At 44.6% G+C, this 64,243-nt stretch overlaps 1 protein-coding gene and 1 long non-coding RNA gene across 3 annotated transcripts; both read left to right on the top strand.

The window, feature by feature from the left end:
* Positions 1–3,753: 3,753 nt before the first annotated feature.
* Positions 3,754–12,768, top strand: LOC105472719 (t-complex 10 like). 2 transcript variants are annotated; one of them, XM_011726248.3, is made up of 6 exons: positions 3,785–3,880; positions 4,460–4,502; positions 5,166–5,307; positions 6,925–7,140; positions 10,188–10,325; positions 12,505–12,768. In XM_011726248.3, exons 3-6 carry the CDS (start codon positions 5,167–5,169, stop codon positions 12,733–12,735), a joined length of 726 nt encoding a protein of 241 aa, XP_011724550.2. In that variant the 5' UTR covers positions 3,785–3,880; positions 4,460–4,502; position 5,166; the 3' UTR covers positions 12,736–12,768. The 2 variants fall into 2 exon arrangements, with proteins under 2 accessions (XP_011724549.2, XP_011724550.2); XM_011726247.2 differs by lacking the exon at positions 4,460–4,502 and having other exon boundaries at positions 3,754–3,880.
* A 6,949-nt stretch (positions 12,769–19,717) lies between these two features.
* Positions 19,718–48,821, top strand: LOC139362993 (uncharacterized). Its single transcript, XR_011622796.1, has 2 exons — positions 19,718–20,334; positions 37,959–48,821. It is a non-coding gene; the product is annotated as an uncharacterized lncRNA (long non-coding RNA).
* The last annotated feature ends 15,422 nt before the right edge of the window (positions 48,822–64,243 follow it).

Raw genomic sequence — 64,243 nt, 5'->3', positions numbered from 1 at the left:
TTTGCAAAGCGGAAAGCATAGTTCCAGTATCATCTACGTAACCTGTTTCTGATTCTTGCCTGACTCCCACAGCCCGCATTAAGGTTGAGCGCCCACTGCCTCCTTAGTTCCCAGGTTTCCGAACACACCTTCTTCTTCATCCCCCGTTGAGCTGGTTGTAATCACGGTTTACAAGTCTGTCTCCCTGGATGGACCGTAAGATCTTGGGGGCCAGGGTACTGTTGTTAGATTTTTAATTATTTTATTTATTTACTTTTTGAGGCAGGGTCTCACTCTGTCACCCAGGCTGGAGTGCAGTGGCATGATCTTGGCTCACTGCAACCTCCACCTCCCAAGTTCAAGCGATTCTCCTGCCTCAGCTTCCTGAGTAGCTGGGACTGCAGGCGCGCACCACTGTGTCCAACTAATTTTAGTATTTTTAGTGGAGACAAGGTTTCACCGTGTTGGCCAGGCTGGTCTCAAACTCCTGATCTCAGGTGATCTGCCTGCCTCAGCCTCCCAAAGTGCTTGGATTACAGGCATGAGCCACTGCACCTGGCCTAGATTCTCAATTAAATCACATTTGCACAGATCTTTTTCCATAGTAAGGAGTATTTATGGGTTCCAGGGACTAGGACCAGGTATCTTTGGGTGGTCACCATTCAGCCCTATTATACCTATAGCAACATCATCATAGCAAGAGATTGGAAACATCCCACATGGCCATCAGAGGGGCCTGCGTGAATATGATACATCCATACAGTGGAGCACTCTGCGGCCCTTAAGAGGAACAAGGGTCATCGTATGTATACTAACTGGGGAGAAAAAATGCAAAGAACAAAATTGTGTTTATACATTCCACCATTTTATTTATTTATTTATTTATTTATTTTTGAGACAGTCTCGCTCTGGAGTGTAGTGTTTCGATCTCCGCTCACTGCTACCTCCGCCTCCCTGATTTTAAAAGATGAGTGAAAGATGTGCCGTGGTTTCCTCTACAGAATGTTCAGACCAGAGAGCCCTGGAAGACCATGCCTGAAATGCGGCTAAGGCACCACGAGGCTGAACAGAAAACGGGGGCCTTATCAGAGAGAAGAGAAGGGCCGCATAGTCCAAACGCCCAGGAGGCTCCGACCTGACCTGTGGCTGCACGTGTTTGCTGCAGGGCGAGAATCTGGGGAAGACTCAGTGAAGAAAATGTCTTGGGCAGGCCGGGAAGAGCAACGCACAGAGAACTGCAGCAGAGAGAGGGATGAGGGGACCCTGCCCTGGGAGCCGCTCCGGCTGAGGCTCAGGAGGGGAGCTGCAAAGCCTGAAATACATCGATGATGGCTGGTGATGAAAACAGGTGGACCTACTTTGATGGCAAGATGGACAGATCTGAGCTCACACATCCTCGGGATAAAAAATACAACTCTGTGGAAATGGACATGAGACACTGGACATGAGCCCTCATTCCCCAACTTGTAGAGATGACTGAGAAAGGCTTCCAGAAACTCGAGGACATCACAACTTCCAGCTGGGTCAAACTTCTCAGGGTGCTCTGAGGACTGGGCAGAGAGACCCCCGGGTGTCCCAGCGATGGCAGAGTCTCTAGGGGATGGAGACACCACGAAGATGGGGATGGAACCTGCCTGCCCCACGGAGAGGGGAGGGACGGCCGTCCAGGTCTCAACCTGCAAACAAAACCCATGTGGCACCTGAGAGGAGCGCACAGAAACGAACACAACCCTCACAGAACTCAGGACACACACACACAACACCTCACACACCTCAGGATACACACAACCCTCACACACCTCAGAACACACACACAACACTCACACACCTCAGGACACACACAACCCTCACACACCTCAGGATACATACAACCCTCACACACCTCAGAACACACACACAACACTCACACACCTCAGGACACACACACAACACCTCACACACCTCAGAACACACACACAACACTCACACACCTCAGAACACACACACAACACTCACACACCTCAGAACACACACACAACCCTCACACACCTCAGAACACACACACAACACTCACACACCTCAGAACACACACAACCCTCACACACCTCAGAATACACACACAACACTCACACACCTCAGGACACACACAACCCTCACACACCTCAGAACACACACACAACACTCACACACCTCAGAATACACACACAACACTCACACACCTCAGAATACACACACAACACTCACACACCTCAGGACACACACAACCCTCACACACCTCAGGATACACACAACCCTCACACACCTCAGGATACACACAACCCTCACACACCTCAGGATACATACAACCCTCACACACCTCAGAACACACACACAACACTCACACACCTCAGAACACACACACAACCCTCACACACCTCAGGACACACACACAACACTCACACACCTCAGGATACACACACAACACTCACACACCTCAGGATACACACTTCTCACACACCTCAGGATACACACAACTTCTCACACACCTCAGGATACACACACAACACCTCACACACCTCAGGATACACACAACTTCTCACACACCTCTGGACACTCACATCTCACACACATCAGGACACATACAACCCCTCTCACACCTCAGGGACTCACACAGCCTCTCACACGCCTCAGGGACTCATACAAGCCCTCACCTCAGAAACCTACACAACCCCTCACATGCCTCAGAAACCTACACAACCCCTCACACACCTCAGAAACCTACACAACCCCTCACAACATCTCAGGGACTCACACAACCCGTAATATACCTCATGGACTCACACAATCTTTCACACACCTCGGGAACCTACACAACCCCTCACACACATCAGGACACACACAACCCCTCACACACATCAGGACACACACAACCCCTCACACACATCAGGACACATACAACCCCTCTCACACCTCAGGGACTCACACAACCTCTCACACGCCTCAGGGACTCATACAAGCCCTCACCTCAGAAACCTACACAACCCCTCACACGCCTCAGGACACACACAACCTCTCACACACCTCAGGACACACACAACCCCTCACACACCTCAGGGACTCACACAACCTCTCACATATCTCAGGACACACACACACTCCCACAGTTAGAATGACGCACAGGGACAAAAACGCCTTCTGGTTCCTCTTTGTAGTATTTTCTTCATTCATTCACGATGTCGGCGTTTACCGCCTACTGCACGCGAGTCGCTTGCAGAACTATCTGAGTGACACACGTCCCAAGCAGGCTCAGGTGAGCCCCAGGTGTGTGTTTTCCACACGCAGCACCATGGATGAGAAGGATGGCCAGGGTTTAACAGGAACATTGACTCTCGCTTGCTCCTCATTCTCTTCTCTACCACAAAAATCACACGAACAATTCAGATGGAGATGCATTTAGTGAAATGATGAAACTTTGAATCCTGTCTCCTATTTAAACTCACATATATTATTTTCCCCTCATAAAAAATGTTTTTTTCTAGTAAATAATTTGATATCCAAAGAAAATTTGTATTTCTTCAAAAATGTATGCTCAGAGAAATGAGCTCTTACTACACGTTGGGTGTTGAAGACTTGATATTAAACACATGATTTTTGTCAATTGGGAGGAGCAGTTTGACTCTCTCCAATGTCCTTTGTGGATGGATGGACTCTACTGACGATGAGCTTCTGTATTAGAATTGCAGGTTCGGGGATGTTTAATTATTATCTGAGCTGGTACAATGGTGACGCTGAGTGAGACGTTCATGTCCCTTTAAGACAGAAAGTCCGTTGGAACTGTCTGCTGCTCACTGGTCTCTGGATATGAGGCGGGAGGGCTTGGGGACAGCTGTTGGGACACGGCCCAGATGACCTGGTCCCAGCAGAACTGACTGTCAGGGAACAGGTGAGGTGACGAGGTCTGGTAGTAGGGCTGAGGGAAGGGGTCTTCCCTGGACGGAGGGGGTCATGAGTTTGGGGCCGAGGACACTGCGGTATCCCCTCAGAGGAGTGGGAAAGAAGGAGCTTTCTCAGGGCTGTGAGGACCGTGACCCCAGCCCACTTCCGCAGACACATTCCCAGTCCTGGCCGGGAAGGAACGGCAGTGGTCCGGTTACTGGTAGGTCTTGTTCTAGACCTTCCATTCGCTTCCATCAGGAGACTCTCTTTTAAACAACATTTCTCCGATCACTGTGGTTAAACTGTTCCTTCTTATGTTTGTATACAGTTAGAAGTTTATGAAAACACAGTCAGGGTTTTGCTGGGGGCCACGGGCTTCCTAAAACCAAGAGGGCGAGGCAGAGGTGGAGGCAGCCTTCGGAGATGACCCTGCAGGCTTGCAGCAAAGCTTTGCGTTTTCTCTTTTGTTTTTGTTTTCCAATTGCTGTGAGCTTCCTAGAACTGGTATAAACGCTCTACTTATAAAAAGGTGTTTCCTTTCCACGTCTTCACCATGAATTCACAAATGTCGCCCTGACGGTTCAAGACTCATACTCAGCACAGTGGAGGGTCTGCCTGTGCCCCTCCAGGTGGGTGCTGATCCCGTGGTGCTGATTAAAGGGCTGAGAATTCCCTCAGTGTCGCATGTGACCATCCACTCACACCCACTCACACCCCGAGACCATCCCGCTCACACCTGCTCACACCCCGAGACCATCCCGCTCACACCCCAAGACCATCCCGCTCACACCCACTCACACCCTGAGACCATCCCGCTCACACCCGCTCACACCCTGAGACCATCCCGCTCATACCTGCTCATATCCCGAGACCATACCACTCACACCTGCTCACACCCCGAGACCATCCCGCTCACACCCTGAGACCATCCCCCTCACATCCGCTCACATCCATTCACATTCTGCTCATATCCCACTCACACCCCACTCACATCCCGCTCACACCCCTCTTTGGATGACCAGAGTGCGTTAGGTGTCAAGCTGATCTTCTAGGATTTCAAGCATTTTCCACGGAGGATGGTGGAGAGCCAGGTGTGGACAGCTCAGTCCCTCCATCTGTGGTGTCCTTTCACCTGGTCAGCTTCAGGCTTGGGAATGTGCACACGACCCAGGGGGAGAAGAGTGGCTCCAGGTCCTGCTTACACTTAGGTTGGGGCTGGGGCCTTCAGCCCACACTGACAGGGTAGGGGGGCTGCATTCAAGCATCCCCATAGCCCTTCCCTTCCCAACCAGGATGCTGGCAGGTCAGCTCAAGGCTGGCACCCACAAGGGCACCCACCCAGAGGACCCATGCCCGGGAGCCGGGGGTGTTATGGAGAAGACAGCTGCGGCAGCTGAGGTCCCCACAGAGGACTGCAACGCCGGGGAGACGCCAGTGAGTTGAGCTCTGTGGGGACAGAGTTAGCCCCACCAGGCGGGACCCTGATTCCTGTCCCTGAGGCCCACCATTGGACTTTCCCTCGCCGGGCCGCTGTAGAAATGCACCACCCGGGGACACTGATTCCATACTTCCTCTCCAAGGGGCACGTGGCTCTTTCCCCCTCTGTAACCATATCTCTTGGTGGATGGGAGGCAGGGCAGGGAGTTAAAGAAAATATTAACATTCCAGCTTTTCTCCTGTAATCCAGGAGAGGCACCAGACTTTAAAAACTTCATTAAAGAAAATCAGAAAGTTGACATGCCTCACATCATCCCAGCAAGTTTCCTGATTTTTACCATCTTCCTCACTGGACCCTGTTGGACAGTGCTTGCTGTCATTAAAGTCCTACAGGTCCCTGTGGCCAGGGCCACCCAGTGCAGGGCTATACCTTTATCATGATCCTGCTTATATTCTCAGAGCAAGACTGGAGGCTCTACGATCCAGTGAAAGATCCCAGGGGAAGGTTAACATGTCAGGTTGAAAATGCAGTGACTTCCATAATTTTTAAACTATTGACTATACATCCATGCCAGTACAGCGTTTGAGACCAGCCTGGCCAGCATAGCAAAACCCTGTCTCTACTGAAAAAAGAAAAATTAGCCAGGTGTGGTGGCATGTGCCTGTAATCCCAACCCCGGATGCTGAGGCACCAGAATTGCTTGAATCTGGGAAGTGGAGGTTGCAGTGAGCTGAGATTGTGCCACTGCACTCCAGCCTGGGTAACAGAGCAAGACACTGTCTCAAAAAAAAAAAAAAAAAAAAAAAAAAAAAAAAAAAAAAAAAGAATGCCAGCCTCTTTTTGCTGTAGTAGTGTTTTAACAAAAAAATCATAATTCACTAACCATCTTTATCTGGTTATATTATGTGGACTAACTCATAATAAACACTACTTAACAAGAATAAAGCTATGGCCAGGCATGGTAGCTTATTCCTGTAGTCCCAGCACTTTGGGAGGCCGAGGCAGGTGGATCGCTTGAGCCCAGGAGTTTGAGACCAGTCTGGGCAACATGGTGAAATCCCTATCTCTACTAAAAATACAAAAATTAGCGAAGTGTGGTGGCACATGCCTGCAGTCCAGGCTATCTGGGAGGCTGAGGCAGGAGGATCACTTGAGCTCATCAAGTTGAAGCTTCAGTGAGCTGAGATCATGCCACTGCACTCCAGCCTGAGAGACTGAGTGAGACCCTGAAGAAAAAAGAAAGAAAGAGAGAGAGAGAGAGAGAGAAAGAAAGAAAGAAAGAAAGAAAGAAAGAAAGAAAGAAAGAAAGAAAGAAAGAAAGAAAGAAAGAAAGAAAGAAAGAAAGAAAGAAAAGAAAGAAAGAAAGAAAGAAGGAAGGAAGGAAGGAAAGGAAGGAAGGAAGGAAGGAAGGAAGGAAGGAAGGAAGGAAGGAAGGAAGGAAGGAAGGAAGGAAGGAAGAAGGAAAGGCTGTGGTTGTCCTGTTTATCTCATCGGGTGTCTTTTATTCCAGGAATAGTGTTGGTCTTACATCAGAGAGGGCTTGAGTATTTGCAGATAAATGTGCCCATTGTGACGTCTGAGAGGTTTTTCTGGTGTTCTCTTCCCAATAACAGCCATTACAGCAGCAGGTCATCAGACTCCACCAAGAGCTCGGGAGACAGAAGTCTCTGTGGGCTGATGTTCATGCAAAACTCCGGAGTCGTATACATGCTTTGAGGAAGCAGAACGTGGAGCTCCAAGAAAAGCTGCGATCTCTGCAGCTGCGGCAGTGGGAAGCCAGGCAGAAATCTGCAGCGTCCCCACATGCGGGGCAAGAATCACGCGCTCCGGTACCAAAAGTGCATTTATGTTTTTGTACCATTTGCATTGTGTGAAAATAGCGTCCCCGTAAAGATGTGGGCTTTATTGCTGAGTGACGTGGTATCGCTCACGCTCCGGGTGGTGGGCGGGGTTGCTCACTTCCAATCAACTTCATTTCCCGTAAGTAATGATTAATAAGAACTGGATACATCAGGCGTCTCCCCTGGCACTCCAGCAGACAGAAGCATTGCCGCCCCCAGGCTGTGTGTCTCAAGTCTAGAATTCTAAGACATCTCCGGACAACAGCAGCAAACACTTCCTGTGGACTTTACATGGGCTAGATACAGAGCTGTACGGTCTTACTCTCTATGATGACCCTACGAAATGGATACTAAAACTAACTCCATCGTGGCCACGGGCTGGAGAACATGGAGCTGGGATTTGAACCCAGGGTGACTGCAGAGCCAGCTCAGTAGCCTGGTGTCCTTCTGTTCATCCTCTAGGGCAGCTGTGTAGAATGCAATAGAGACCTGTTGAAACGGGAAAAGTTCCCTTGTCCGCCTCACAGGGTGTGCGATGGGGGTGTGGCTCGCTTCTTTGGTTCTCCACTGCTCAAACCTCTAGGGGAACATACAGACCGGCAGCCTGTGGGGCTCTGACCCCACGGCAGTGTCTAGGGGTGAAAGTTTCCAGCTGAAGCGCCAGTGGGTGTGTGTTACAGGGCGGGTGCTCTTTGGTTTAGCCGTCTGTAGGCAGTTTATGTTTATCGGCTCAATTAGACCCTCTGGCTTATCACATGGACAGAGGGCTTTCTGTGTCCTGGGTTCTTGCCTTGGTGTACCTGAAAAATCAGATCACATGTACGCTTGGAGGATGGGTGCAAGGTTTTTTATTGAGTGATGATAGCTCTCAGCAGATGGGGGAGCCAGAAGGGAGATGGAGTGGGAAGGCGGTTTTCCCCTTGGGGTTGGGCTGCCCAGCGGCTGGGCTCTCCTCCCACCACCCCGAGCAAACGCTGTGTCATTCCACCAGTCAATGCCCTGTTGGTGTCTGCTGTGTCTGCTGGTGTGCTCTTCGGCCGGTGTGTTCTTCTGGACAACCAGCCACTTGTGTCTCTGCCTGCTAGGGTCTCGGGGTTTTTACAGGCATAGGATGGGAATGTAGCAGGCCAGGGTGGTCTTGGGAAATGCAACATTTGGGCCCGAAAGCAGAAATGCCTGGGTCCGTGGGCACAGGCCTAGGGGTGGAGCCCTAGCCAGGGACCCGTCCTTCTCTACCCAGGACTTTCCTGCCCCCATCCTGTATCACTACCCTGCTCTATCCCAAACGGAGAACCAGCATTCTCATGCTGAAGTGGTGGGTGCCTCCCAGCACCAGCCTGCCTTTACAGAACACTGAGCTTTCACGTTTGATCACATGGCTCAAAGAACCAGCCTAAGAGAGTGTGAATGTGGCCAGTGTTACCACTGCCTTGTCTAGGTCCTGTTTCCCGCACATGGGTCTAAGCAACTTGAATCATTAAAATTATACGTACAGGTAACGACACATGGAACCACGCGAACACCCTCCAAATGTACGTGGGGATATTTCTTAGTGGATTAAGAAAAGTACTAACATTTCCTAGCTGCACTTATTGTGTGAACTTTTAAATCGGTACTTCCAGAACTTAGAATATTTCTGATACAGCACAGTGATTACAACACACACACACACACACACACACACGCACACACACACCCACTGAATATATTCCAGAGGAGCCTGCTCTGTGTGTTCTGTTCTCCAAGCACAGCGAGAACAGCCACAAGTTCCTCTACAAGAAATGACGGGAAATCTTGGAAGTTATTCCCACTCTTTGGGAGCTCTGCGAGAGCTTTGTTTCCATGGAGATGGCTTCTGTTGCCTCAGAAAGAAAGTGGGTTTAGCCTCTCAGCACAGCAAAGCGCGCAGTCCTTCTGTGGAAGGACGAGCAGAAGCTGGGCAGGCTGTTCCTCCATCAGAGGAAGAGAGGGGGACATTGCCACAAATACTGGCCAGGATTATCCACCTTCTGTGGGGAAACCCAAGAAGACCCACAGGGATTTTTCCCTGCATATATTGTACGCCAGTTCCTAAAAATTAGTATCTACTGCCCCATTTGGGTCATTGTACGTTGGGAGAAATGTAACCATGACAGTTACCCCAAGAGTCAATGAAGTCTTACTCAGTCTGCACATGCCCTACAGTTTTTGATCATTCTCTTATTTCGAGATCAGAGCTTGGTGAATTTCCAAATATTTTTCCATTCTGTGCATTGTACTGGTCACCATGGAGCTCTTCATAAGAACAGGACCTACGCTCACAAGAGCACACCTGATCTGAAGAAAGAGGATGGGATATGTGAATCCCACACTTTAAATATGCGTAGGTGTAGCTGTGTGTAGTTGCAGTTTTAAGGACTGAATATCTAAAAGTCTGAGGCGTGAGCACCCACGGAACGCGGGCATGGCTGTGTGGGTGAGCCACTCTGGATCTGATACTAAGGGTTCTTTCATAGCAACCCTCTCCCCTTCTCACTCCCTCCTCCTCCTCAGAGGGGAGAGCGGTGAATAATTTAACATTCCAGACCTCACATACCTCACCCACCTGAAGGATCACGCTGTTCCAGGTCAGTCTGCTGATAACAGGGAAAGTTGGGAAGTTGCATTTTGAATCTTAGACAAGTTGTAGAGACAACACTAGAAGTAGTATCACATTTTCTTCCTCCATTAGCACATTCCTGGTTGAAGACACAGGAGCCTAAAGGAAGATATGTCGGGTATTGTTTATTCTGTAGCCGTTGGGATCCTGTGATCATCTGGAAACAAGGAACCGCAATAAGAAACACAAAGCAAACATCGGCTGCACAGTTTCCTTCACAAACTTTTGGTGAGGGTTTCTGTGCTTATCAACATGTTAGGGGGAGAACCCAGTCCAAGCCCCCCTACCTGGTACTGGAATGTTTTCAAGGACATTCCAATTATTCTTGATTGTTCTAAAATTTGAATTTATTTTACCTTTGAAAACGTGAAAATTTTCCCTGCATTTTGTCTTTTAGGCATTGGAACCCGCTTTTGGAAATATTTCACCTCCGTCGGCTGATGAAGAGACAATGCCCAAATACGTTGGCCGCAGGAATCAGAGTGCCACTTTCCTGGGACAAAGATCGTCATCTAACAATTCAGCTCCTCCAAAGGTGAACCTTTGTGCTTAGCATCTGTAAAGAGCAGCAGAAGTTCTGTAAACAAACACACACAGCCCGTCAGCTCCTCACCACACAATTTCTCCTCCCTGGGTGAGCATGGTGCTCCCTGGAGTCCTGACACACCCCGTCAGCTCCTCACCACACAATTTCTCCTCCCTGGGTGAGCATGGTGCTCCCTGGAGTCCTGACACACCCCGTCAGCTCCTCACCACACAATTTCTCCTCCCTGGGTGAGCATGGTGCTCCCTGGAGTCCTGACACACCCCGTCAGCTCCTCACCACACAATTTCTCCTCCCTGGGTGAGCATGGTGCTCCCTGGAGTCCTGACACACCCCGTCAGCTCCTCACCACACAGTTTCTCCTCCCTGGGTGAGCATGGTGCTCCCTGGAGTCCTGACACACCCCGTCAGCTCCTCACCACACAGTTTCTCCTCCCTGGGTGAGCATGGTGCTCCCTGGAGTCCTGACACACCCCGTCAGCTCCTCACCACACAGTTTCTCCTCCGTGGGTGAGCATGGTGCTCCCTGGAGTCCTGTGTTCTTCCAAGGACACAGTGCATGCCTTTCAAACAAGTTCCTAACCCTTAGCACTTCTTGCTGCACAGCAGATTCCAAGTCCTCCTGCTGCTTCCCTCTGAGCGCACTCACAGCAGCAAGCGTCTGGCTGGGCCGAATGGACTTGGGGGCTTTGTTTCCGTGGGTGCAGCCTGCAGAGGTGATGTGCATGGCACTCTCTCCACGTGCCGTGGCCATTGTGTCTCGGGGCTCACAGCCTCCCGCACTCCCTGCTTCTGCACTGCTGTCTTGCACCTGCTGCTTGTCGGCGTGGACTCCTCTGAACAGGGTGGCAGTGTTAGCTTCGGGGCCACAGTACAGGATGCTATTTTGTCTCTTGTTGGGAATAGGCCCCCAAATCTGACCATAAACTGGCCCCAAAACTGGCCATAAACAAAATCTGCAGCACTGTGACATGTTCGTGATGGCCATGATGCCCACGCTGAAGGTTGTGGGTTTACCAGAATGAGGGCAAGGAACACCTGGCCCACCCAGGGTGGAAAACCACTTAAACACGTTCTTAAACTACAAACAATAGCATGAGCGATCTGTGCCTTAAGGACTTTCTCCTGCTGCAGATAACTAGCCAGAGCCCATCCCTCTATTTCGGCCCATCCCTTTGTTTCCCATAAGGAAGAATACTTTTAGTTAATCTATGATCTATAGAAACAATCAAATTATCACTGGCTTACTGTCAATAAATATGTGGGTAAATCTCTGTTCGTGGCTCTCAGCTCTGAAGGCTGCGAGTCCCCTGATTTCCCACTTCACACGCTATACTTCTGTGCGTGTGTCTTTAATTCCTCCAGCGCCGCTGGGTTAGGGTCTCCCTGACTGAGCTGGTCTCAGCAGTCTCTATCAAATTTTTCTTTGTTAAAATTAGATCCTCTTTAGAACATTCTGCCAGCCAGTGTGTCTCTTCCTGTCCTAGCTTTGTGTCACCCTCATACTCAGGAGGCAAATATTGTGAGTCCTCAGCCAGCAACTGATACCCCCAGCTCCTGAAGATGATTTATCCCTTTGCATTCTTTCCCAAAGCAACTGCTGGTCAGATAACACTTTATTCCCTGAAGGAAGATCAGAAGTCGACTCCAGGCATTTGTCACAAGTAGGAAAATAGCTTTTTCAGATCTATGAGTACAAAGCATTGTAAGTCCCAGGATGGACGGCACAGGCCCAGCCTCCTGTGAGATGCGGACTTCTCTCATGCTCCCTCATGGACCTGAGTTAATCACAGGCATGCTGGGCAATGTACGAGCAAATAGATAACTGAATGGGTGGCTTATCCACGCCTTGAAACCATCACTTTTTAAATAGCACAAAAGGTAGACAATTATTTTTATTATGCATTTTTGAATTGAGCTTCAAGCACTTTATTTCACTGCTGACTTTATTCTACAATATCAGCCATATATTGGAATCCTGAATTCCACAGGAGCGTGGGCTGTAAAATGGGGAATCAGAGACACCAAGTAGTGGATGCCACGTGTGTCCTTCTGTAGGAAGCAGAGGTAGAATCATCTGGATTCTGTGATAGCTGGTGTGATATGTTGCTCAACATTTTTAAATAATATAATGGTTACTAATGCAAACATTTCCCACATTTATTTTCAGCCAATGAGTTTAAAGATAAGAAGAATTAACTTGTGGAAAACAACACCACAGGAAAACAGAGATAAAAGTCTTTCCAGGAGACGTCAAGGCAGAAGAGCAACACCCTCTGGAAGGCCGACTCCCTGTGCAGAGAGACGGAGGGTGTCTGAAGATGGAAAGGTGCCCTCAGACACCTGTGCCACTCTACACTGGCTGAATGGAAAATTCAGATTCAGAGAAAGTTCCACTTAGGTCTAATAAAAGTACTCAATTTGTTATTCAAAATAGACCAAGTAATTTATTAAACTAATATGTTTCTATAGGTAAAACCTTGAATTTCTTCAGAAATGTCTTTAATGCTATAAAAGCAAACAACTTGGCCGGGCGCGGTGGCTCAAGCCTGTAATCCCAGCACTTTGGGAGGCCGAGACGGGCGGATCACGAGGTCAGGAGATCGAGACCATCCTGGTTAACACGGTGAAACCCCGTCTCTACTAAAAAAAATACAAAAAACTAGCTGGCCGAGGTGGCGGACACCTGTAGTCCCAGCTACTCGGGAGGCGGAGGCAGGAGAATGGCATGAACCCGGGAGGCGGAGCTTGCAGTGAGCTGAGATCTGGCCACTGCACTCCAGCCTGGGTGACAGCGCGAGACTCCGTCTCAAAAAAAAAATAAATAAATAAAATAAAAGCAAACAACTTGAATTGGGTTTTAAAAATCAGTTGCTTTCCTGAGCTCTGTAGTTGGTATATTTCTGCAGAGTCTTTAAAAGAATTGACCTACCCTGTAGTGCGGGGTGCAGGGCTGTTGGGTGAGCCCTGGCGTCTTGCTGGAAATCGAGGATGGCTGAAGATGGCTTTGTGCTCCCAGCCTTTGGGCTCAAGGTATTGCCCACTCCAGGGACCTTGTGACAAGGCAGGCCTGTGACTGTCGTTGCTCCAGGCTATGCATCCATCTTCCTGAAGTCTGCAAGACTCGAGGGGCAGAAAATCACCAGTGCAGGCTTCCCAGGCCGCCATGCTGCAGGAGCAGATGGCAGCAGCCAGAGGAGCTGGTGAGCAGGGTCCGGGACTCCTGTTTCCATGCTCCCGGTAAAATGCGGGGCCTTCTTGTGGATGCGCGTGAGCAGAACATCTTACTATGGCAAGGACATATCCTTCATGGAGCTGCCTAATTTGTGGCCACTTTTTGTCTGATTCTCTCATTGGTTTCTTACCTGTGAGACTTGCCGACACCCCCAGCCCTTCACCCCACACACAGCCCACATGTCGGTCTCCAGGGGCCATGACTGGAGATTCCGAATCCTAGCGGTCACTTCCCTCTGAGCACACTCCCAGCAGAAGGCGTCTGGCTGGGGCTGGGTGGACCTGGGTGCTTTGTTCCCCTTCCTCCATTTGCCGGCCCATGGTGTTGCTGCCACCCTGATGGAGTGCCCTCTCGTGTGGCACCTGCCTGGCCCCTTTCCCAAGCCCCAGTTCTGTCCATGCAGCTGTGGGTGCTTCCTGCATTGGGGGTCCCGCCGGGAAGAGCCAAGAGTGCCCCTGGGGGAGTCAGGAAAGAATTCCCTCTTCACCTCACTGCCAGAAAATGACCATAGCAGCTTCGCCACCCCTGCAGGAACCTATCTTGGTAAAGAAATGGAGCCTATGTGGTGGCCGAGCCTCAGGTGTGGCTAAGCTTCGGGTGTGACCCTTATGCACAGCACAGCCACAACCCGACACTGTCTTCCTCCTGTAGGTCCACTCCCCCGGCCTCCTGCCCCCAGGCTGCTTCATGGCCTCTGCAGGGAGCTTCGTAGAGGTGAGGCTGATACCATCTGTCTGCTTCAGACCACCGCAGGCTCTGTGTGCCCTCACAGTCCCCTTGGCACTTCTCTGTGGGGTGGAGAAGCCCTTCCCATGAGGTCTCCACTAGCCTGGCTGCTTTGTTCCTGCCGCCCCCTCCCCTTCAGGCCCCCAGACAAGATCTCAGTTTACTTGCTGGTGCCGGGTAGAATGCGGAACTTTGTCTCCCACCCACTTGCTAGCATCTGTGCAACCTCCAGGCATCATCTCAGCTGACAGTGACGCCATCCCGGGGAAGCTCCCCTGACCCCCGGTTCTCCTGGAAGCCTGTGGTGCTCCTTCACCCTTCATAGGTCCCGTAAGCCAGTGTCACAAGGATCCGGCTTTTCTCTCCTGTGTCTGCCTGCCGCGGGACTGTGGGCAGCTTCAGGGCCGAGAGAGTGCCTTTCCATCCATGAATCTCCTGATCCGTCAGAATACTCGGAAGAGAGTGATGCCCAAGAAACACCATGGAGTGTATTCAGTAAAGAATTAATGTTCCTTACAGGATCATTTGTTGTTGAACTGATCTGACATGTGTATAGTAATCTCACGAACAAGAGAGAACGTGTTCATACGTTCGCTTAAACTGAATGTAGCAATCGCATTAGGATAATGATACTTCCACAATGTATATGCACTATCTTTTTAAATTTAACTTATTTGCTTTTTAGACGGAAGCTCGTCAGTCTTAGAGAGTTCTGAAGGTGGATTTCTCAGCCACGTTCAACCTGATGAGTTCACTGGTTCTTCCCCAAACATTGCAGAACTGCAGTTAGGTGGGCTGAGTGGCTTCTGCAAGGGTGGCCCACCTAGCTCCCCTGAGGGAGACCTGAGAAGGTGACCTTTTCATCTTGGGGAAGTGACATGCGGAGTGTCAAGAGATGGTTGCATCTTCTTGACAAGAGCAGAAAATTAAGATGATTCCAAATGTCTCTTTAGTTCCTGAGGTACAGTCTTTCAAACAGAGACTTTTCTTTTTTTACAGATTTAAGTTGGTTGCATTTAGCACATAGTCAAACAAGATTAATATTTTTCATGGCTTAAGAGTTTCCCAAGTCAAAGTTTCATTTTTTTATCATTTTGATTTACAGTTCTCAATTGACATTAATAGACTGGAAGGCAAGAATAGCACACATACTTCTAAGCCCTAGCTAGTGGTCCACTTGTAACATGCTATATTTTACAAGAAATGTCAATAAAATGAAATTATTTTCTCTACGGCAGGGAATTTGGGCTGTGAACTTCCGTGTGATGTAAAAGTAGGCACCTGGCGGGGGAGTCTGGGAACACAGGTCCCGCCTGTTTTCTGTTCTCCCGAGAAAAACCCACATTCTGTTCTGCCCTTTGCAACATCTTCAGTGGCGGGACGAGTGGGAACATTTTTCTTGGGATTTTATTTTGTCTGGGGATCCAGCTAATGGGTTTGCCTGGAAGCTTCAAGGTTAATGATCTGCATTTAGAAAGAGCACCGCAGCCATGGCAGGTGGTGTCTCTGTGCGTTATTTGTATCAGGTGTTGAATGTGGCAGTTGTCACTGTGGCCACCCTGACCCCAGAGCAAGCGTACGAGTGGGAGATAAACGCTTTAATACAACACAAAACGTGGTCCCAAGTCCTGGTGCTGACGGTCCGGGGCTCAGCTGCGCCCACCGACTTAGAAGCAGAGGCTGCAAAATGCCAGTGCAACGTGCGTTTCTCCCAGGTGAAGGACTGGGAACTCCACCTCGGTCCAGTCCTCTCTCCCACTAGCCTACAGCCACAGTGTCTTGACTTCTGGGCTTGGGTGACAAGCCCTCTCCCCATGCCTCCTTGCTGTGGAGTGTGTCCATGGACGAGGTCAGCCCACTCCCACCTGCTGGGACGGTGCTTTGACCCACCTGCAGGAAGGACTTTACTAGATTAAATCCAGGTTCAAAATGATAACACAAACTGCCTCCCAACATAGGTGTTTCTGGTGCTTACAGATTTACTATTATGCAAATGCTCAGACGACACACATGACCTACCCTGATGGTTTGGAAGCTGTGCAGTTTCTTAACAAGCAGACAGGTGAGTGATGTCACCAGGAACCCGCGTGGGTAGGTGCCTTTACCTGTGAGTGTGCAGAGGTGTGGAGACTTGCGGGTTAGCAAATACTTGAGCCCTGTAGGCAAGTTCCCCACAGCAGCAGCTGTCCAGATAATTTGGGGCTTACCCTGCTTAATGCATGTTTTCCGGGTTCTTATCCAAGAACTGTGAGCCTGTGGCTTCCGTGCCAGTGTGTAAGTGCACCCAGGTTTGGATGCCTCTGTAAACACCATCAGATCTCAGTCAGGGGCTTGTGTTTTAGCTTTTCTGGGTCGACCTGGCTACATGGCTCGAGCAGCAACCTGGATAAATGGGTGTTACTTATTCGCACAGTATGGTCAGCTCATTGTCCTAAAAACCACCATATTCTTTCCCGAAGTCTCGCCTGGACTCTAAAATGCCATCCTCTGGGTAACTCCTAGGTCTCTTGGGAACTGGGCTGCACAGCAGGAGGTGAGCAAGCCAGGGGAGCTTTATCTGTATATACAGCTGCTCCCCATCGCTCCGTTAGGCCTGAGCTCCGCCTCCCTCAGATCAGTGGCAGCATTCGATTCTCATGGGAGCGCGAACCCTCCTGTGAACTGTGCAAGCGAGGGATCTAGGTTGTGCACTCCCTGAGAGAATCTAATGCCTGATGATCTCTCGCTGTCTCCCTTCACCCCAAGATGACACCCTCTAGTTGCTGGGAAAAAAACTCAGGGCGCCGAGTGCGGTGGCTCACGCCTGTAATCCCAGCACTTTGAGAGGTCAAGGTGGGCAGATCACGAGGTGAGGAGTTCGAGACCAGCCTGGTCAACATAGAGAAACCCCATGTCTTCTAAAAAACAAATAACAAAAAATTAGCTGGGCATGGTGGAAGGCACCTGTAATCTTAGCTACTCAGAGGCTGAGGCAGGAGAATCGCTTGAACCTGGGAGGCAGAGGTTGCAGTGAGCTGAGATAGTGCCATCGCACTCCAGCCCGGGTTACAGTGTGAGATTTTGTCAAAAAAAAAAAAAAAAAAAGGCTCAGGGCTCCTATTTGTTCTACATTGTGGCGAATTATATAATTTATAATTAATTCATTACAATATAATGAATATAATAATAAAGTGCACAGTAAGCTTAGTGTACTCGAATCATCCAACCTCCCCCGCCACACCCCACATCCATGCCAGTTGTGGAAAAATTGTCTTCCATGAAACTGGTCCCTAGTGCCAAAAAGGTTGGGGACCACTGCATTAGATAATGACAGAACTGTGTTAAAAATATCCCAGTTTGGGCCGGGTGTAGTGGCTCATTCCTATAATCCCAGCACTTTGGGAGGCTGAGGTGGGCAGATCACCTGAAGTCAGGAGTTCAAGATCAGCCTGGCCAACATGGTGAAACTCCATCTCTACTAAAAATACAAAAATTAGCCAGATGTGGTGGAGTGCGCCTGTAACCCCAGCTACTCAGGAGTCTGAGGTTGGACAATCGCTTGAACCCAGGAGGCGGAGGTTGCAGTGATCTGAGATCGCGCCACTGCCCTCCAGCCTGGGTGACAGAGCAAGACTCCATCTCAAAAAAAAAAAAAAAAATCCTAGTTTGGTTATGAATTTACTAATATTTATTTGTAATTTTTCTCTTTCTTATGAATTGGTTTCTTTCTAAAAATCCTTAACCAGTGACACCTATTTTTATACCTTTAATGCTTTCTGCTTTAAGTCTATTAAGTCCAATAGGTACAGCAGCTTTCTTTTAGTTAATATATGCCTGGTATACCTGTTTCTATTCTTTCTCTTTTGCTATTTCTAAATCTTTATCTTTAAATAGGATCTTATAAGAAACAGACATTAAGAAAAGTATATAATCTGAAAATAACTTTCCTTTTAACCTGAGGTTTTGTTTCATAAACTGAAAATGTATCAGTATCCTTGCTGTCCTCCACAACCAACTCAAGAGTCTTTTAGTTCTAATTCTCCTCCCCGATCTCTCATGTTATTGTGTTGGCTTCTGCCAGGATTTTCACTCTAGGTTGTCTTTACCCTCAGTATTAGTTATGATTATTACTGTGGTATTTATGCAGCCAGTGTGTACTTTAAACTTCTTAAATTTATGCAGAATTTGGGGTGCTTCTTTCCCATTTCTTGGGCTTTTCTTCTTGGCACAATTCTACTTGACAAGCATGAAAAGATGGAGGCAATCAACCCTTTCAGTTTTGGCTCATCTGAAAATGTCCTTTGTTTTGCCTTGTTCACGAGTGATCGTTCATCCTGATGCAGCTTCTGACCCCTCATCCTGTAGCTATTCCATGGCCACCGTGTGGCAGGCATTGTTTTAGGGCTAGGGAATCAACAGTGAGCAAATTTGCAAAAAGTTCTTATCTCATGACATTTTATTGGCGGGAATCACTTGTATGCACGGTTTATTTCCTTAAATCTCATGAACCAACCTCTGCTACTTTCAAACTTTTCTTCTGTAGCTTTCTCACTCCTCTCAGCCTTTGTGGAACTGAGGAGAGTTGGGGCCTTGCTCTGGAGTAGGCTTTGGCCTGAGGGAATGTTGTGGCTAGTTTGATCTTCTATCCAGACCACTCAAACTTTCTCCAAATCAGCCATAAGGCTGTTTCGCTTTCTTGTCATTCATGTGTTCACTGGAGCAGCACTTTTAATTTCCTTTAAGAGGTTTTCCTTTGCATTCACAGCTGGGCTAACTCCTGGGTACACAAGGCCTTGCTTTCAACCTTTCTCAACTTTGAACAGGCTTTCCCCACTAAGCTTAATCATCTCTAGCTTTCAATTTAAAGTGACAGATGTGTGTCTCTTCCTTTCACTTGAACACTTAGAGGCCGCTGTAGGTTATTAATGGTGTAATTCCACAATTGTGTCTCAGGGAATAGGGAGGCCTGAGGGGGAGGGAGAGAGATAGGGAGCAGCTGGTCATTGGAGCACTCGGAACACACCTGACATTTATTACGTTTTCTGTCTTAAGTGGGTGCCGTTGTTGGTTCTCCAAAACAATTACAAAGTAAAATCAAAGATCACTGATTACAGATCACCATGACAGACATAATGATAATGAAAAAATTCGAAATACTACAAGAATTACCAAAATGTGACACAGAGATATGAAGCGAACACAAGCTGTTGGAAAAATGGCACCCATAGAGGTGCCCCAACAGAGTTGACACAAACTTTCAATTTGTTAAAAAAAAAAAAAAATGCGGTATCTGCCAGGCATCATAGAGCAAGGCGCGATAGAGCAAGGCACAATAAACGAGGTCCGCCTGTGCGCGCAACCCCCTCGCAGGGAGGCTGTAAACGCAAGGCAGGAACATCATGAAAAGGCCCGTTCTGAGCTCTGGGCTACAGAGGGCGCTGTTCGGTGAACAGGTCATTGCGCCGTTCAAAGCTGCTCACAGTGCATCTCTGAAGTAACGCGCCCAGAATTTAACTTTTCAACATGTGCCGTGCCACAAACTGGGTCACTGAAAACCGCGGAAGTTTATTCCCCCCGGGACCAGGTGGGCTGCGCCCTCAGGGAGCTGAGCGGTCCCCGTGAGGCCCCTTCGCTGCCTGCACAGTTCAGCTGTGCCGTCCCCAGCGCAGCGGTGCCTGGACCCGGTGTGCAGAGGAGTCGTGGTAAGAAATGTGCACACATCGTCCAGACAGACGGTCCCGTGAGTCTCTCCAACAGAAAAGAGGAAGGTCAGGCGGAGTCCTGAAGGCGAGGCTTGCAGAGGTGGGAGAACCAGGCAGAAGGCCACGGGCCTGCGGGGCTCCCAACAGCGACCAGGGCGGCGCCCTCCACACGCGGGCGCCCCAGGAAGGCTGATCTGTCCGCGCTGCCTGCGGTGTGTGGCAGCTGCGCGCTCGTTACCTGTGGGGCAGAGCTGGCTGGAGCCACTGCCTGAAGAAACTCGGCTCTGTCCTCCGCTCCGGGGAGCACAATGTGGCCGGTGGATGCTGAGTTCCTTCTGCGGCCTTCCGCAGCCCGCAGGTGAGTGACTCTGCAGAGCATCTGGCAGGCCCGCGCTTCTGCTTCTCGTTGCCTTCTAGGCGGTTCTGACTTTGACCCCCCTTTCCTCCTCTGCTTGTGCCCTCGAATCCTACGTTAGGGAAATGGGGATTCTGTTTTGAAACAAAATGAGAAAGAATCATAACCTTCAACTTCAGAACACTTCTAAGTCAGTAGAACCTGTAAGGAAATACAACCACATTCTGACTATCTTCTATAGGTTGACGGTATTAAAAGATGCTGTAAAATAATGTAATTGTATAAAAAGAAAAGAAAAAAAACAATGGCAATAAGAAAAACGTTCTCCATTTTACTATTAAAAATTTAGTAATAGAAAACTTTATTCACAAAAATTCATATCGAACACCAACTGTGGGCCGGGCGCGGTGGCTCACGCCTGTAATCCCAGCACTTTGGGAGGACGAGGCGGGCGGATCACGAGGTCAGGAGATCGAGACCATCCTGGCTAACACGGTGAAACCCCGTCTCTACTAAAAATCCAAAAAACTAGCCGGGCGTGATGGCGGGCGCCTGTAGTCCCAGCTACTCGGGAGGCTGAGGCGGGAGAATGGCGGGAACCCAGGAGGCGGAGCTTGCAGTGAGCCTATATTGCGTCCCTGCACTCCAGCCTCTGTGACAGAAAAGACAGCCTCTGTCTCCAAAAAAAAAAAAAAAAGAAAACCAGCTGTGAATAATAGGTCAAGTTCAGCTGTGTTTGTCAACTGTCAAAACCCACCACCTCCCGGGTGGACCCTGAGGACCCAGTAGGTGATAAAATCTAATCTTCATCAAGGATGTTGGACAATCAATAAACAACAGCTGTATGTTAATAAAGCTGTATTGCCTGTCCTTCTTTACAACTGCACTTTAATTAGATATTTACATTTTGCCTTTATGAAAATATAGGCAAATGTTTTTTCCTATATTTTCCTTGATGAAAAATGTTTAAATATTCATTTGACTTCTTTCTTTCCTATTATTCTCTTTATTTCATTTAAGATGTATGCTCATCTTATATTGAGCTCAGATCTCTGAACTCTTCCTCTTAATAAACAAACCTTCCACTTCTTTTTGTTCATTAAATCTATTTTAATCTTTCTTTGACAGTGATTTTTATAAACAATGGTTGTTTATTAGAGAAAATAATATCTGGACTAGAAGAAGTGTCAATGAGATTAGTTTTACAAACTATCAAGTCAGTTATCTAACTTGTTAAGTGCTGCCCAAATATTAGTAATTTAATAATACTACAGAAATATCATGTTGTCCACCTTTAGAAAAAATTATTCCAGGTATGTCATTTGTTTTAATTTGAAGAATATATAGTTCAGACAGTTAAGTTAATGATTCAACTCATGGAAGCTGACAATTCAGAATGAGCAGTGTGATAATGTAAGATTAATTTTTCAAATATTTTAAAGTTTCTATTAAATATTTAAAAATTATATACCAACTGGGTCTTAAGATGGCCAATTTGATGCTGCTGGGAAGTGCTGCTCCCTTAGAGAGAGGGCAAGATTTTGACTAAATCAACATAATTTGAATAGATCTTTGTAAAGAAGATGCTGAATGTGGATGTAGAAAAGATGCAGACCCTGAGGCTGAAGAGGGAGGAAGCTGGAAACTCCAAGCAGGGTAACTGAATGCTAAGGCTCCTGCCTGGCCTTATGCAGTGTCTGAGGAAGGGGTAAGTGAAGGGACTTGGAGACTGGAGACCTCACACCTGCCATGGACATTTCAGCTGGTAGGTGGATGTCATCAGAGATTAGACATGTGCTTAGACAGAGCTGCTGCAAGCATGGTGCCAGGAACCTTTGTACTAGGGAGAGCTTTGGCGGAGCCTAACCCACCAAGGCCTGCCTATCTCCCTTTGACAGGCTCTGACCCTAGCTAACCTATCTCCCTTTGACAGTCTCTGGCCCTAACTGAGGAGAAAGCAGGGCCACCTTCCCTGTGGGACTGGGGCACACCTGTCCCACAGGCTACCTGCCTGCCAACCCCTCCCAGGGCTCCTGCCTGGCCACCCTGCAGAAGCCTGTACATGGCATGGCTCCACTGCCCAGCCTGGGTGCTTTGTACCACCTAAGTGCATTCTGGAAGCCTGGGAGCCCTTCAGATCCTGTAGTGCACCTGGGACCCAGTCCCAAGGGTCTGGAGGAGGGAGCTGCAAGCGGGTCCTGATACCCCAGGGCCATGGCCCATGGCTCAGGATCTGTGCCTTGCACTCAAGTCGGGGAGGACCCCACACTCTCAGAAAACTGAGAAGGATGAATTGCACTGGTTCACAGGTTGGCCTAGAACCTACACATGCCTCCCTCCACAGAGCAGGTCCAGTAAGGATATGGCCTATTTCCCTGCTGGACCTCTGTCCAAGGGAGCCCTGAGGCTGAAATATAAAATTATAAATAAATAAATAAATAAATAAATAAATAAATAAATGGAATTGCTGGCAAAGTGCCAGTCATCAGAGGTGGCTCCCCCAATCCCCAGGAATGGATCTGGTGAAGGGGTCACCTCTCTCCCCCTTGCACTGCAGAGCATAGCTACAAATCCAAGGATACACAAAGGAGCCATGCTGCCAAGTAAGAGCCCATCTTCCATCCATTGTTCTCAAGCACTGTCTACTGGATCACAGCCCAAACTACAACAAGAACAAAAAATCACTCTGCAAATTCTCCCTGTTGATAAACCAAGGGCAAGAATTCAACAGCAAAGATCCTGTACAGAGCCTCAGCCCTCTGAAAACTTCCAGAAACAAAGCCAACTGACTGTATGAGATTTCCATCACAGTTAAAGGAACACCAGCCTTCTCAGATGGGAAAAAATCGGCATAAGAACTCTGGCAATTCAAAAAACCAGAGTGTCCCATTACCTCCAGATAGGCCCACTAGGTCCCCAGCAATGGTTAATCAGTCTGAAATGTTGAAATGACAGACATAGAATTCAGAATCTGAATGGCTAGGAAGCTTATCAAGACCAGGAGAAAGTTGAAGCTCAATTCAAGGATGCAAAGCAATTCAGTAAAATGATTCAAGAGTTCAAAGACTAAGAAGCCATTTTAAGAAAGACCCAAATTGAACTTCTTGAGCTGAAAAATTCACTACGAGAATTTCAAAATACAATCAGAAGTAGTAACAGCAGAATAGACCAAGCAGAGAGAAGAATCTCAGGGCTTGAAGACAGGTAATTGAGTCAACTCAGTCAGGCAAATATAAAGAGAAAAGAATAAAGAAAAATGAACCAAACTTCTGAGAAATATGCAATTATGCAAACAGACCAAATCTGTGACTCATTGGCATTCTTGAGAGAGAACAAGAAATAATAAGCAACTTGGAAAATATATTTGGGGATGTAGTCCATGAAAATTTCCCTGATCTCACTAGAGAGGTTGACCTGCAAATCCAAGAAATATAGAGGACCCTAGACAGATACTGTAAGAAACAACCATCCCCAAGGCACGTGGTCATTGGATTCACCAAAGTCAACACAAAAGAAAAAATCTTAAAGGCAGCAAGAAAGATGGGGCATGTAACTTACAAAGGGAACCCATCAGGCTAACAGCAGACCTTTCAGCAGAAACCTTTTAAGCCAGAAGAGATAGGGGGCCTATTTTTAGCATCTTAAAGAAAAAAAAAATTCCAACCAAGAATTTCATATGCTGCCAAACTAAACTTCTTAAGTAAAGAGGAAATAAAATCCTTCTCAGAAAAGCAAATTCTGAGGGAATATATTTAAACTACACCAGACTTAGAAGAGATCCCCAGAAGTGGACCTGGTGAGGGGGTCCTCAGATCCTCAGGTCCCTGATGAGGGAGACCTGGTGAGGGAGTGCTAAACATAGAATTGAAAGAGCCTGCTACCCCAAAACACACTTCAGCATGTAGCCCATAAGCACTATAAAGCAACTGCATAATTAAGTCTACATGACAGCCAGCTAACAACACAATGACAAAATTAAAATCACTCATATCAGTAGTAACCTTGAATATAAATAGGCTTAATGCCCACTTAAAAGTCACAGAGTGGAAAGCCTGATAAAAAGATAAACTCCAAATGTCAGTTTTCTTCAAGAAACCCATCTCACATATAATAACACCCACAGGCTCAAAGTAAAAGAATGGAGAAAATTCTACCATGCAAACTGAAAGGAAAAAAGAGCAGGAGTCACTATACTTATATCAGGTAAAACAGACATTAAATCAAAAATCAAGAAGGACAATAAAGGGCATTATATAATGATAAAGGGTACAATCCAACAAGAAGCCTTAACTATTCTAAGTATACATGCACCCAACATTGGAGCACCCAGATTCATAAAATAAGTTCTTCTTGGCCAATGAAAAACCTTAGAGAAACACAAAATACTAGTGGGAGGCTTGAACATCCTACTGACAGTGTTAGATCATCAGGGCAGAAAGTTAACAAAGAAACTCTGGATTTAAACTTGACACTTGACCAACTGGACCTCAGACAGCTACAGCACACTACATCCAACAACCAAAAAGTATACATTTTTCTCGTCTGCACACAGAATATATTCTAAGATCAACCACATGCTTGATAATAAAAAAGTCTCAATAAATTCAAAATGATTGAAGTCATACCAAGCACATTCTTGAATCACAGTACAATAATAGTAGAAATCACTATCAAGATCTCCTCAAATTATACAGATACATGAAATTAAATAACTTACTCCTGCATAGCTCCTGGGTCAATATCAAAATTAAGGCAGAAATCAAAAAAAAAATTGAAATTAATGAAAATAGGGACACAACTTACCAAAATCTCTGGATGCAGCCAAGGCAGTGTTAAGAGGAAAGTTTATAGCCCTAAATGTCTTCATCAAGAAGTTAAAAAAATCTCAAATTAACAATCTATCTCTGGAAAGGAAGAAACTAGGTCAACTAAGGGAAAGGAACTAGGGGGGAGAAAATCCCAAAGCTAGCAGAAGAAAAATAAACCACTGAAATTAGAGAAGAATTTAATGAAATTGACATGTAAAAATCCATACAAAAGATCAATAAAACCAAGACTTGGTTTTTCAAAAAAATAAATAAAATCGATAGGCCACTAGCTAGTTTAACAAAGAAAAAGGAAGAGAAGATCCAAGAAAGCACAATCAGAAATGAAAAAAGTGTTTTTAAAATCAATATCATAACTGACCCCACAGAAATACAAAAGACCTTCAGAAACTATTATGAATAACTCTAAGCACACAAATTAGAAAATCTAGAAGAAATGGATACTTTCCTGTAAGCACACAATTTTCCAAGATTGAATCAGGAAAAGACTGTTACCCTGAATAGACCAATATCAACTTATGAAATGTAATCAACAATGAAAAACCTACCAACCAAAAAAGCCCTGAACTAGTTGGTTTCCCAGCTAAATTCTACCAGACTGAAAGCCATCCAACACAAAACTATTCCAAAAAATCAAGGAGGAAGGTTGTTTCCCTAACTCATTCTATGAAGCCAGTATGAGCCAGATATGCAAATCTGGATTTGAAAAAACAAACCTTCAGGCCAATATTCCTGATGAACATAGACAGAAAAATCTTTAATAAAATATTAGCAAACAAAATCCAGCAGCATATAAAAAAGTTAATACATCACAATTAGGAAGGCTTTATTCCTGGAATGCAAGCTGTTTCAATGTATGCAAATCAATAAATGTGCTTTACCACCAAACAGAATTAAAAGCAAAAACCATATAATCATCTCAATAGATACAAAGAAAGGCTTTGATAAATCCAACATCCCTTCATGGTAAAAACCCTAAACAGACTTGGCATCAGAGGAACATACCACAAAATAATAAGATCCATCTGTGACAAACCCATGGCCAATATCTTACTCAACTGGCAAAAGCTCGAACAATTTTCCTTGAGAACTGGAGTAAGACAAGGATGCCCACTGTCAGCACTCCTGCTCAACCTAGTCCTGGAAGTCCCAGTTTGAGCATTCAGGAAAGAGAAAGAAATAAAGGGCATCCAAATAGGAAAAGAAGAAGTCAAACTATCTCCCTTTGCTGATGATATGATTCTATACCTAGAAAATCCTGAAGACTCTGCCAAACACTACCTAGAATGCATAAATGACTTTAGTAAAATTTCAGGATACAAAATCAATGTACAAAATTTAGTAGAATTTCTGTATGCCAATATTGTTTAGACTGAGCATCAAATCAGGAGCATAGTTCCATTTGCAATAGTCAAAAGGAAAATGAAATACCTAGGAATACAACTAACCAAGGAGGTGAAAGGTCTGTATGAGAAGAACTACAAAACACTGCTGAAATAAATGAGAGACAATACAAATCAATAGAAAAGCATTCCATTCTCAAGGATTGGAAAAATCACTATTGTTAAAACAGCCATATTGCCCAAAGCAATTTACAGATTCAACACTATTCCTATCAAACTACCAATGTTATTCTTCAGAGAATTAGAAATACTATTATAAAATTCATATGGAACAAAAAAGAGCCCAAAATAGCTAAAGGAATCCTAAGCAAAAAGTACAAAGCTGGAGGCATCACGCTACCTGACTTCAAATTACACTATAAGGGTACAGTAACCAAAATAGCATGGCACTGTACAAAAGCAGATGCATAAACCAATGGAGCTGAATGGAGAACCCAGAAATAAAGCCACACACCCACAACCCTTGACAAGGCTGATAGAAACAAGCAATGAGGAAAGGACTCTCTATTCAATAAATGGTGCTAGAATAACTGGCTAGCCAAATGTCAAAGAGTAAAATTGGACCCCTACTTTTCACCATATACAAAAATTAATTCAAAATGAATCAACTATTTAAATGTAAGACTTCCTACTATAAAAATGCTAGACGATAATCTGAGAAATACTCTTCTCAACATTGGACTTAGTAGAGAATTTATAGCTAAGTCCTGAAAAGCAACTGTAACAAAACCAAAAATAGACACATGAGACAAGCTAAAGAGCTTCTGCATAGCAAAAGAAATGTTTTTGATACATACAGCAATAATTTGTTCTTACAGGAATTGACAGCTATTTCACATATGGAATAGTTTCCAAGCCTGCAACTTTTGGGGCAGTCCACACTATTCAGGGGCTCATAGGAGATCTGATTTATGAATGTAAAATCCCATAGAATAATGCCTAAACCTAAAGGACCAACTTTATGGTAAAAAGAAGTGCAACAATGAACATATGGCAGTGGGATCCATCCATTGACCATATCAATCAAAACCTCTCTGCCTATAAGAGTCATACTGGATTGGTCTCGTCTCTTTAAAAAAAAAAAAAAAAAAAAGCAGCTATGGTGTTGACCTGGTGATGACACCTTCCAAAGTTTTGGCTCTGTCCTCAAAGGTGCATTTTCATACTTTGAGTGAATGGCCATCATATGATCCCCACTAACTAGCATACATGGATGATAAACTGGATCTATGAATGGACAATGGCCAGACTGTATATAAAAACAGGACATTGACCCATAGTCTGCAGCAGCCAGTCCAGGAAACCAAATAACCTCTGTTAACAATCAGCCCAAAACAGTCAGGACTTAATTAAGAACTTCCAGCTTCCTTAATTTTTGCCACCTTTATAACTTTGGACAACTAGAGAAAGCCAAATATGCTCCCCAAACCAATCACATAGGACCCTAGTTAGCCCACCTCCAGCTACCTTGGGTCAACAACCTCTTATCAGAGGATACCTGAAATCTTCCCTTTTTGTTTACTGTAAAACTTTCCCGTTCCCCTGCCTGCCATTGAGTCTTTGCCAACTCTAGGGATTCTAGTGATGTTGGTGGCCTCCCCTGCTATAAAAATCTGTGAATAACAAGCCTCTGCTTGATCTCGCTTGTGTGATCTTTATTTTCACGTGGACCAGAAACCAAAGAATAGAATGAGGTGTAGGAGATCTGTCAGAGTGGTGGAAGAAGCTACAGGGAAAGGAGCGGGCCTTCTGAAAGGTCGGAGGCTCTGCATAGCTTTGGGGGAGAATAAGCTGAAGGCAGCTGTTCTCTTACCCCGAGGCGGAGGACAAGGAATAGGTACAAGGGAGTGTAAGGAAATTTATCTTAAATAGGCTTGTTTACTTATGTTGTCCAGAAACTGACCTTTGATCATCCATACATGTGACTCCTCCCTAAAAGGGGGAACAGTAATGTTAATTACTTGCAAATTGTATTTGCTCCAGGCTTTCAGCATTATATCTATACTGAATAAAAGCAAGCAGCTCTGGCTGTTCGAGACTGCTCACTCTTTGGCCACTATTGAGTCCCCTAGCTGCTCTTACACTGCATACCTGTGTCTGAGTACTCCTTTCATCCATCACTCTGCCAGGGTCTGCAAGACAGACCCGGCAAGAAGGGATGGTCCCTTTCATTATAACTTCTAGTAATCCATTCAGAAAATCATTTCCTATCCCAAAACCTGTGGGCCTGCAGAATTAGTGGTTGCCTCTGTCTTGCAAGGTGGATGGGCACTTATACCAGGCAGTAACAACTAACTTGTTACTTGGTTACTTTGGACCACTCATCCTGATAGACCGGCAGACAAAGAAAAGAGTTAATATAAAAGCAGAGGTAATTCATTCTTATTATCATGAGTTCAGAGGCACAATTATATAGAGAAGGAATGTGGAGTTTGTCTGGAACTCTGGTTATTTACTGAATATCTCAATGTTTCTGACTGGTGACAACCAGAATGAGCATGGAAGAAGTCATGATGTGACAAAGGCATGGTCACCAGGAAGTCAGACTCATCGTGGGTGCAGGTCACAGCTTGCAAGCAAGCAAGCTCCGCTAGCAGAACAGAACTGCTGGGTGTGGCTGAGGGGAATCTAGAACACAGGCAGAGGAGGGAGAGTATACATATCAACTACAGCTCAGGAATGCAGAAGTGCAGAAGTGGAGAATGCTGCTTGGTCTACTAACCTCTTGCTGTAAGTTTTGGTAGTTGCAAGAAGACACCACTTGAAAAACCAATTATCAGGATATCCTGAACTTAACACGGGGCACTAGTGTCTCTGAGCAGTGCCAGGGGGCTTAAGTCGGCCCCGGCATCATCTCACCCATCCTTTGCATTCTCATGCTTCTTACTATAAAGACTTGCACTTCTCAGCCTGCGTGCTTTCTTGTGCTGTAGGAGTAGGTGTATTAGTTTGCTAGGGCTGCACAGACTGAATGGCTTAAGAAACAGAGATTTTTCTCATAGTTCTGGAGGCAGAAAGTCCAAGATCAAGGTGTAAAGCAGAGTTGGTTTCTTCCGAGTTGGTCTCTTCAGCTTGCAGGTGGATCCTTGTCTCTGTGTCGTCCTGTGGCCTTTTCTCCATGCATGTGCATCCCTAGGGTCTCTTTCTCTTCTTCTAAGGACATGAGTCATATTGGACCAGGATCCCACCTATATGACCTCATTTAATCTTACTTACCTCTTTAGAGGCTTTGTCTCCAAATACAATCACAGTGAGGGTTAAGGTTTCAACACATGAATTTGGAGAGGGTGGAGAAAACACAATTCATCCCATAACAGGATGTTTGGGGTGAGCATGCATAGGCACAGGCTAAAAGGACCAATGGCTTGATGTCTCTACAAGGAGGGTTTATGCAATGACACAGCTTTCTTGCCTGTTGGGTTACTTATCTCTGAGAGGTATTCCACACACTGTACTAGAAGTCACCACAGGGAGTAGAGTAGTAACCTGATTAATGCGCACTAAATTGTCTTTTTTTCCATCCATAGTCTCATCCCCCACTACTCTATCACCTGCACCCTGCAATAACCTCCCATATAAACTATTTGCCTTCAAGTTCTTTTGGGGGGTCCGCTTCATAGATAACTCAACCTACGACAAACTTCAATAAGATATTTGTGTTTGTTATAATAGTTATACCTACTATAATTGATAGTCTTCCATACTTCAGCAACTAAACAAAGAAAAGCTTAATTCTTACTTATGTAAGACTAACTGGCATGAGGGGATGGTGTTAACCCTAACAATTCAAGAACCCAGATTGATGGAGGCTTGAACAATATTCAGTGTGTGACTTTCAAAGGTGTCCTCAGCATTAACATCCAACAAGCAGGTGAAAAAGCCAAAAATCATGCAAGTTATTTTTATTGTCCAGACATGGCATTGTAATGGATGGCTAAACAATCCAAAATCCATAAAGCTGTCAGTAAGAAAGGAAGATCGTGAGGATGAACTCCATGCATATAGGAAGTTATCGGTCACAAGTGGAATTTCTTCTGTGCTCTTTCTCTCTCTGTCTCCCCCCTACTTTCTCTCTCACTTTCACTCCCTCTCTCCTACTTAAGCCCAGTTTTTAAGGCCTCCTAATTGATTCACTCAGCAGACTCACCAAAAGTTTCCAGAATAATCTCTCTTATATCTGCACATTGGCAAACTACCCTCACAATGATATTTAGGTTAGTGTTTGAAAAACTAAAAACTGTTGGCGGGTCAAATTGATGCATCAAAAATTCCATCTTAAAGAAACAAAGTAATAAAATGAATTTCATTAAAATTAAATTTTTTGCTTATGCGAAATTACCATTTAGGGAATGAAAAGTTAATCCACAGACTGAGAGAATACAATCATAATACTTAAATCTTACTAAGGACTTGTATCAAGAATATATAAAGAATTCCTACAAATATGAAACACAAGTAATTGAATAATAATAGAAAAAAGTTTTGAAAGATAATTCTTAAGATAACATATATAAATGCCCAATAAGTACATGAAAAGGTGTGTAACATCTTTCATCAGCAAAGAAGTACAAATGAAAGCAAAAACAAAGTATTTTTTGCCACCCACTGGAATAGCAAAAATTACAAAGACTGAGACAGGAATAAATCAGGGTGGTCACAGGAGAGTAGATGATCCAGGCAGCAGTTTCAGATGACTAGCAAAAGGAAACTGTTGAAATATTTGCAGAGACTAAGGGCTAATAAGACCCTAAAAAACAGGGTGTGGACCAAGCTGGCTAAGACCAACTGAACCCAACATGGCGCTGGTTTTGACCTCGGTTTCACTAGGACCTTATTATATGCTCATTACACACCCACTAGTGCCATGGCAGTTCTGAGAACACTCATATTTGGTTAAAAATGGGTGGCAATCACAGACCTGAGAAATCTCCACTTTTGCCAGGAATTTTCATGAATATTCAACCCCTTGGTTGAAGGGGCCCAGAAAGGTAAAACCTGCTTGTACATGTCTCTCTCTTGAGTACAACTGCACTCTCTTTTCTGAAATGTCTACTTTTCCCTTTACAATAAATCTCTGTACTTTCACTATTTTCTGACTCGCCCTTGAATTCATCCTCATGACAGTGTCAAGAGCCTGGACGGCCCTGGGGTCAAGGTCCCACTGGCATTCAGTAACCTCCCCCAGCCTGCCAGTATCATAACAACAGCAAGTGGGGAGAAATGTTGCTGAAGGGAGTGAAAAATGCTACAATCACTTCGGAATATACTTTCATAGTTTCTAATGAAACCTCACAATTCCATATTTAATAACCAAGAAAATGAACACATGTATCTATATAAGTCTTGCAGACGAATAGTGCTAGTTTCTTTCAGTAAATTAATAGGATCATTAGATTTTTAGCTTGTGTTGAAATAACTTTTGTTTATAAATCTGTTACGTTCCTATAATTTAAAAAGTCACTTATATTACAAGTCCCAAGATATCGAGACTGTTCTATTATATTTTGTTCATGCTTCTTATAAAGACATACACACCACATACATATGAGTCTATAAAAATGGGTATTTTAAACTTCCTCCTTTGTTATTAAACAAAAAGTAACTTTTGTGAATTAAGAATAGATTTTGTGATAAATCTACATGACTCAGAAAATATTGTACAAATTGTAGTTTATCGTAGAATTGCTTAAGGGCTCAAATGGTTGAGATTCTCATTTTGTTTCCTCTAATTATCCCTCCTTCCTCACCTGCATTTATGGAGAACACACATTGGGCAAAATATGTGTCTGTCCTACTGAGAAAGTTTATCAACTCTGCCTCACAGAACTGAGAACAAATGCTGGGAGAGCTAGTGTTTTACCAAGATGAACTTAAGCAAACAAAGAGATAGAAACCAAATTCAAAGCCAAGAGCCTTACATATAGATAAAATTGGAGGAATGAGAATATAGCATTTATCCAGGAATCATAAGTTAATCATGTTACCAGGCTTTAGGGCAAGGGGCTCAGTGAGCAGTCAATATAATATTACATGCATAGTTCTTCGAAAATGTCAAGGAAAAATATTTCCCATGGATTTTAACTGCTTGAATTCAGAGCATAGAAAGCGGAAGAAAACTTGAGTGTAATATTAATAAAGACCCTTAAAAAAGATGTTATATAAAGAGAAAAATCATAGGCCAATGAAAAATACATGCAAAATTCTAAATAACATTTTAGCAAACAAAATCTAGTGATTATTAAAAGCATAACACAAGAAAAAGTGAGATTTTTCCCAAGAATGTAATAGTAGTCAAACATTTTATCAAGACATTTAAAAATAAGCATAAAAATAGATGTCTGAATGCTATTTATAAAATTCAAGATCTATTCCTCCCATCCAAGTACTAACCAGGCCCGACCCTGCTTAGCTTCTGAGATCAGAGAAGAGCAGGCGTGTTCAGAGTGGTGTGGCTGTACTCAAAAAGAACTAAAAAGTGTAATAAAATAAGAATACCAGGCTATCACTGAAAAGAAGTTCACAATCTCATGCACACACACAAAAAAGTTATAGGCCAAAGGCAATGTAGACATGAGAGTCCAGGGAGGTTAACAGCATCTAGTCTGGAGCCCGAGTACTTGAGAGTTATTCTGAGTTTCTCATCTCTCTGTGATCTTGAATAAGTTATGAAATTCTCTTTGCCTCAAGTCTTTATATTGTTAAATCAAGTTTAGACTAACGCTACCTTTTAACATATTTTAAGTTCAGCCTAAAGGTTTCTCTGTACATAGTGAACTATAACCTAAGTGAAGATGTAAACAGACTGAAGCCTACTTTTGTGCCAATCACCAAGTTTTGGCCAATCGAGGGCTAACTGTTCAAACGATGTTCAAATAAGGCAAACTCCCACCGAGCTGCAACCAATTTGGTTGTTTCTGTGCCTCACATCTGTTTTCCGCACGTCGCTTTCCTTTTCCTGTCTGTAAGTCTTCTACCACGTGGCTGCGCTGGAGTCTCTGAGCCTACTCTGGCTCAGGAGGCTGCCTGAATCACAAATCATTCTTTGCTAAATTAAACTCTTAAATTTAATTCAGCTGAAGTTTTATCATTGAATAGATGGCATCAGAAGTGGGATCCAAATAGATCTTCTGATGATCCCCATGAGTGCTGAGTGACTAAGCAAGGTACCCACCGGACCCACTGAGGACTAAGCTCTGATATTTTTTATCTTGCTCAAATTCCTGTCTAAGGGGTCTGGGGAGTCATGCCCTACAAACCCTAAATTCTCATCAGATGGGGTTTATTTAATTCTGTATATTGTGACTACTTTCCAATCCGACTCTGGTGTAACAAGGAAGAAAATCAAAGTATTTTACTCCAAAACATGTTTCTTTGTCATATCTTAAAATGTTCCTGCAAAGCTGTCCCTTGTGGAAAAATCTACATTCTGCAGAGAATCCCTTCCCCCCGCCCCCACCACCCCCTTTTTTTTTTTTCCTTCCTTCCTTTCCAGATCCAGGGAATAATCAACTAAGAGCCAGGCATCCTTTTAGGTTAAATAAGAAACATTTTATAACCTGTTCTCTCTGAAGTCGGCTATCTGAGAGTTCCCTCTGCACAATAAAACGTGGTTTCCACAATCCTTTATCTGGTTTTTTTTCTTTTATTTTTTTTGAGACAGAGTTTTGCTCTTGTTGCCCAGGCTGAAGTGCAATGGCGTGATCTCAGCTCACTGCAACCTCCGCCTCCCAGGTTCAAGCAATTCTCCTGCCTCAGCCTCCCAAGTAGCTGGGATTACAGGCATGTGCCACCAGGCCTGGCTAATTTTGTATTTTTGGTAGAGATGGGGTTTCACCATGTTGGTCAGGCTGGTCTTGAACTCCTGACCTCAGGTGATCCGTCTGCTTCAGCTTCCCTAAGTGCTGGAATTACAGGTGTGAGCCACTGCACCCGGCCACACAATCCTTTATCTTAGCCTAAACATTTTCTTTCTATTGATCTCCAGTCTTCAGATAAACTCAATCAACTATCGACCAGAAAATGTTTAAATTTACCTATAGTCTGGAAGCTCCCCACTTTGAGTTGTCCCGCCTTTCTGAACCAAACTATTGTATTTCTTAAATGTATTTAATTGCTGTCTCATGCCTCCCTAAAGTATGTAAAACCAAGCTGCACCCCGACCACCTTGGCCACATGTTCTCAGGACCTCCTGAGGGCTGTGTCATGGGCCATGGTCACTCACATGTGGCTCAGAATAAATCTCTGAGAATATTTTACAGAGTTTGACTCTTTTTGCCCACACTATTGTGCCCATTTCTCTCTCATAGCAACTGGGGATCGTGGCAAGTTCTCAGATTCTGAAGCTCCACAGATTTGTGTTTTGGGGTCTCCAATGTCTTTGAGCAAATTTCTGACCCAAACTGGGTTTGGAAGTCACAATAGAAACTGGACTAAGCCCAGGATCGGATTGGATCTGATAATTAACTGGCATGGATCCAGTTATAGGCCTCTTATATCTGACTGGGTCAGAAAGAAACCAGTAGTAAATGGCAATATTGCAGGGGGTGTAAAATTTGGCTTTTGGAAATTCATGGGGATTTTCCTATTCTCCTCTTTATTTCATTTTTCTTGCAGGCTTAGATAGGAAAAAAAAAGTTATTAGCCAAGTTGATTAAGGGAACCTGATCTCCAAAGCCAATATTTCACATAAAGATGGAACCCTTAGTTTTGGAAGAACTGAGCACCTTCTGGCTTATACATGCTGTGAACCCCAAATATTTGAGACAGGCCTCCGTTAATATAGAAAGTTTGTTTTGCCAAGATTGAGGATGCACACCTGTGACACAGCCTGAGGTGGTCTTGATGACAAGTGCCCAAGGTGGTCAGAGCACAGTTTGGTTTTATACATTTTAGGGAGACAGACATCAATCAACATATGTGAGATGTTTGGTCTGGAAAGCCAGGAGGGGGCTTCCAGGTCATAGGTAGATAAGAAACAAATGGTTGCATTCTTTTGAGTTTCTGATGAGCCTCTCCAAAGGAGGCAATCAGATATGCATTTATCTCAGTGAGCTTAGGTGTAACTTTGAATAGGATGGGAGGCACGTTGGCCCTAAGCAGTTCCCAGCTTGACTCTTCCCTTTAGCTTAGTGATTTGGGGGCCCCAAGTTTTATTTTCCTTTCACAATGCGTAAGTATTAGGCCTCAGAAGCAGCAAGTCTTACAGAAATGGTGAAATCTTACTAAAGATGATTTACCGTGGAAGGTTCCAAATAAACCACACTGCACTGAAGAAATGCATTTGAAAATGAGGGCTCCTGAATTAGTCTCATCTAAGGATGCCTATCGATGTGCACAAGCTTCTAAAAAGATTTCAATGTTTTTATTTAAAGGTTTTATGAAAGGCAAATAAAACGCTTAAGAAACTAATTGATAAGAAAAATTAAATCTGCTTATCTCTGCTTGGTTACTATTCCACCGTAAAGTTGGAAAGAAAGTTATCCTAGATAAGGTATTTATAAAAGTTAGGCCCTCCGGTAAAATAGGCTTGCTTCTGGTTCAGACCTGTCCATGTGGGAGGTCAGGCATAGAGGATGCTTTCTTGGCTCTGTTCCCTAATGGGTTCCACCCTGAACTCAGTACTTTTAACTAAGAAACAGTGGCTACATTAAAAAGGACACCCTATTGAAATAAAATGCATTTTTCTGGAATTTAATTGGCTACCTTGAAACTCTTTTGTAAAAGAAATTTACATCTATAAAAGAAATCTCAATTTTTAAGGATGTCTGCCTACGTACAATAGAAACTCTAACCATTCTTTGAAATTTAAAGAATAAGTAATGCCTTTATTTAAGGTGCTTTTCTGTCTATCTTAAGTGAACTTTTACTTGAGCAGTTTTTTCCCCCTTGGTTTGAGCAAATGGTGAATCAATACTTAGGCCAAGAATCTTAGCTCTGTGCTTATGAAATATACATGTTTTTTTGTTTCACCGAAGGGATTGTGTCCATTTCCCTCTCATAGCAACTGGGGATTGTGGCAAGTCCTCTCTTTATAAATGCAAATTTGATGCCTAGTTAACAATTGCTTTAGGGAAATGAAATAGGTAATAGAAAGATTGATATACCAAATGGAGAAAAGCAAAACTATTTAAAAACTGGCAAAAGCTATAGGATCTGCTTCTGTTTGTTTGTATGTCTATATGTGTTATGTGTATGTGATATCTGGTAAATAAAGCTAGTTTTTAATTTGTTGGTGAAATAGAAATGGCTTCAAAACTATCAGTAAAATATAATTAGATACTTGCTTGATTTGATTGTGAGCTTATGTCTTTGGTTTGGAGTCTCTGGATTCAGGGGTCTGGATAGGTGGCCAAGATGACATCTGGAGACGCATTCTTAGTGCCTAGACCACCAGCTACAAGCCCAATATGGCCCCTTCTTCCTCTGCTTTCCCTGTTTTGCCTCCTGGCTATTGTGGGAGGGGCTGGATCCTCCAAGCATAGTCTTCACAGCTCTGGCTTCTGTCCTGATGGACTCAGACAGGCCCTGACCTTCATAGTCCTCATGGGTGGCACATGCTTCTTGGGACTTAGAATGACTGAGAGGAGACATTAGGGAGGCTGCCTGTGTCGTAGCCTCAAAGTTCTTTTCAGTGATTTAAAATCCTAGACTCATGTTATGTTAAATTAAGTAATAAAAACATCAGAAGATAAGTCATGTTCAAGATACTGAAGTATTCATTATTAAACATGCATTTAAGTCTATATATCTTGACATATTATTTCTATATAGTAAATATATTTAGATCTGATAATAAAAATAATTTGAAGAACTGTCTAAAAAATTATAAAGTGGTTTTTGTCTACAAATAACTGATATGAAACAGTTCAAAATTACTTTCTAGAGTTTTCACTAGAGATAAGGGTTACTAAGAGTTAAAAACTACTGTCAGAGGTGTTTGAACCTGAGCAACTTCATCTTGAATAAGGGCTTGGTAAAATGAGGCTAAGACCTACTGGGCTGCATTCCCAGCAAGTTAAGGCATTCTCAGTCACAGGATGAAAGAGGAGGCTGGTAGAAGATACAGGTCTTAAAGACCTTGCTGATAAAACAGGTTGCAGTAAAGAAGCTGGCTAAGACCCACCAAAACCATGATGGTGATGAGAGTGACCTCCGGTCGTCCTCACTGCTGCACTCCCATTAGCACCATGACGGTTTACAACTGCCGTGGCAATGTCAAGAAGTTACCCTATATGGTCTAAAAAGGGGAGGCAAGAATAATCTACGCCTTGTTAGCATATCATCAATAAACAACCGTTAAAATGGGCAACCAGCAGCCCTCAGGACTGCTCTGTCTGTGGAGAAGCCATTCTTTATTCCTTTACTTTCCTAATAAACTTGCTTTCACTGTACTCCACAGACTCGCCCTGAATTCTTTCTTGCACGAGATCCAAGAACCCTCTCTTGGGGTCTGGATTGGGACTCCTCTCCTGTAGCATCTTTCTGGTGACCGCTGAAGGGACTGCAGCCAGAAAATCCCCACCAAAGGCTAACTTTCGGTAAGTGGTGGGGGCCAGTCACATCTTTCCGGTGCACCCTGAGGGGACAATGCTGAAGAAACCCCCCGACCCAAAGGAAATAGACCACAGCACTGATTGGCCAACTTTGGGTAAGGGGAGGGGGAACCCAGGTAAAGGTGGAATTGGGTTAGAGGCCCAACTTAGGGGAGTTAGAGGCTCTCCTAAGACAGAGTGGGTTAGAGGCCACACTTCATAAAAGGCATGGACACTTGACCTACCTTGGGTTAAAGGCCCAGCTTAGGAGGGTTAGAGTCCCTTTTAAGATTTAAGGGGTTAGAAGCCCCTCTCAGTAAAGTTCCTTTTGGCTAAGAATGGGTTTGGTATTATGAGATGTTAACTGCTATTCTCTTTAGATTAATCTGCCTTGAACTCTTTGCTAAGGGCTGTGGGTGACAGGATTAGGCACATATAGGACTGTGGGACATGGGGAGCTTTTTTCTCCGTAAAAGGGGAAACTCAAGAGCTGATAAGACTGCTGGAAAATATCCCTTTTCTACTCACAAGCAACCGCCCAAACTTTTCAGTGTCACTGCAATGGGTGGGTCTTGCTCTGGCCTCCCTGTGCACCTTGCCTTCCCCACCCTGCCTCAAGCAATGCTTCCTCTCTCTCTCTCTGTCTACTTCTGTCTCTCTCTGTCTCTCTCTCTGTCTCTCTCTGTGTGTGCAAACTGGTTGAATTAATTGTAAAAATCATTGTTTATCTCCTCTGTAAAGTTTAGATTAATGGAGAAAAGGTTTTGTGAGGCTAGTCCTAAGCTATAGTGAATCTGGTGTGCTTTGTGTGTCTTTGTGTATTGTTCTGCCATAAAGAGGGGTATCGTAGGATGGAATATGGTCTTAAGACACCTGTAAGCCCACTGTTCAAGATGGCCCAGCAAACTGGTCAGTTACAAATTTTGCTGAAGGTCCCTAAAAACAAAACTGGATGAGATTTCCCTCTTGTCTTGTATGTCTTGGGGAGCCTGCCCTTGTAACCATGTAGTGATGCTCTCTCTTTTCACAGTGGCGGCCCAGGCTCAGGGTTCAATTCCTGCCTTAGGGAATGAGTCCTTTATCTTATTTTGTCTGGGTCCTAGGCTCCACACCTGGTACATAATTAAAATCACTTACTAACCAGGTTTTTCACCAAAAATAAAAGTTACTAAGAGCTAACGTTGTATGCACTCCAGCCTGGCAACAGAACGAGACTCCATCTCAAAACAAACAAACAAAAAAGAGTTAACGTTGTAACATGTAATTGAGACTACTGAAGAAACAGTTTTACCTTCAAAGTGTGTAAGGGAAGTAGAATGTACTTTTGGTAAAAGATTATAGGAAGGCATGGGAATATGGATTTCTTGCCTAAGTTTAGAGAGTTAAAGGAATGTTTTAGGATAAAGTTGAAGGTTTAAGTAAGTTGCTAAAGGTCTGTGAAATATTAATCTCATAGAAGAAATTAGCTGTGAAAATAATGACTAAAATTACAGGGATATTATTTCAGCTTTTCGATAAATTGAACATTGGAATGAAAGTACAACAGGTTTTTCTTATAATTCTTAGTAACATACACTAAGTCATATCAGAATTATAGGAGTTTCTCATTATTTCGTATCACATCCCAATAACATATTTATGCAAATATAGCCTAAAGAAAGCCAAATACCATTTCATATTTAGCAATACTCCCTGCGTGATTTTTATACCCAGTAAGCCAAATTTCACCTTTACATTAATGTACTATTTATGTTAAACCGAAATCTTAATAAAACCTTATAGACAAATGTATTTAATCTTAATCAGTTTGACTATAAGGTAAGATTTTAATAAACCTTTTATAACCCTTAAAAATTGTGTTAAACAGCAGATTATAAGCAGGTTTGTACTCTAAGAATTACGTAATTGATTTCTGAGACACTGTGCCATACAAATTTTTTAGGTTTCTTTTGTGCCTCAAAAGGCAAGTATGTATTCCTTCATTTTCCTCAGTAAGAAGATTTCAAGCCTTGCTCCTGGCTGGTCCAGATTAAGTGCAGGTATTTTATGAGGCTCTACACCCTTTTTCTCAGTTATTTTACACATCAAAGACGTGATTTTCCATTGGCTTCTAGGAGTTGGTAACTAAAACGTGGGCCTCAGAATGTTGTCTTACCAACTATACAGTGCACAAAGAATATTCTTCCCAGCCTAAAGTCAGGAACGAATATTTCTGAATTGTTTCAGTATGTTTGCAGTGTTTCTTTTTCCTTTCAGCTTTATGATGATTACAAATGTAGCATTTGCTGCATACCTTTAGAGTATATTTGGTTAATGCAGGCATTCTTTTTGAAAGAATCAGTTATCTCTAATCTCGACAAAGCCTATGGTCAGGGAACAATGACCCAGGATCCAAGTATCTTTTTGTGCACTGGTTATGGGAGAGGGTGAAAAGAGGTTAACAGGGCACCTTCCTATGTCCAAGAGAGACAGACAAGCTGGCCCAGGCTGAAAATGATGAGGAAAATGAACACCAAGGGTCATCGTAAGCCAGGCTCAAGGGTCTCATAAGCCATGCCTGGTAGCATGTGTGGTCCATCCAGGAAGCTGGGTCCATCAGAGGCAGAACGAGCAGTGTTCAGAGCAGGAGGTCTTTGTACAAACACCTTCTCAAAACGATAGGAAAGAAAGCAATGTGACTTCTTCTTGTACTTTGCATAAGAAGTCAGAAGTCAGATGAGGGCTGGGCGCAATGGCTCACACCTGTAATCCCAGCACTTTGGGAGGCCGAGGTGGGTGGATCACCTGAGGTCAGGAGTTCGAGACCAGCTGACCAACATGGTGAGACCCCGTCTCTATTAAAAATGCAAAATTAGCGGGGCATAGTGGCACACGCCTGTAATCCCAGCTACTTGGGAGGCTGAGGTAGGAGAGTCGTTTGAACCCGGGAGGCAGAGGTTGCGGTGAACTGAGATCGCACCATTGTACTTCAGCCTGGGCAACAAGAGCGAAACTCTGACTCAAAAAAAAAAAAAAAAAAAAAAAAAAAAAGAAGTCAGATGAAATCTGTTTCTGACTATTATGGAAAACTGTTGCGGGCCATGTGGTGGGGACCACCCAGACAAGACCCTCCAAGACCTTGTTGTCTAGGTAATTTATTCCCTTTATTTAGAGACCCAGGTAATTAATTCATTTATTTATGTGATGATAGGCTTTTGGCTGTTAGACCAGACCAGATGCTGTGGTACTCTATGAAATGAATAATACTGGAGGACTATATAACTTACTTATTTTACTTTTTATCTTGGCTTCCAGGAAACATAGAGCACAATTTGATACTCAATTTCAATGATTACACATAGCCTAGGTTTTTGGTACATCCACCTTTCTCTCATAGATACCTAAATAATTTGACATAGGCAATAAACAGAGAGTTGTTTTCTGACCACAGTATGCTTCTTATTGTGCAATTAAATGACCTTTTTGCCCTTAAAAGACTGAGTTCTGCTAGCTCATATAACATGTTTTTTTCATTGACGATTTCCAGAAGAGAGAAAATACCAAGGACCTCTTGGACAAGTTTTGTTGAATTACATCTTTCATTCTGTTGCATCATTTGTAAAATTTAAGACACATTTAAATTAAATCTAGTGATCTGTATATAGTGGGAATTCCAGCCTGAATCTATCTTGGGCTTCTCTTCAAACCTGCTCCATGGATGATCACCTGAGCCCAGGGAGGTCCAGGCTGCAGTGAGCTGTAATTGTGCCACTGCACTCCAGCTTGGGTGACAGAGTGAGACCTGTCTCAAAAAACAAAACAAAACAAAACAAAACAAACCTCCATGGGTTGGTGGGGGTGCTGCTAGATGCTGATTTCCTGGAGGAATTGTAGTTTGGCAGAGAATACCTGGGGTCAAGTGGAAGTGGGAAGATGTCTGTGTCTAAAATTGGTTCTTATTGTAGCCCAGTGGGTTTGTTTTCAGGACTGGAGTTTAAGGGGCTGTTTCAATGAGGAACTTTATGATACACAAAGAGGCAAATAGTGTTGGTGTTTATGGATGAGTGGTACTGGAGGTTGAAGGAGAGGCACTTCCCAAGAATGGATCTCAGTGTAGTCTTGGTTCCTTGAAGACCACGGACCTTCATTCAGACACTGTGGACACAGACAGAAAGGCATGAGAAAGAAATCTTTTCAGGGGAAGTTGATGCTGACAGAGAGGGTCTGAGCAGCTATGGTCATGATTGAGGAAAACACTCAAATGACATCTGGGGTGTTGAGTGCAAATAGGGGTAGTTGAGAGACAGACTACGGAACTCCAGAAAACCCAGGTGAGAACTTGGAGAGGGGTGGGAGGCTCTGTAGCAGACAGATGCATATGTATGGCTCCTACGTCAAGTTAGTTACTTATTTATTCATTCTTATTATTTTATTATTATTATTTTTTGAGACGAAGTCTCACTCTTGTCCCCCAGGCTGAAGTGCAATGGCGCGATCTCAGCTCACTGCAACCTCTGCCTCCTGGGTTCAAGCGATTCTCCTGCCTCAGCCTCTCGAGTAGCTGGGATTGTAGGTGCCTGCCACCATGCCTGGCTAATTTTTGTATTTTTAGTAGAGACGGGGTTTCACCATGTTGGCCAGGCTGGTCTCAAATTCTTGACCTCAGATGATCCACCCGTCTCGGCCTCCCAGTGTGCTAGGATTACAGGCGTGAGCCACCGCACCCAGCCTATTCATTCTTATTTTTATTAATAATGTGACCTTATTAACATCCACTGGCTGCTGAGGCTTGGGAAAACCAGGATGACACCCGTGTTGTACCAAACCATGGAGAGGCTAGTGCCTGCCGGGACAGGATCTCGGCTTGTCTCTCTCACTCCGTGTGTGCTCTCTAGAGCCTGCATGGCTCTCCTGACATCAGCACAGATGAGTCGCTGGACCAGTTGCCTCGCCTGTAAAATGAGAGATCTGGATGACATGGACTCTGAGAACATTTCCATTTCGAAAATTCTAAGATTCCATTATTTGGTACAAACGAGGATGCCAGAAATACATGAGGATGAAACAAAGGGAGTGTATGAATCAGTTTGGCTTGCTATAGCAGAATATCATGGACTGGCTCAAACAACAAACATTTCTTCTTTTTTCTTTTTTGAGACAGTCTTACTCTGTCGCCCAGGCTGGAGTGGAGTGGCGAGATCTTAGCTCAATGTAACCCCGGCCTCCCTGATTCAAGCAATTCTCCTGCCTCAGCCTGCCAAGTAGCTGGGGTTACAGGCATGTGCCACTATGCCTGGCTAATTTTTGTATTTTTAGTAGAAATGGGATTTCACTGTATTGGCCAGGCTGGTCTCAAACTCCTGACCTCAAGTAATCCACCTGCCTCGGCCTCTCAAAGGGCTGGTATTACAGGTGTGAGCCACCGTGCCCAGCCACAAACATTTATTTCTTATACTTCTGGAGGGTAGGAAGTCCAAGGTCAAGGCAGCAGCAGATTTGGTGTCTGGTGAGGATCGCCTTTCTGGTTTGTAGATGGACGTCTTGTCCTGTCCTCACATGGCTGAAGAGAAACCATCATCTCTGTTGTGTCTCTTCTAACAAAGACTCTAATCCCACCATGGGGACTTCACCCTAATCACCCCCAAAGGCCTCACCTCCTGATACTCTCACGTCGGGGATTAGGGTTTTAACATGTGAATTTTGGGAGAGAGACACAACATTCAGTCTGTAACAGGGAATAACCAAACGAGTTGGAAATTGAGGCTACTGGTGTGTAGGGGCAGAGAACAGACTGAGTTTTGAGTTCTCAATTCACCACGGGGACCCTTTAACCTAGAATGGGTTATTTAACACTCCACTCAGCTTCTCAGGCTTACATCCTGAATGCCAATTCTTGCCTCAAACACTTATTGTGAGGATTACGTAAGTGTGTGAACGTGTCCAAACCTCCAGGTGTGTGCTGGCCACGGTGTACGTAGGCAGTGAGGGGTGTGTGTACTTTTGACTGATGACCACAACACCAGCTTTCCAGACCATACAGGCCTCTGGGATCCGGGGATGCAGGAGCCTCTTAGTTGTTAGAAACAGAATGGAAAGGCACAGTCCTTCTTTGAGTCAGAAGACATGGGTTTGAAAATTGCCTCTGTAGTTTACCACAGGAGTGATAGAATAGTTCAGTCTTCATCTGTAAAGTAAAGTGCTTGGATTCTCTATATAATCTTCAACTTTTTTTTCTAAGTTGTGCGATTCTAAGATCTGTAAGCTACTAACCCCTTGGATGGCAGGAGTTTTCCTTTCTAATCTTTCTACTTCCCACTGCCTCCTGCACATAGTAGGTGTGGTAAATACTAAATGAATGACCGATGAGATGGCTCTGGTAACTTAATTCTGCTGTCCTCAAAAGAGGAAGAAAATGTCACTTAGAACCGAGGGATGCAAAACCTGAGTTCTCTGAATGATGAACTATCTGAGTCATGCTGTTTCAAAGATTCAGGCTTGCAGCCTAAACTGATAACAAATTCTTTCCACTAAGAAATTGTTCTCTCTGGCCAGGCGTGGTGGCTCATGCCTGTAATCCCAGCACTTTGGGAGGCCGAGGCAGGCGGATCACGAGGTCAGGAGTTCGAGACCAGCCTGACCAACAAGGTGAAACCCCGTTTCTACTAAAAATACAAAAATTAAACAGGTGTGGTGGTGTGCACTTGTATTCCCAGCTACTCAGGAGGCTGAGGCAGGAGAACTGCTTGAACCCTGGAGGCGGAGGTTGCAGTGAGCCAAGATTACGCCACTGCACTCCAGCCTAGGTGACAGAGCGATACTCCGTCTCAAACAAACAAACAAACAAACAAACAAACAAATAGAAATTGCTCTCTCTGGTGAGCCTGACTTTTGAAGCAGACAATGTAGACACTGGCAGAGCGATCGGGTCGGCTCATTCAATGATTGCAGCCAGGTTGAGCCATTCAAACAAAAGCCCGGCACGCCCCAGTGATACCAACAAAACATAGCTAAGACCTGCAGCCCGCTGAGAGACTGGAGAAGAACATAGCTAGACGTTTCCTTGGTGCATGCCTGAGTCTCTCTAATTCAAGGTTTGGAAACCAAATTTGCTACATGACGATGTTTGAGTAATTATTTACCTGTAAGCACCTAGCTGAAGCATGAGGGTGCCCACATGAGGGGAATCTCACTGTTGAGAACATTCTCTATGCCCAAATGGTGAATCATAATCCAACAGATACACAAAATGTCGCTCTGTATCTCCCTGGCACATAACAATGAGTTGGATGTGACAGAGCCTGAGACCCTTGCTTTTTTAAAATCTGCTTTTGGGAAATGTGTCAGTCAGGCTCCAGTGGGAGAGTAGAATCTGGAGAGAGTTAAGTGGGGATGGTTTAGAGGAAGAGGCGACTATGGGAAAGGTGGAAAGAGAAGAGGGAGAAAAGGCACCTTTGTGGCATCCTCTCCTGGCCTTCTTTCTCGATGACATTCTTCCTGTCTTTTCTCCTGTAGAGTGATTTTTCAAGGCTGCTTGTATCTGGCTGTCCGGGTTTTTTCTTCTCTTTTGGAATAGGAGGGAGGAAAGAGGCTTGTCTCTTCTCCATCTAGAGCCTAGTGACTCCTTTTCTTTTTCCTTTTTTTTTTTTTTTTTGAGACGGAGTCTTGCTCTGTTGCCCACGCTGGAGTGCCGTGGCGTGATCTCAGCTCACTGCAAGCTCCGCCTCCTGGGTTCACTCTATTCTCCCGCCTCAGCCTCCCGAGTAGCAGGGACCACAAGTGTCCGCCACCACACCTGGCTAATTTTTTGTATTTTTAGTAGAGACGGGGTTTCACCGTGTTAGCCAGGATAGTCTCGATCTCCTGACCTTGTGACCCGCCCGCCTCAGCCTGCCTAGTGACTCCTTTTCTCCTGGTGCAGTGGCAGGGCTCTCAGCTCATCATGGAGCTTGGGCTTTGCCAGGAAACCTTCGGGATTTAGTAAGTTTCTATCATGTGAATGTACAGATGCCACAGAACCGGAAGGGTTACGGGTCTCTGGTTGGTTGTTTTTATTTTCTTATTTTTCATATCACTGGGGAAAAGTGCACCTTCAAGGTTTCATCCAAAGCCAAGAATTGTTGCTATTGACTTTTATCCACTTCCTAAGCACTGCATTTCTTTCAGGCTTCATCAAAGTCGTAATGCTTCATTCAGAATCTTTTTCATCGCTTTAAATAGTCCTCTCACCTTTGTTGAAGTTTTCTGCTTTTAGAGAGACGAGGTCAAATCTACTCCAACAGTGGAAATAAAATGGGGGAGGAGAACGAACTGTAACCTTTGTGCTTAAAACTTGAAGATGGTGTGCAATTTCTTTTTCAAAAAGAGAGCTACTGTTTGACTATTCTGATCTCTTAAGATGCGTCTGAAAAAATGCTATATTTTAAACAAAATGTTAATAAAAAGTCTGTGCTAACATATATATTTCAACAAAGTTTTTAGAGAGAAAAAAAATGATCTCCAAATTGTTTGAGAGAGTCAGCCTGCTTCTATGATATCTGTGTAGCACCAGGGTATAACAAAACTAAAGATTTTAGGCAGTTTTGACACCTTAAAGCAGAACAGCACAGGCTTTTAAACCCAAAGAGGATTCAGCCTGCTCATTTATTACTTTCCACATCTTCAAAAGGACAATGTCTCTTTTTTAATCTTTTGGCTTTGCTGTGAAACCATGGGAAGTTATTGACTTTACAGGCGCTTTAAGTACACAATCAGGCAGGAAAAGGACATTGGTGCACTCGGGGGCTGCGAGTTCAAATTCTCGTCTCTTTGTGGCATTCTCCTCCCTGCTCAGACAGAATTGAAAAGGGCAGGACAAACAGGGAGGGGCTGCCATGGGTTTTGGTGGGGACCCTCGCATTGAGTCACAGGTACCTGAAGCCATTTGGCTAAAGACAGGCTCCTGTCTCGTTTCTGTTATTATTTTTTAATCTGACAGCTCCCAGGGTTCCCTTGGATGGTGTGCTCAGAAATGCCATACTTCCTTGTAGCCCCTGCAAGCTAAAATAATGAACAAGCAATTAAATCTCATGCTTGAGGGCCTGTGCTGATTGCCTGCAGGGGAGGGGCACAGCCCAGTCTTGTTTATTGCATACAGGGCACAGGGCCTGGCTGCTTCCCTTGCAGGAGAAGCACCTGCTGCCAGGCTGAGTCAGGGGCGGGCTGCAGGGGCGCGTGGGTGCTAGAGAAAAGGCACTTGATGGGAAACAAAGGTTCACCGAGTCACCTGTATCGAAAATGGGTGCTGGCTCATGTCCTCCTGAGGTCTTGTCATGATTGTTATTCATTAGTAGAGCACAATTGGCTGTGACTCTACTTTTTCTTCTTTATTATCCTTTGATGAATGAATGTGTACTAGGAGCATGGTTTGTTCTTTTTATTATTGTTAAATAGGTATTCTTGGTTTTGGCTAAAAAGTGGGTTTTGTGGCTGGGCGCGGTGGCTCACACCTGTAATCCCATTACTTTGAGAGGCTGAGGCGGGCGGATCACGAGGTCAGGAGATCAAGACCATCCTGGCGAACACGGTGAAACCTGTCTCCACTAAAAAAATACAAAAAATTTAGCCGGATGTGGTGGCAAGTACCTGTAGTCCCAGCTACTCAGAAGGCTGAGGCAGGAGAATGGTGTGAACCTAGGAGGGGGAGCTTGCAGTGAGCCGAGATCGTGCCACAGAACTCCAGCCTGGGCGACAGAGTGAGGCTCTGTCTCAAAATAAATAAATAAATAAATAAATAAATAAATAAATAAATAAAAATTAAAAAGTGGTTTTGGTTTAGCTAGTTGCTGGGAGGCTAACTTTTGTCTTCTTGAGTTTCCTATGCAAGCTACTCAATTTTGGAGAGGAAGTGTCAGGGATAATGATAAGATAACTTCCCCAAAGTCACAAAACCAATATGTAGTAGAGCCAGAAATGGATCTGAGTAGTTTGACTGGGGAATGAGGGGTCTTAACCATGTTGCTGGTGCACCTCAATACTAATTTAAAAAGTAATTAATAAATCACTTTTTAATAATTCAATATATATGTATTGAAATTCTACTGGGGCTTTGCCACTGGGAATTCATGGATAAGCAATATATAGCTATGTCCTGCTGTACTGAATTTTACATTCTAGCACGGGAGACCACCATTGATGAAAAAACCCACATTGTCACACAACAGCAAATGTGCTAAATGCCCTGAAAGAAAATTGGGCAGTGAGGTGGGAATGCCTAAAAGATGGTCTCAACTGGTATAAGGAGTCGTAGATTGCCATCCTGAAGATGTGAACTTGAACTGAGGCCCGAAGGATGGTTAAAGGGGAAGGAAGCAAGGTAATACAGGGGCAGGAAAGCCATGGGAGGTGGGACTGACTGGGAGCCAGGGTCAGGTCCTGTGGGGTCGTGTACATTTCCTTAAGGATTTTAAAACAAAAACAGGATCACGCCTATAATCTCAGCACTTTGGGAGGCTGAGGCAGGTGGATCACCTGAAGTCAGGAGTTCGAGACCAGCCTGGCCAACATGGTGAAACCTCGTCTTTACTAAAAATACAAAAAAATTAGCTGGGTGTGGTGATGAGCACCTGTAATCCCAGTGACTCAGGAGGCTGAGGCAGGAGAATCTCTTGAACCCAGAAGGAAGAGGGTGAAGTGAGCCAAGATCATGGCTTTTGTCTGGGCAACAAGAGCAGAACTCCATCCCCCTCACCAAAAAAAAAAAAAAAAAAAGGAAATCTGTTCACTGGTGGAGAAGAAAAGTCAAACCTGGAGGACTAATTTCTTGATGACAGTCTTATTCGCTTGTTTGTAACAATAGCCCTTTCCTAATTGATTCATTGAAGTCAAGGGTATGTCTTGCACAGGGCATTTTTAAAGGTGTCATTCCCTTTGTGACCTCACAGAAGACAGGATTCCTGAAGCTGGGCCTCCAACTGTCCCAAAGTTCAGAAGCAGCTGAAGGATCATTACTTTTTCTCTTCCCTTTCCAGGAAGCTCGCTGGTTAAGAAAACTTTACCCACCAGGGACATTAGCTAATTAACTAATTAAGTTAATAAATTAATTAATTAGATTAATTAAAGAGACATCATTGTCACTTACTGCATTTCATATAAATTAGATTGTTGAAGGAGTTGCTTTTTTTTTGATTCCTCAATAGTATTTGCCACTCCATGGCATGGAGTGATAGGTTAACAATCAGTGATAGGTTAACATGATAGGTTAAAAATCAGTCAAATAGGGAATGATGAAGATCAAAATAAGAGTCATGGAGTTTAAACTTATGCACATCAAAGTAGTGAAAATATGTGCTTTTATCTGAATTTCTTGCTATGAGGCTTTGGGAGTGTTTCTATAGATGATACTTTAATGGATTTTTGATTCCAAGTTTTCAGTGTTACAAAAGGATCACTTAGATTTGTCTTCAGTGCAGGGGAAGAAATGAAAGGCAAGACTTGGTTCTCTGCACTAATTGAGAAGTGAAGGGCTAGAGAAAAAGCCAGGCAGCATCCATAAAGCATTTGGAGTAAGACAGCTGCTTGTACCCTGACCTCTGACAAGTGTCTTAATCTAAGCCTATAAAATGGGTATATCTCAAAGAAGCCTTGTGATGAGGAAATGAGATAATGTATGTATTGTGTCTGATGCCGTTACCCATACTAGTGCATGGAAGTGGTTAATAAGTGTTGGCTGTTATTTTTCTTTTTTCACATTATTGAAATTTGTTATTAGAATATAATGTAACTTCTTTTCCTTGTCCCTATGACTCAGAAGTTTACAACAAAATATTTTCATCCTTCCCTTTACGTATAATTTGTCATCTAGTTTTGCTGACATTAGTTGAATGCATGGATAGATGTGATAAAGGTTTCTCAGACACTAGATATTCTGGGGGGAAAAAAGGGTACTACAGCTTTGGATATCCTACAGTTTACTGGAGATTAAATATATTAGAAACTCTTGAAAGACAGACATGCTCTTAAGGAATTCATCCTCTGGTAATTTTCTTATTCAAGATATACTTTAAGGCTCCAACTATGCCTGTAATTTGCATTTATCTTTAAAGAGACTTTTTTTAAAATTTCCTTGAATGAATTTTTAAAGAGGTCCTCAGGAATGCATCATCCAAAATGTCCTATCTTGTTGAAGTTATGTTTTATGCAAGAGTTTCTGGGCTACTCAAATTTCTTTATCCTGTGTTGCTAATGGATTTGCTGTTGATCCCCTGCACATTATGTGACAGCGGCTTGAGGAATGGACCTTCATTACAGAAAGGATTGACAATAATTTGGGACATAGTTTGGGAGGATGCTTTCATTTGTCCCTGGTACGCATCAAATTTGTCCAAGTAGATGCTCAAGGTTTGGGAATTGTTTTTAACTTTCAACGGTTTCCAGTCTAAGCTCCACCATCAGGTTCCTGAGGAGGCTGTATATACCTGTTTTATCACTCTACTGTTCCTCTATTTTTTTTTTTCACCAGTATTCAAACTAGCTCTTAAGATTTCAGAGAAAAAGAGTGAGTGACCCACTCTTGGAGGTGGAAAATTCCAACTTTCTGGGTTGCTATTTGTGGTTTATTTGCTCTCTTTATGCAGGTCTTTGTCGCCCGGTGATTAAAACTTAGTATAAATGTTGCTGCTTATCCACCTGTCAAGGATGGTGTGAGAATAAGTAATAATATCTGAGCCGTATTTTTGCTCCTTGGTAGAAAGGTGCTATATAAATACAAAATGCTATTCCATTAAAACTACTTGTATGATAACAGCATGTGTTAAATTCCGTTTCCTTGACCAATTAGATAAATATATTTCGGTGTTACAATACGGTTGTTTTTATGGTGAGTACGTGTGTATCCCACACTCTGTGTTCTATTTTCTGCCTGGGTGGTGTAACATATCAAATGTTTAAGAAAAATAAAGACACCATTCTAAAGAGATCTTGAAGCTACTGCTAAATGTTATTTTATGGGGGGATTTCAAATAGATGTTAGCGAGATACCTACTGAATTATTGAGGATATGAACTGCACAACCATATAATAGGACATTATAAATATGTAGGCTGTGATACACCTGTTTTGAGTAAACAGTATATTTTTCTTATCAATCTTAGTTCTATGTTGGTGGTTTGCAGCCCATGACACAGAAGTATTTTATGGTTAAACCTAAGATCCTGGGCTTCAGTGGCCAGAGATGATGCCCGTTAGCATCATATAGTGGGACACTGGAATCCATGTTGGGACACTGGAATCCATGTTCAGCCTGGGGAAAGGACATCCCTTCTTGTCGGAGACCATCCATCAGGAAACTTCTCCTTTTGCTGAAGAGGAGGATTTGAATCCCTCCCATCACTACGGCAAGCCCAGAGAATGCAAAGGTGGCAGATACATGGAGACATGGCGCTATTACAGCACAGTGTGGTCATTTTTGGATAATTTTTTCTAATGCAGTATAGACCTTCAGGCAAGTCATAACAAAGGCCCTCGGCAGCCACTTTCTCCCACCCACAGTTTTCTCAGCAACTTACTTGACTTATTGCCTCACACATAAGAGATACCTCCATGTGTACCTCTCACCAAATTATTTGCAACTCTACCTCTTCTAAAAAACTTTTCAGTTTGAAATCATTTTAGAATAAAGAGTTACTAAGACAGTACAGAGTGTTCCCATACACCCTTCACCCAACTTCCCTGAATGTTAACGTCTTACATAGCATGTTTACCAAAACTAAGACATTGATGTGGTGCAATATTAGTAAGTGAACTACCAACTTTATTTGGACTTCTTAACTTTCTTTTTTTTTTTTTTTTTTTTGAGACAGAGTCTCGCTCTGTCACCCAGGCTGGAGTGCCAGTGTGATCTTGGCCCGCTGCTCCACCTCCTGGGTTCATGCCATTCTCTTGCCTCAGCCTCCTGAGTAGCTGGGACTACAGGCGCCCACCACCACTCCCAGCTAATTTTTTTATATTTTTAGTAGAGACGAGGTTTCACCGTGTTCAGCAGGATGGTTTCAATCTCCTGACCTCATGATCCACCCGCCTCGGCCTCCCAAAGTGTTTGGATTACAGGTGTGAGCCACTGCGCCCAGCCTGGACTTCTTAACTTTTTCTATTAATGTACTTTTCTGTTCCAGGACCCCATTTGGGATATCATGATACCTTTATTCCTCATTTCCCCCTAGTTTCCACCAATCCGTGATAGCTTCTCTATATTTTCTTGTCTTTCATGACTTTAGATGTTTTGCAGAGTAGTGGTCAGGTGTTTTGTGGAATGCCCTTAATTTGGGTTTCTCTGATGGTTTCTCATAAACATTCTGAGGCTGTGGATTTTGGAGAAGAACACCACAGAGGTGATAGGCCCTTGTCATTGTATCATGTCAGTGGGCGTGTAATGTCAGCATGACTGCAGGTAACATTGACTTTGATCATCTGGCTCATGTGGTATCTGTTAGGCTTCCCCACTGTCAAGGTACAGTTGTCCTCTTTCTGTCATCTATTCATAAAAGCAGGTCACTAAGTCCAGCCTATACTTGAGGAAAGGGCCATTAAACTCTACCTCCTGGAGGGAGGTAGAGCATCAAAATCATGTTTTAAAACCACAAGGGTGATTAGTACATTTAGGAAGGGATACAAATATGATGCAAATATCTTGTTACTCCTTAAGGTTCAACCACTAATTTTAGCAACTATCAATTACTCTTGCGTGCAGCAATGATAACCGTGGGGTTCCAATGGCGATTCCCTATTTCTCCAATTCCCTCTACATTTATTAATTGGCTTTCTTATTTAAGAAAGATTGGTCCTTCTTGTTTTGATTATTGATTTATTTATATCCATATGTGCTCATGGATATTTATTTTATTCCTTAGGTGATAATTAAATACAATTGAAATTTATTATGGTGCTCAAATTATATTAGCTCTGGCCACCGGGAGCTTTACCAGATTGATTCCTGGGTCCTTTTGATGTGTCCTCATCTTAAAAACACATTCTTGGGGGATACCTTCTTACTTCTGATACTATGATATATTCCAGGATCACTGCGGTGAGCAAAGTAAGTTCCTATTACTTGGTTTATTGAAGATGTAACTTTAGCCTACTTGGAAAAAGAAACAGACAATTTATAAAAACAGATACAATACAAAACAAAGCTTTAAATATGAGCACAACACCCTAGTTTGCTTTGTCTGGGGGCTGAGAATGACAGTTGTTAAGCCAGACCTTTTTTGTTGCTACACATGTGAATGGGAGGGCTTCTCAGAGGTGATGCCGTCCTGACAACCAGGTGTGATTCCCTTACAATGTACAAGCACTTGGCATTTCAGAGGTGACTTTGTGCTGACAACCAGGTGTGCTGTCCTTACGATGTACAGGTAGGCACTGGGCATCTCAGGGGTGACTTTGTGTTTCCAACCAGGTGTGCTGCCCTCACTGTGCACAGGTAGGCAGTGAACATCTCAGGGTAGACCCTGTCTTGATCATCAGGTGTGCTGTCCTTACTGTGCACAGGCTGGGGCTGGACACAGCAGGGACCCAGGTGTGTGCAAGGTGCGGCGTTTGTTCCATGGGGAGGACCTGCAGGTCCGTCCAGCTCCCCATTCCTGTCCTCAGAAATTCACTGGGGCACAATGCCTGGTAGGGCAGAAAGCTGCTTTTGTGCTGTGATGTGAACCTCAGGGTGACTCCAAACCTGATCGTGCTTCATGTGCTGTTAGGCTGCTGTCAATAAATACAATAAATGTTTGAACAATTCCTCGTAGATGTCTTTGGATATTTTTATGTCTGTGCCTCCTCTTTTGGCAATGAGTTCCATAAGTTTACTCTTCATTATGTAAATTACTTTCTTTAATTTGTCCTCAGTATAAGTCAGACATATTTAAACATGACTCTGAGGTTTTCTCTTTTGTTTTCTCTCAAAATGAATGCATGTACTCTTTTATTTTTAATTGTGATAAGACACATGTAACATAAAACTTACCATTTTAACTATTGTAAGAGTACAGCCCTGCGGCATTAGGTAAATTCACAATTTTGTACAACCATCATCACCACCATCCAATTCCAGAACTTTTCATTCTGACCCGTTAAACACTAGCTCATCATTTCTCTCTTCCCCAAGACACATACACAGGCCTGCACACAGTCATGCACAAGCACACACACACATAGGCATGTACGTGCACGCACAAACACACATAGATACACATAGACATGCACACACACATGCACGAGCACATACACAGACATGCACACAGTCACGCACAAGCACACACAGACACATAGGCATGCACACACATATGCACAAACACACATAGGCATGCACACACGCACAAACACACACAGATACATATAGACATGCACACACATGCACAAGCACATACACAGGCATGTACACAGTCATGCACAAGCACACACAGACACACATAGGCATGCATGCACACATGCACAAGCACACACACACAAGCACACACATAGGCATGCACACATGCATGCACAAGCACACACAGACACATAGTTGTGCACATACATGCACGAGCACACACAGACACATGAATGCATGCACACACATGCACACACACAGACACATGTAGACATGCACACACAGACACACATATGCTTGCACACACACATGCACAAGCACACACACACACACACGCAGGCACGTGTGTTTTGTTTGTCCTGCAAACAGCCATCGATTCTGACGGAAGGAACAAGTGAGCAAATGCAAAGGTGAAAGCCCTGTTCATGCAGCTCTGGTGCAGGATCGTCTTTGTGAGCACGAGAATGTGGCTCCCTGTCCTGGCTGCAGTGAGGGCTGGAATCTGAAGGTGCTGATGGATCCTTCCACCCCAGCCCCCGTGAATGCATCCTGTGTGAGATCTAGACACCTCGTGCTGGATTCAGGATGGGGAGACAAAGCTGGAACAAATGACAGCCCCTCGGAAATGAAGGTGTGGGAATCTGTGGTTCCTGTGAACTGCGAGCAGGAAGAATCACCTGGGATATGATGGGAGCCCATGGACTGGACCCTTCCAGAACCCAGCCAGGTTGGCTGACCAGCCTGGCCACCTCCACAAGTGCCACATTCCACTTTGTTTCTTCTGGAGTCACATTCCTGGAAGCACTGAATATGTCAACCCGGCATTTCATACTTCAGCCATCCAAGCACGGAAAAGGGCATGATCCCAAGCTGAAAAGGTGTATTTTGTATTCACACACTTGACTTTCAAGACCCTGAATGAATTTTGCTGAAATAAATATTCACCTTTGGGTTTCATCCAACTGTGATAAGTTTTAGTCCCAAGAAGTCTTTTCTTTTCCTTTCTCTCTTTTTAAAAGAATATTAAAAGTGACTGAAAAGAAGGATTTAGAGATGAATGGCTGTTTTCAACATGTCTTATACAATGAAAAGGAGTAAATGTATAATGTTTCTTAGAGAAATGGATTTAAGCAAAATGAGATTTAGAACCCGGTGGCTGTTTATTGCAATGTGAGACAGACATCCTTGCAGGTCTCAGTATAATGTCCTTGCAGACCTCAGTATTCAAACTTGAGCTGTCAGAAGGGAGGTGAGAATTAGGATGTCTGCCCATCCCGTATTGCCTGAGACTACTACCCTCTTTTTAGCACTAACCCCTTCATCCCTCACAAACCAGAATGATTGGTGTCCCTGGTTGAAATTACTATAGCTATAAGAAGTACTCACAGGAACCCATAAACCCAGTCCAGGTGACCAGTTCGTTTGTTCGTTCGTTCGTTTGTTCGTTCGTTCGTTCGTTCGTTCCTTCCTTCCTTCCTTCCTTCCTTCCTTCCTTCCTTCCTTCCTTCCTTCCTTCCTTCCTTCCTTCTTTCCTTCCTTCCTTCCTTCTATCCTTCCTTCCTTCCTTCCTTCTTCCCTCCTTCCGTTCCCTCCCTTCCTTCCCTCCCTTCCCTCCCTGTCTCACTCTGTCCCTCCCTCCCTGTCTCACTCTGTCACCCAGGCTGGAATGCAGTGGTTCAACCCTGGATCACTGCAACCTTCACCTCCCGGGCTCAAGCAATCCTCCCACCTCAGTCTTCCGAGTAGTTGGGACCACAAGTGCACGGTAGCGCTCAGCTAATTTTTTTGTATTTTGGGTAGAGATAGGGTTTCACCATGTTGCCCAGGCTGGTCTCAAACTTCTGAGCTCAACTGATATATTTCCTCGGCCTGCCAAAGTGCTGGAATTACAGGCATGAGCTGACATGCCCAGCCTACCAATTTTCACCTCACTTCATGTTGCATCTACATCATGGATTGTGCACAATGCCAAATGCAGTTATTTGTCAGGGCTCTAGAAATCACACCCTGTTTCCCATCCTAGCTCTAAAGTGACTAGGAACCACCTCTCACATTCAGGATGGAGAGAACTGACAATGGAGACTAAGGCTGAGATAAGTGGCAATGAAAGGCTTCCTTAGATGAGCTGCAGAATGACATGCACGCAGCTGTGGCCAATCACAGGCCTCGCCAACTGATGGAAGGTCCTGGGCTTGGCCTTCGTCATGTGAATATTCCTAGTGCTTGGCCTGGTCCCTGACACAAAGCACTCCTTAAAAAGTAGCTGCTGTACTGAAGGAAACTGTTCTGGCAAAAATGCAAAAAGGAGTTGTATTAGTCCGTTTTCACACTGCTGATAAAGACACAGCTGAGACTGGGCAATTTACAAAAGAAGAAGGCTTATTGGACTTACATTTTCACATGACTGGGGAGGCCTCACAATCATGGTGGAAGACAAGGAGGATCAAGTCCCATCTTACGTGGATGGTGGCAGGCAAAGAGAGAGCTTGTGCAGAGAAACTCCCCCGTATAAAACCATCAGATCTTGTGAGACTTATTCACTATCACGAGAACAGCACAGGAAAGACCTGCCCCCATGACTCAATTACCTCCCACCGGGTCCCTCCGCATCATGTGGGAATTCAAGATGAGATTTGGGTGGGGACACAGCCAAACCGTAACAGAAGTGTGTTTGTGCATGTGTGTGTATCTGCACGTTCTGTGCATGTGTGTATCTGCACGTTCTGTGCATGTGTGTGTCTGCATGTTCTGTGCATGTGTGTGTCTGCATGTTCTGTGCGTGTATGTGTGTGTCTATATGTGCACCAGTGCCCACCTGCTCCTGGCTTTTTTGGTGCCATCTCTGCATCAACAGGTCTCCTAAGAGCTCACAGTTGGAAGCTGATGTGGCTGGGCGTGGTCGGTGTTCTTCAGCTGATGCTGTGCCCTGGACCAGCTGAGAGCTGATGTGGAGGCTGCTCTGCAGGCCACCCTTCCTCTGGGGCAGTTTTGCGGGCCTCAGAGGTGGAGGTGGTCCAGGCACATCTACCCAAAAGCATCCTATTGGAGCCAGGTTGCTGCATTCCAGGCCCCACCAAGCTGAGGTTATATTTGCCATCTGCCTTCTTCACCGCTGTACTTCTTGTAGCCAGCGCTGGTTCATGGCAGCTGATGGTTAAACATTCAGGAATTTTTGCAAATTGGTTGTTAAACACAGCCACCATAAAAAATTAAATTATAGAAGCTTACAATTAAATAGATTATATTAGACACAAGGTCAGTCAATTCTCAGAACTCAATATTTCATAATTATTTCACTTATTTTACTATTATCGTGAGGTCATTGACATTGACTGTACCTGTAGGGTAGAAACGTTATATGAAGGACGTTGTGTTGCACTCGCATTGGCCAAGAAGGGAGTATTTATACCACAGAAATTGGCAGATGCTGCAAATCAGCATTTCCCCGCCCATGCCTGGGGTTGCTGGTTGTTACAGCTTTTCTGGCAGCCCCTGGCCTCTGCCCAGCGTGATGTCTGGCACAGAGCAGGGTGCTCATGCTTTGCACGTACAGTTCCTTGAGTCATCCCAGTGTGAATGTGTCCCCTGCTTCTGGCTGGGGATCTGTGACTAGTACATGCCTCGCCTTGTGCCACTTCCCCTCCTGGGAGCAGCTCTGGAACCTTTCTGTATTCGTTTCCGTGGCTGCCAAAACTAATGACCACAAATGGTGTGGCTTAAAACAACAGAAATGTATTCTGTCCCAGTTCTGGGGGCCAGGGGTCTGAAATAAAGGTGTTGGCAGGGCTGTGCTCTCTCTGAAGACCAAGAAGGGGGTCCTGCCTCGCCTCTTCTGGCACCTGGTGGCCCCTGGCAATCCTTCGCACTTTTTGGTTTGTGGCTGCGTCACTCCAGTCTCTGCCTCTGTAGTCACATGGCATTCTTCTCTGTGTGTCTGTCTGTGGGTCTTCCCCCTTCTTAGAAGGCTGCCAGTCATTGGAGTTAGAGCCCATGAGTGCCACCTAATCTTAACTAATTACATCTGCGAAGACCCTGTCTCCAAATAAAGTCTCCTGAGGTTCCAGGAAGATGTGTATTTGGGGGAGCAGTGTTCAACCTACTATGGAATCTGTGCCGTAGAAACTGCAGGTAATTCTGTCCCTCTGAAGTCATGAGGAAAGTCCCAAGGGTTGCCTGGCACCAGTCATGACCAATGAGCAAAAGGGCCCTCCTGGACAATGTTTGGCACTTTGCTTTCACAGTGACTTTGCGGACAGCAAGAGAACGGCTCCACAGTCGTCCTTATGCCATGGGGTCAGCGACCCTGGCGTCTCCCCCTCTACTTTCTCCCACATGCACCCAAGTAAGTATGCTATATTTGCAGTGCCTGCATAATTTCTTTTTAAAAAGTTTTAAGTTCTTTTTTTTTTTTTTGAGACACAGTTTCCGTCTCCCAGGCTGGAGTGCAGCAGCACAATCTCAGCCTGCATCATTTTCTTTTTAAAATTTTTTAAGTTCTCTTTTTTTTTTTTTTGAGACACAGTCCCCATCACCCAGGCTGGAGTGCAGTGGCACAATCTCGGCTCACTGCAACCTCCACCTCCTGGGTTCAGCTTTTATTTATTGGTTTTTCTCTTTCTTCTTTTTAATTTCAACAGTTTTTGGGGTACAGGTGTTTTTTTTGTTACATGGATAAGTTCTTCAGTGTTGATTTCTGAGATTTTAGTGAATCTGTCACCCAAGCAGGGTACATCTACTCAATTTGTAGACTTTTATCCCTTACCCGCCTCCCAGCCTTTCCCACCAAGCCCCCAAAGTCCATTATATCACTCATGCTTTTGCATCCTCATAGCTTAGCTCCTACCTTTTTTTTTTTTTTTTGAGACAGGGTCTTGGTCTGTCACCCAGGCTGGAGTGCAGTGGTGTGATCTCAGCTCACCGCAACCTCTGCCTCCTGGGCTCAAGCGATCCTCCCACTTCAGCCCCCAAAGTAGCTGGATTACAGGCTTGTGCCACTATGCCTGGCTAATTTTTGTATTTTTTAGAAGAGATGGGATTTTGCCATATTGGCCAGGCTGGTCTGGAACTCGTGACCTCAAGTGATCTGCCCGCCTCGGCCTCCCAAAGTGCTGGGATTACAGATGTGAGCCACCGCACCCAGCCTAATTTTTAATTTTTGTGGATACATGGGAGGTGCATATATTTATGGGGTACAAGAGATGTTTTAATACAGGCCTGCAATGTGAAATGAGCATATCATGGAGAATTTCCATCCCTTCAAGCATTTCTCCTTTGAGTTGCAAACAATCCAATCACACTCTTTAAATTATTTTAAAATGTACAGTTAAGTTATTAATGACTATAGTAACCCCGTCATGCTACCAAATAATAGATCTTATTCATTCTTCCTATTTTTTTTTGTACCCATTAACCATCATCACCTTCCCCATCCTACTGCACCACCCTTCTGAGCCTCTGGTAACCATCCTTCTACTCTTTATGTTCATGAATTCACTTGTTATGATTTTTAGATCCCACAGATAAATGAGAGTATGCTATGTTTGTCTTTCTGTGCCTGGCTTATTTCATGGAACATAATGATCTCCAGTTCCATCCATGTTGTTGCAAATGACTGGATCTCATTCTTTTTTTATGGCTGAGTGGTACTCTATTGTGTGTATGTATCACATTTTCTTTATCCATTCAACTGTTGATGGACCCTTAGGTTGCTTCCAAATCTTAGCTGTTGTAAACAGTGCTGCAACAAACAGAGGAGTACACATATCTCTTTGATTTACTGATTTCCTTTCTTTTGGGTATATACCCAGCAATGAGATAAGTGGATCATATAGTAGCTTAACTTTTAGTTTTTGAGGAACTTCCAAACTGTTCTCCATAGCGGTTGTACTAATTTACATTCCCACCAACAGAGTACGAGGATTCTCTTTTCTTCACATCTTCTCCAGCATTTGTTATTGCCTGTCTTTTGAATAAAAGCCATTTTGACTGAGGTGAGATTCTATCTTACTGTGGTTTTGATTTGCATTTCTCTGATGATCACAGATGTTGAGTACCTTTTCATAGGCCTGTTTGCTCTTTGTATGTCTTCTTTTGAGAAATGCCTATTCAAATCTTTTGCCCATTTTTTGATTGGACTATTAGATTTTTTTCCTATAGAGTTGTTTGATCGCCTTGTGTGTTCTGGTTATTAATCCTGCCTGCATCATTTTCTTTCTTTTCTTTTCTTTTTCTTTGAGATGGAGTCTCCCTCTGTCGCCCAGGTTGGAGAGTAGTAGCTCGATCACTGCAACCTCCACCTTCTGGGCTCAAGCGATTCCCTTGCCTCAGTTGCCTGAGTAGCTGGGATTACAGGCCTGCACCACCACGCCCAGCGAATTTTTGTATTTTTAGTAGAGACAGGGTTTCACCATGTTGGCCAGGCTGGTCTCGAACTCCTGACCTCAAGTGATCTGCCTGCCTCAGCCTCCCAAAATGCTGGGATTAGAGGTGCAAGGTACCAAACCTGGCCCCGCCTGTATCATTTTCTAGGAAGACTCACACCTCTGTGGATGGCCTCTGTGGTGTCACCTTCTTGAGGTTAGGGTTCAGCCTCTCATTCTAACAACCTGTAAAGCTGTTGTCTGCTGCCTGTATGCATGCTGGCCCAATCTGGTGGCCAACTTCAACAGAAGCTTCGTGAACACTTGACACAGAGAGACGTGCATTAACCTCTTTTGATCTTGCTGTGATGATAGTAATACCTGATATTTTTGGGGCAGTTAGTGGTTGTCAAAGCTGACGTCATTTGTATTATCTCTTTGGATCCTCGTTGCAATCTCATGAAAAAGCCAGAAAGATACACATTCTCAAATATACAAACTTTTGCTTAAAACTTCAGAGAGCTCATGGAGCTCTAGAAAAGATCAGTGGTCCCCTTAAAAGTCCAGGAACCACGGCCGGGCACGGTAGGCTCGCGCCTGTAATCCCAACACTTTGGGAGGCTGAGGTGGGTGGATCATGAGGTCAAGAGATTGAGACCATCCTGGCCAACATGGTGAAACCCTGTCTCTACTAAAAATATAAAACTTAGCTGGGTGTGGTGGTGCACACCTGTAGTCCCAGCTACTCGGGAGGCTGAGGGAGGAGACCTGCTTGAATCCAGGAGGTGGAGGTTGCAGTGAGCCAAGATTGTGCCGCTGCATTCCAGCCTGGCGACAGAGCAAGACTCTGTCTCAAAAAAAAAAAAAAAAAAAGAGTTCAGGAACCCCAGGATAAGAAGTCAGGAAAGGAAAGTATCTTCAAAGCTGATGGCATGACTGTCTCCTGCCAGGCTCCCCACTGTCTGAACCCAGCTGAAAGGCAGCAGGGATGCTGATGGGGATCTGGAGGCACAGGACAGTGGAGCAGGCTGGGGGCCACGGAGAGCAGATCTGCAAACAGAGGGTTTCTGTACAGGATAGGCAGAAGGCCCAGCTGCAGGAGTTGGGCTGCAAGAGACAAGCAGCAGGGCGGGGTACTGGGTTCCAGGGACCCAAGCAGAGGCAGGCCCAGCTCTCAGCTGTCTGCCCATCAGGACCCCTGGGGGGAGTTTGGGGGGAAAATGCAGATTCCTGAGCCCGGAGCCCCAAGGTCTGGCCTCAGGGACTCTTGGGTGGGGTTTGGTAATCTATCATTTTAGCTGTATTGAACCAGTGTTAGCAAGCCCAGGGCAGGGGCTGCAGACGGTCCCTGCTGAGGACCAGGGCTGGTCACTGGGTGCTGGACACCTTGGCCTGGGAAAGTCAGAGGGGAGGAATTCAAGCTCAACTTCAAGTCTCCAGAAATCCCAAACCCTCCTTTCATCAGCCAGTTGTGGAAACCTGCGCTTTCTTCTCTTCTTGAGGGCAAGCTGACCCTAAGAGGTGGGCCTTAGGCGTCTGTGCACAGGGCTGGCAAGAAGCTGGGGTGGGGGTGGATGGAAAATGCAGAGACAAGAGCTCAGAGGGCAGCAAGGGCCAACCCGAGGAGCCACTTCTGAGCAGCTGTGAGCAGATATGTCTAGGGCCTGCCAGGCCCCAGACCTGAGCTGTGCTCACCTGGCCCCATCCCAGCCTCCTTTCCACTGCCCACAGCTGGCCAGGCAGGGGCATGACAGCCTTCCTCAGCCCTCCCTCCTGGCTCTGCTTTGGCCAGCCCTGCCCACAGGGTCAGAGGCCCACTGCGTTTGCTTCTGGGGGACTCCGAACAGCCAGCTCCCGGCCCTCTTTCAGCCTACCTCAGGGACCCTGGTACACAAAAGGAAGTCATGGAAGGGATGTGCAGGTGGGGGGCAGGGGCAGGATTTGTCCAAACCACCAATATTTTAGTTTCTTTTTTTTCTTTTGAGATGGAGTCTCACTCTGTTGCCCAGGCTGGGGTGCAGTGGCATGATCTTGGCTCACTGAAACCTCTGCCTCCCAGGTTCAAACAATTTTCCTGCCTCAGCCTCCTGAGTAGCTGGGACCACAGGTGCGTGCCACCATGCCCAGCTAATTTTTGTATTTTTGGTAGAGATGGGGTTTCACTATATTGGCCAGGCTGGTCTCAAACTCCAGATCCCATGATCCACCCACCTTGGCCTCCCAAAGTGCTGGGATTACAGGTGTGAGCCACCGTACCCAGCACCGTTTTGAGTCTTTTAAAAAACACAGTATCATAATCTATGTATTATTTAATAATGAATTTAAGGATTTTTCATGTCACTACATAGAGATCCAGCTCTTTTAAAAACATGACGCAGGGCATTTTTATTTTTTCAGAGCAGCTTGACTTCTTCCCAAGACATCTTCAGTAAGAAGTATTGATGTGTATGAACTGAGTGATAGAGGCTCATTTACCAGAAACCTGGGCGAAGCAGAGCTGGGCTTGGCTTGTCCATGTGATTCCCCCTTACTGACCAGCATAGGCCCCTCTCTCCCGGGGCCCAGGGTTTTACAATCAGAGGTCAAGTTCTAAGGAAGGAAGTTTGGGAGCTCAGAGCTGGGAGGTGACTCACTGGGTTTGCGAATTCTTCACAGATTAGCAACACTTTTTCTTGCTAGTTCATTGTTAGTGAGTTGGGAATGTTTTCCTTTTTCTGCTTTAGTGAGGTAATGTCATTATTTTACACATGCCTCTAATTGGAGCTCCCTCCCTTCCTCAAAAACTAATCGAGCCTTTTCCAGGTCAGGTTGGTGCTTAGTCATCTAGAACACGAGTCCCGTCCTCTTCCCTTAATCTTTCCCAGGCTGGATTTCGTCTTTGAAACAATAGGAAATGACAGGCTCTATTTTCTTTTCTTAAAAGGACTCAATCCATGGAGTCATGAGTTTGGAACAGGGAAAGTGTGGGGAATTAATACGTCCTCCCAATCAGAAGTGACCAGCTTTCCTCTCTTTGTTCGGCTGAGCCTCTGCAGCCTGAGCTCATGATATCACAGGCAGTTCGCTTCAAAGCAGGAAGGCGGCATTTTCACCCAAAGACAAATTTCCAATTGGATTTTCTGTTAGACCCATTGGAAAGAAATGCAATTAGGCAGTGAACAGTCTTGGGGCAAAGACTGGAAACTTTTCAACGTTTCTGCCAGAAATAATTTGTTAGGCCCTTGAGGTCTTTTTGCATTGGTGATATTAACTGCATCTTAAATTGTCCATGTGAGTCAGTCACCAGAATACTCAGGATAATCACTCTTAGGATAAGAGTAATGATTTTAATTTCTTCAACGGAATTCAACTGTAATTTGGTCATTTCCAAGATGTCAAGATTAACTGGATGGTGTTCAGTGGCCTTAAAATCAGGAGCAATTACTATTCTGAGTCAGAAGGTCAAGGTTTGAGGCCGGACCCAGCCTGCTCCTGGCTGTAG

Source organism: Macaca nemestrina, chromosome 4, assembly GCF_043159975.1.
Source record: "Macaca nemestrina isolate mMacNem1 chromosome 4, mMacNem.hap1, whole genome shotgun sequence".
NCBI lineage: Eukaryota > Metazoa > Chordata > Mammalia > Primates > Cercopithecidae > Macaca > Macaca nemestrina.
Note: the sequence above shows the minus strand (reverse complement) of the source record. Positions and strands in the feature narration are given on the sequence as shown.

What these genes read in the sequence shown, in the direction of transcription:
- LOC105472719 (XM_011726247.2), top strand. Translation starts at nt 5,167, where the DNA reads ATGCTGGCAGGTCAGCTCAAGGCTGGCACCCACAAGGGCACCCACCCA. An exon ending in GGCAAGAATCACGCGCTCCG is followed by an intron (nt 7,141 to 10,187) that starts GTACCAAAAGTG and finishes TTTGTCTTTTAG; the next exon opens with GCATTGGAACCCGCTTTTGG. An exon ending in ACAATTCAGCTCCTCCAAAG is followed by an intron (nt 10,326 to 12,504) that starts GTGAACCTTTGT and finishes ATTTATTTTCAG; the next exon opens with CCAATGAGTTTAAAGATAAG.